Raw genomic sequence first — 72089 nt, forward strand, 5'->3', positions numbered from 1 at the left:
GCTAAATGTGTAAAAAATTGAATAAAATATACCTAAGGCCAAATTTGGAAAAAAATGCATTTGCACAACGATAGAGCTCCTCGGTAGCTTTTAAATACCATAAAATTCATGAATTAGGATAAAATAGCAAAAAACGATGAGCTTAGAGGTACAAAAGGGGGAAATTCACTTCAGTTTGCAATAAATTATATTTTAAAAAATTTGGCAAAAATACCAGCACCACAACGAAGTATGCATAACTAACTTTTTGTTGACATCACATTTGTAAAATTTTGACATTGTGGCAGAAAGTTGTGGTCTTTAAAAAATGCCCAATTTGGGCTCTAAAGGGGTTAAGTTAGGCTCCTCAGTGCTAGCACTTGGTCTTAGCATATGACCATGAGTAGAAACATTTGAAAAAAGGTTGTTGCTTGGGTGGCGATGAAGCTAGCGGTGATAGGTGGTGATTGTGCACAACCCCTCAATGCCTGATGTTCAATTTAAATATGATCAACAATAAACAAGCCACTTTAATGAAAATTAATTTAAAAAAAAAATCATCGACCATACCTACAAGGTGATGTATAGATTGTATAATCTATACCCAAGATTGTAAAATTTGTATAAATTGCACAATGATGGCATAACAATGACATAAAGGGGAATCCCATAGATGCTAGAGGGGGCACCAACCCAAGGAGCAACAACCCCTGATGGACACCAACCCAAAGGAGCACCAACCCCTGATGTTTGTGGGCACTAACCCCTGATGTTTATGGGAACCAACCCAAAGGAGCAACTATCGGGCTACTTTGAGCACCCTCTTAGAGATTTACAATGAAGATAAATTACAAATACAAATAAGGCACCTTGTTAGAAATATTTTTTTGTAACTCACAATTGTTGTGCACATGAGATTTACTTGATTCTTCTTTGCTCACAAGTTTTGTCCTCTGCTCTCTAATCTCTATTATCAATCTCTTCCTCTGCTCTTTGTCCTCTTCTCATCTTTGCAATCAGCTCTCTGTTTTCTGTTCTAATCACTCCTCTTTCTCTTGTTGGTGTAAATAAATATTCATTTTGGATATTATTACACTTTACTTAAGTTAACTTAGGATAATGCATCTCTTTGTAGTTTGGATTTGAGACACTCAGGGAAGTGTGCACATAGGGATAGAGCTTGTAGGAGAAATTCCACCTTTTGTGGTCTTGTTTTGTTGTTACACTCCACATTCGGTGGGTCATCCACCTCTTGTGGAATATTATATTATTTCTCCTACCCACCCCTAGTATTTCTTACCTACCATTGTTTCTCATTGAGCCACATGTCATAATTGTGTGCTCGTACATCCATATGGCCTTGCCTATATAAGCAGGCCTATATTCATTGTATTGGTTAAACTAGTTGATCATTTGCATATTGATGAGAATATAGTTTTGTTCTTGTCATTCTATTGTCTCTCTTTTTATGCTTTTCATTGTGCCCTTGATCTTGGCAAAATCCTACATGGTATCAGAGCCTATAGGGCTTCATTGATTAGTCTTTTGGAGACATTTTGGAGGCTTCAATTTTTGGATTTGGGGATCTTCATTTTTTGGGGGCGTCATACAACGATTTGGACATCACAGTTGAATCCGGGAGGCCGTTTCCACGAATTTCGACTATAAAGTCGACCTATTTTGGTGAGAAATTTTTTTTGCCCATTTTGACGATTATTGTACGGATTTCGATTTTTTTTTTAATATTTTCCCCCAAAAAGAAAAAAAGAGGGGAGGTATTTTCTGGAAAAATATTTTCAAAAAAAAATTCCTTCCCGTAGATCTTCTCCGGCTCCTCCCAGCGCTTCTTGCATCTCCCGACACCCTACTCCGGCGACTACCGTCACTTCCCACTGGCCTGCTCTTCTGGGTCCCCCGGCTTCTCCAGTCCCGCCGGCACTGGCCCCTTCACTGTCAGCCCAACTCCCCTCCGGACCGGCCCCTTTGCCGGCCGTTGCTCCCTTTTCGGTGAGTTTCGGCTTGGGACCACCGTCCAACACCGCTGCGACCACTACCGACACTGCCCCGCAAACTCACCGGCCCCAATAGTTATTTAAACCGACGAACCCGCGCCCGCCACTGGCCCGTGGTCAACATCCGTATGCCAGCTCATCGCCCAGTCACACAGTGCCACATCAACATGTTCGTATGGTACGGATGCCACGCAGGGGGGAGATGAAGTTTTTGTGACGGCCAGATGGACGTCAAATTTAAGCCCGTCATTTGCTGATGTCAGCGCCACATCAGCAAATTTTTGAAATTTTTTGACCCCCTCTTCACTGAGCTTTTCAGTTTTGCAGTTCAAATTTGAAAGGCCATATCTTGCTCATTTTTGCTCCTTTTTGGTGCAAATTTTTTTGAAATGGGCTAAAATTTTGTGCTCTTTGCAGTGGTGTGGTTATTTTCTGATTTTGGTGCACACGTTTTTCAGAATTTTTGGATTCTCTTAGCTGTACCTGTCCAATCCCCAATTCTACAACTTCAAAGGCCTCGTTTGAGCTCATACGACCTCCTTTTCAAGTGCTATTTTTTTTGAAAGTGCATGTTTTTTCATCTACTTTCATAATATATGATCAGATTTCAAAGATTTTGAGTGGAAGTTTTACTTTTAGATATTGGTCTTATTTGGCCTATTAGGTACTTGTAAAGTGCTTGGATCTTAGTTTAGATCTCTTATATTATTAGTTTGAGTCTCTTTTGGCCTTATTGAGGCAGTTGTAAACTTGAAATCAGAAGCCCACTTTGCCATTTTTTGCAAGTGGCCCATTGTATACACACTAAGTATAAAGTGCCAAATCATCACTTTTGGGGGGGTTATTTGATTAAGTGAATTTGGGGGGGTGTCTTGTGTGATTGTGCCTCTCTTTGTGCTCTTTCATTTTTGTTGCAATGAGTCCTCATAAATTTCCACCTTTAACTCCACATAATTATGCATCATGGAAAATTAAAGTATGGAGCAAATTAATGGAAAAGGGTCACACGCATTACATAGATGGAACAATAGCAGCACCACCTGATCCTAAGGCTGATCCTAATGCTCAATTAGAATGGCTCGCTAAGAATTGCATGGCTCTCAGAACTTTGCGCAAGTATGTATCAGATGACCTCATTTTTCACATTGAGAAGTGTACAAAAATCAAAGAGGCTTGAGATATGTTTCAGAAATTGTATGGTCAAGTTGATGAAATCAGAGGTTACAAAATTGACAATGAGCTCACCAACTTGGATCCCAAGAGTTTTGATACAATCCAAGATTATGTCACTAAAGCAAATGAGCTAAGAGCAAAGCTTAAGGATTGTGGAATTGATAAAAAGGATGCTCAGTTAATATTCAACTTGTTGGACAAGCTTACACTAGAATATGCAGCATTTGTGTCTAGCTTCCAAACTCATCGTTTGACAATGGGGAGTTCCTATGTCATGCCTTCAATTAATGCTTTCACATAAATGTTGATATTGGAACAATCTAAGTTGTTGAACATGGGGCTTCTCAAGTCTTCAAAGTCCAAGGCTTTGGTGGCTAATCAAGGGAATCAAGGAAGTCAAGGCAAAGATTCCAAGAAGAAGAAGAAGCAATTCTAAGCCACAACAGGAAAAAGGACAATCATCCTCTCCATCACAAGGCAATTTTTCATCCTCTTCCAAGAAGGGGACACCACCTAAGAAGGATAAACCAACTTGTGCATATTGCAAGAAGTATGGTCGTGATGAGCATCGATGCCACACAAAACAAGTTGATGAGTTAACTAATCTTCTTAAGAAAACAACATCAACTTGCCATCTGCCTACACAAAGAAGGATTCATCTCCTTCCTCTTCCTCCAATTCTAAGGGAAAAGGGCAAGCATTTGTGGCTACAACAGGTTCTTCACAGCAATGGATACTTGACTCGGGTGCTTCATATCACATGGGTTCTACAAAGGAGCAGTTTTCTTCATTGCAGCCATCTAAGGTACCTCACATTTACATAGGTGATGATACACAAGTAGAGGTTGAAGGGAAAGGTTCAGTTGACATGGATGATGGAACATTTGAGAATGTTCTCTATGTTCCTAACTTGTCTACCAACCTTCTCTCTATCTACCAAATCACTCACTATGGAAATGGGAAAAAGGTTAAATTTACACTAAATTCAGTTGTGGTAAAGGAACTTGATGATGATGCCTTGGTAGTAGTGGGACAAGTCAATGACAACTCAAGGCTTTATTCATTTTCCCACTTTGTGCCAAGTTCACCTTCTAGGGCCTTGCTTACTCATTCAAATTCCAAAAGTAAGCTATGGCATGAGCGGTTTGGTCACCTCAACTACTGCTATCTTCAGCAGCTAAGCACTAAAGACATGGTCACAGGTCTACCTCGAATCAGTTTTTTAGAGGGTGTATGTTCAGGTTGTTCCACGGGCAAGCATCCCGAAGAGAAGTTTGATAAAGGGAAAGCTTGGAGAGCTTTGGAAGTTCTTCAACTTGTTCACAGCGATGTAGCAGGTCCATTTACAACACCTTCATTTAACAAGGCCTGCTATGTCCTCACCTTCATTGATGACTACTCCCACTTCGCTTAGGTCTACTTTCTCATTCATAAGAGTGAAGTATTTGATAGATTTCAAGACTTCAAGACTCGTGTGGAGAAGCAATCCGGGAAAGTGGTCAAGATTCTTCGCACAGATAATGGAAGGGAATATGTGAACAAAAGACTTGAGGATTTTTGTACATTTGAGGGGATTGATCTTCAACATTCTGTCACTTACACTCCATAGCATAATGGAGTTGCAGAATGCAAGAATAGAACTCTTAAAGAAATGGCTAGCTGTATGATACATGCACGTTCTCTTGATCCTGCTTTTTGGGCAGAGGCTATCAGTTGTGCCACACACATCCATAATTGGGTTCCTCACAAAGCTTTGCAAGGTATTACTCCTTTTGAGGCTTGAGCTGGTAGGAAACTGATTGTGAGACATTTCAGAGTCTTTGGGTGTCCAGCATTGGCTTGCATACCTCTGCAGAAACGCAAGGCATTGGAACCTTAGAGTCGGCCTTGCATATTTATTGGATATCCTGAGGGTGTTAAGGCATATAGATTGATGGATCCTGAGACACATGAGGTGTTCATTGAGAGGAGTGTTCACTTTGAGGAAAGCTCTCCTAACTTAGCCTCTCTACCTCCTCCACCTTCCTCCATTGTGGATAGTGATGCTAGTGATTCAAATGATGAGACTCCTTCAACTCTGACTCGCAGGGTTACACCTCTGCAGGGTCCACTTGCAGTTGAGGAGCCTCGTTCTCCACCTCCACCTAGACCTCGTTGGGCTCGGCAGACACTTGAGTCCACGAGTTCTCTTGTTGGGGATCCTTCAGATACACGGAGAAATCGATCACAACATTAGGATCTTCCACATGCATTCATTGCTACTGCTTCTGATCCATAGACATTTCAGGAAGCATCAGGGGTTCCTGAGTGGGACCAAGCTATGGAGGAAGAGTATAGTTCCTTGATGAGGAACAACACATGGGATTTAATCCATCTCCCTAATGGTAGAAAGATGGTTCGATGTAAGTGGATCTATCAGACCAAGTTTGCAGCGGATGGTAGTGTGGATAAGTATAAGGCTCGGCTTGTTGCGAAAGGTTTCTTTCAAGTTGCAGGTGTTGACTATACTGAGACCTTTGCACCCGTAGCCAAGATGAACTCCATTCACTTGACACTTGCTATTGCTGCAACTCATGGTTGGATTGTACATCAGATGGATGTGAAGAGTGCTTTTCTTCATGGTGATCTTGATGAGGAGATTTATATGGAGCAGCCACAGGGTTTCATCCAGGATACTTCTTTGGTTTGCAGACTAAGGAAATCTCTCTATGGCCTTAAGCAGGCCCCCAGGGCTTGGTACGCCAAGATGGATTCCTTTCTTCTCTCTGCAGGGTTCACCAGGTGTCATTCTGATCTGAGTGTCTACATTTTGAGATAGGATGACTCTCACTTGATACTTGTGCTTTATGTTGATGACTTGATCATTACAGGGAGTACCACATCCATCATTAGCAGGGTCAAATCTGCTTTGCATGACAGATTTGCTATGACTGACTTGGGTCTTTTGCACTACTTTCTTGGGATAGAGATTTCATAGTCACCTTCCTGGATTACACTATCGCAGCCCAAGTATGCTCTTGATCTACTTGCACGCTTTCATATGGCTGATTGTAAGCCTGCCCCAACTCCCTTTCTTTCAGGAGTCAAGCTTAAGGCTCAGTGTTCTTCTCCACCAGTTGACACCACTTTGTATCGTCAACTTGTGGGTAGTCTCATCTACTTGACCCATACACGACCTGATATTTCATTTGCAGTTGGCATGGTTTCCCGCTTCATGTAGGAACCGCATGAGCTTCATTGGAAAGCCACCAAACGCATCCTTCATTACATCCAGGGTACACATCACTATGGGATTCACTATGCAGCAGGCACAGGACTTCGCTTGGTTGGTTACACAGACTCCAATTGGGTTGGCGATCTTGATGATCGTAAGTCTACTTCCGGTTACAGTTTTCACCTTGGTTCAGACCCCATTTGTTGGCAGAGCAAGAAGCAACATGCTATTGCTCTCTCTTCAACTGAGGCTGAGTATTGAGGCACTGTTAACGCAGCGACTGAGACCATTTGGCTCCAGCAAATTCTCACAGAGTTTGGATTCACCACTCCACGACCGACAGTTCTACATTGCGACAATCAGAGTGCTATTGCAATCTCGAAGAACCCAGTCCAGCACCAGCGGACCAAACACATCGAGATTCATATGCACTATATCCGAGAGCTCATTTAGGAGCAGGTCATTGATTTGCAGTACTGTCCTACAACGGAGTAGGTTGCTGACATATTCACCAAACCTTTCACCAAGAGTAAGTTCCAGTATTTGCGAGCTCTCTTGGGGGTGCGGGATGTGTCATTAGGGGGGGTCAGCTGACTTCTCCTTCCTCTCTTATGGGGGGGGACTTTTTCCTCTTTGGGGTTTTGTCCTTCTTCTTTGAGAGTCTTTTGTACTTTCATCTCTCTTTTGGGGGGGAGTTTTTTCCCACTGGGTTTTCTCCTTTTCTCCGTTTGTGAGAGATTGCATTGCATGGTTTTGCTTGCATTTGCATATTGTACATGGGTACCTATCATGGCCTAGTAGCCGGGACCCATCTTGCATTGTTGACTTGAGTCTTCATTCCCGTAAGTTGCACTTAAGAGGGGGTGTTGGTGTAAATAAATATTCATTTTGGATATTATTACACTTTACTTAAGTTAACTTAGGATAATGCATGTCTTCGTAGTTTGGATTTGAGACACTCAGGGAAGTGTGCACATAGGGATAGAGCTTGTAGGAGAAATTCCACCTTTTGTGGTCTTGTTTTGTTGTTACACTCCACATTCGGTGGGTCATCCACCTCTTGTGGAATATTATATTATTTCTCGTACCTACCCCTAGTATTTCTTACCTACCCTTGCTTCTCATTGAGCCACATGTCATAATTGTGTACTCGTACATCCATATGGCCTTGCCTATATAAGCAGGCCTATATTCATTGTATTGGTTAATCTAGTTGATCATTTGCATATTGATGAGATTACAGTTTTGTTCTTGTCATTCTATTGTCTCTCTTTTTATGCTTTTCATTGTGCCCTTGATCTTGGCAAAATCCTACATCTCTGCCTCTCATAGTGTATATAACTCACTGTGTTATCTGCCTCGACTATGCACTCTTTGGTTGTTGGTCTCTCCTACACACTTTTGTTCTCTTCTTGGTCTTCTCTTTGTTCTCGCTTCCAGCTACCTCTTATCTCCTTGTCACCTTTCGATAGTTCTTCTGTGGCGTTATGTCAGCACTAGCATTATGGTATTGATGCCTACTGGAATCACTTCTCTGAGCTCTCTGCCTTTCCTCTCTATACTATAACCTCATTTCCTTCTTAGCTTCAACTTCTATGCTTCTCTCGCCTATCTTTTTTGGCACACACTTCTATAATAACCCTTGTTCACTAACTTCATTCAATGGTTGTCTGCGCACTCCAAGGATTTTCCCTCCAGAAGGATAATTCAAAAATCTCCTTGACCCCTACAACAAATCTACTCTACAGACTGATTTTACTACTATCATTAATTGCTTCTCATTTCATCTTCAAATTTACCTCAATATACAAATTACTACACTTAGTAATCTTCACCTGCCCTTGGCTATGATGTCTTGTCGATTGGAGGTCTTCTGATCTTCTCGAGTCGCTAAAAGATTGTATCTGCATGCCGTTTTTATTTTTTGTTCATCCTAGAAAAATAGTCACCTATAATAAATGTATTCTCTTGGAAACCATATGTATTAAGATCATGCTCCTGATATTGGATTACTGTACTTAGTAATCTTAAACCTGGTAGATTTCCTCGAGCCTCAAAGAGCTCAACAACTCCTTCTGCAACTTGACCACCATTAAATGTTGCTTCGTTCTTCTCAGTCTACTTTGTACACTGATTACTAACTTTAGTAATCTTCATCTGCCCAATGAGATCTGATCTCTTCTTCATAGATCACCTCGAGTTGCACATTCGTCTACTACAAAATAATCATTAACGTGTTCTTCACTCTTTCTTGACCTGCCTTGAAAAGATTGACAACAACTTTCTTTAAATGTACTACTTTTGTAGTCACTGACTTCGGCATACATGATTTTTCCTTCGACCACCTGGAAGCCACTTGTCTTCATTTTCGGTGTCCAAATCACTTGGTCAATACCCACCTTGATCATCTTCCCTATCGACATGCAAACGTGGCGTCAAAATCTTCTCATTGGAGGTCCAAATCACTTAGTCATATTCGGTGAACTATATGTGTGAGCAATTTATCTATCATGATACATATGTGGCATCAAAGTTTGCCTTCAAAGTCATACAGTCAACTACAGTCAACCTGCCACATGCTCCTCTGAGTCTATCGGGCTGCCAACATGTCGACTGAATAACCTCTATTAGTCACAATAACCTTAAGCCCTTTCACGTTCTCTGCATTGCATGTAAGCCTCTAGGATTGCAGGGGGCACTATCTTCTTTCCCCTCATTTACTCACATCGTCATTTACGAGCCCATTTTACCCATGTGGGGCGGTGGGATGCACCTCTTTCCTTTGTTCTTCTTACCTCGCAAGATCACCATGCACCGACTTTACATGGTGCAAGATAGCGAGATACTTCATTCTCCATGGTTCTTCTTACCCCACAAGACTATCACACTTCCATCTTTCCAACTGCGGGATAGCGGGATTCACCCCTTCCTTCATTTCTATATCACCCCGCGAGACCAACGCATGTCCATCCTACATGGTGCGGAGTGGGAGCCATCACTCACTTCATCTTTCATTCCCCCGCGAGCTCATCTTACTTTGGATTTACTCATTGTGAGATGGCAGGATGCCACATCTTCCTTCTTCCAACTTACCCCACACGATCATTTCACATTCATCTTGAATGGTGCAGGATAGTCAGATGCTCCTCTCTTCTTCATTTAACTTGCCCCGTCGTGCTTCTATCCTTCATTCTTCGACATCGTGGGATAGTGGGGGCACCTCTATCCTCTTTAATATTCTTACCTTGCATGACCATCACTTCTCCCTTCTCAATGTCACGGGGTAGTGGGAGATATCATTTACTTAGCTTTTGTGTTACCCCGCAGGGTCACAATTCTTCGACCATTCCTACCGTGGGATAGCAGGGTAGGATAACCTGTCGTGATATTGACATCCTCTGTCGCATAACAAATATACTAGCCCGTCGTGTTATTGACATCTTCTGTCACATAACCATCATGTTATTGACATCTACAATTACATAACCATCGTGTTATTGACATATCAATCACCATCTACACACCACTTGTAACATTTGTGTAACTAATACAACATGTTATAAACAGCTGCGACTGCCACTCCTTGTAACCACATGCGACTAACATGGCATGTTATACACAATTGTAGCTGCTCTTGCTCTCCCTGTGTTGTTCTCTGTGGCACTTATCATCTTTGCATCTTTGTCCTTCGAATGTTGACATCAATGACAATCTAATGCCAACACGTATAACCAAGTACATATCTGTATGATCATATAGAAAATGATTACAAGGGGCAAAAAACCTCTACAGGCCTAGGGAAAAGGTCTCTAAATTTGACAATTAGATAATTGATAGGGATTTTGGGCCTTCCAAACATAATGGTAGGGTTTATTTAGGTCCAAAGTGTTATGAAAATTTAGCAACCTCTCATTTTTTATAACTACTTGCCAACTTCAAACCTTTGTAGATCTGACCTCACAAGTCCAATTTGGGCAAAATAAAAGGAAAAAATAACAACTTTATTTGACTCACTATACTCAATGGTGACCTCAAATTTGCTTCCACATCCTCCAATATGGATGTGCAATGAAAAAACACAAAGAAGAAGCCCTAAATTAGATGTTTTTTTGAGCATTTTTAATTCTCTGGATCACCATATGATGTAAGAGAAGAGCATACTCAAGTTTACTAAAAAGCACCAAGATCTTCCATTTGAAAATAGCTCTACCCTTAGATCTAAGAACGGTTTTGCAAAGCCATGGCTTTGATTCCATGTAGGAGTTGAAAACTAGCTCAACATCAAAGACCACCTACAAAAAAAATGGAAACCTTCCATAAGAGATTAAATGTAAGAAATTAACTTGCTTGATATTACTTGGATCTATGGGATATTTTAAAAAGTATATATTAGCCTAACTTATATACGGGCAAAGTGATCGATAAGACTACACAAGATGTTGATATGTGTGTTAATCCCATGTTATGAGACAACAACTTAAAATAAATATTAAATTACATATGACTTAGAAGTAAATGAGATACACGATCCCATTAATAACAAACCTCTAGAAAAACACCCAGTACCCATGTTAACCTAACATGCGAATAGGTCTACTTTAAGGAATTAGTCAGGGCATAACCTTATTCACACTAACACAAATTTGTTAAAGGAGAAATGGGACCATACAACTAGGGTATGCAAGAATAATAGGAAAAATAAGAAAAATAAAATATGCAAATAAATAGGGAAAATAAACATAACAAAAAAAAACCATAATCCACATTAATGTACTAGGGAGAAACCCTACTTGGTAAAATGATGGAAAAAATGAATGGTGGCATAGAAGGTGAACATGATCTAACATTTAGAAAACATGCCACAATAACAATCTTCTCACCATACCTTGAAACTATGAGGAAGAAGGGAAACAAGTTCTAGAGCTCAAAGTACGTGAAGGAAAAATAAAACAAAGTGAAATTAAAAAGAAAAAAATGTAACAAAAGACAAACAACATTCACAAGGAAAATTACCATTATTGTAGAGGCGAGGGTTAGGTTGGGGTGACATCATATCCTATACATTGGGGTTTTGGAGATGCTTTGACCCTTGTGGTTGGATTAACAACTAAGAAAGTCTAACAAGGGTAACAAAATAGGTCCCTACAAGTTAGATTTATAAAAAAATCAAGCTTTTGAAGTTTTATTTACATTAATACCAATATGACCAACTTCAAAAGTTAGACAAAGACAAAAATACTCACACAAACACAAAGAAAAACTCAATACCGAAACACAAGTTAAATATGTTTAGCCAAAAGCAAACGAGCAAGAAATGAAGTAATATAAAAAGGTGGGTCTCTATTATTCCTTAAACAAATGGAGCATGTGTGTGGAGGGCACAATGGGTTTGTTATCTTATATAGATGTCGCAATGAAATTGTTTTGAGTTTTTGAATATATTTTTACATGCATGTTTATGAGTGATACACACCTTAAGATTCATGATTATTTTAGAATTCGTATGCACCTTAAAGTGAGAAAAATTATAATGTTAAAATTTGAACCCATGTCATTTTCCATTTTGTTTTGTGCTTATTTTGAGTAGAATTTCTTTATACATAGACATTGACAATGTTGGACATTGTTGCTGCTAGGATATGTTGTTGTCATTGATGTCAACATATTTCTGTGTTTCGGTGTTGCAAAGAGTTGTTTCGGTGTTCTGGTGATTGCAGAGAGTTGATCTGGTTGGTTTATCTATTTGATATGCTGAATCAACTAGAAATACTTGTTTCAGTGTTGATTTCATGATGATATGGATTCTGGTACGAGGATTGGTTTTTCAATGTTCAGTGTTGCAGTGTTCTGATGTTTGATCTATTGTGCTCCAGAATGATTATATATTGAGTTGCGGATTTGGGAGAGTGTTTGGGATGTTCTTGTGTATCTTCAATTCAAATGGTTTGTGATTTGGTGCTTTGCAAGTTATCTTTCTAGTCCCAATTGTTGTTGTTGAGTGTTCTTAAGTATCAACATGTTAATCGATGAAGAGTTGACTAAGTGGTGCCGGTGCAATTATTGCAGATGGTTCTAACGTGCTTGTTGGTGTTTCCTAATCATGTTCTATTTGTTTTGGTGGTTCACATTGATAATTGTGCATGATATTGAAGATCTTATGGGTCTGGTGATGTTCTTTGTGTTATGCATCATTTTTCGGTGGTGTGGCATGTTGCAGATGATCTTGGCGAGATTTTTGGTGGTGTTGCATGTTTGAGGATTTGATTTGGGTCCATGCTATGTCAGCAATGACATTGTATTGGTCTCGTGGATGATTTATGTATCGTGTGGTGTAATTTTGTAATTAGGTGTTAAGGGTTGAGTCGACCTTGTAGTCAAGGTTGATGATTTGTAAAATTAGGTGTTATATTCATGTAATTTGCGTGTGGGTATTGTGTCTACATTATCAGAGAGTGGTGTATGCACGAACAAGCGAATTTATCTGTGGGTGTGAAGTATAGAGCAGAGTGTGTTGCAGGGTAAACAATTGTGCTTAACCGAAACTGTCATTAGGCATTTGGAGATGCTATTCTTTCAGTTCATCTAAACCGGATTGTTGTTTGAATGTTATTGTAAGGTAGTGAGCCTTCCCTGAGGGTTGTAGCCTTCTAGGTTATTATAATTTGAGTAGTGAGCTCTAGGCAGTGTGCCTGAATGCATGTGCATTTCCCATTGTAATATTTTCACATACTACTGTAGAGTATCAACTTATTGTGGGTAGGTTTCCACCATGATTTTTCTCTTAGCCAGGTTTTCCACGTCAAAATCTTGGTGTTATGTGTGTTGCTGTTATTGTGTCTATCTTTGTTCTTGCTGCAGTTAATCAGATTTGAAGTTGTGCTTAAATTGTTTATTTTGGTGAAAACAGATTCAACCCACCCCCCTCTCAGTTTTCCTTCATTGTTGTTGCCAGCAGACAAATATCATAATGTTGTGCAAAATCAAGTCCCTTGCTCCATGTTATCCACTTGCCCATTACACATATTCTTATGTATTGTTCCCCATGCTTGCATATTTTAATATATTATATTTATCCATGCCCTAATTACATTTACCTATGCACACATTCCCAAATGCATGTTTTCCGCCTTGACCTAACTCCTTTTTAGTATTGGGTCAAGTTTGTGACTATGGGATTGGTCTCCCAGATGGATTTGACCCTCTTAAATTAAAACTTAGGTTGGCTTCGTTCAAATTTTTACCTCCAAGGGCAAATTAAGTACCACATTTACATGATTTGTTACTATGTCCTTATATTCAAAGGCATTTAATGCATTTATTTTAGGACCATCTATCATTCTTAAGTCCTCCATCATATTAGAGATTTGGAGTAATCAATAGTGACACATTTGGGTATGTGTACTACAAAAACAAATAATTTAGAGACATCATTTTAGGGCATTTTCTTCTTGCTTTTATAATTTCTCACTTGTTTTTAAGAGGTTGACATAAAAGAATGTGCTAACTTATGACATAATGCCAATTCAATTAAGGCATTTTAAATACCACCAACCCTTAGGCTAAAATATACAAAATAAACTATTATTTATTAGAAAAATAGAGAAACATAATTCTACATTAAACAAGGTCAAGTTCACAAATAAAAGGTGCTTGTATGATCAAAAATAAGTTGGGGTATTCCACTAAATGATATATTATGATCAAGTTTGTCTTCAATCAATTGTGACTACCTTTCAATTTTGGATTGTCCATTTGACTTCAAATGAAGACATGAAAGTGGTGACTTTTTTGCTTCTTTGAAAGTTTATAAATAAGTTCATTTTGAATCCAATAGATAGAGTGATCGACATACACCTCTTAGGATGAGTTTATCGAGTTGTGACATACATATCACCTATCAAGTTTACTAGTTTGTATCAACTCTCGTATATGGAGTCCATGGGCATACATCTCTCTCATGAGTTTGCCTAACTTGTATGGACTCGGGCATACATCTCTCCCACAAGTTTGCCCAATTTGGATGGATTTAGGGGTATACATCTCTCCTATTTGTTTGCCCTCATTGTATGGATTTTTCATATATTGAATGAAATAAAGCTTTCATATGGTTTATTGTGTGTTTACAATACTACTAATTCTAGTTTAGTTCGTTTTTACACTACTGTCAATTTTGCTTTCAAAATTTATAGTACTGTAAACACACAATAAATCATGTGAAAACTTTATTTCATTCAATATATTAAAAATCCATACAATGAGGGCAAACTCGTAAGAGAGATGTATGCCCTAAATCCATCCTATGTGCGCAAACTCGTGGGAGAGATGTATGCTTGAGTCTATACAGGTTAGGCAAACTTGTGAGAGAGATGTATGCCCATAGACTCCATTTATGAGAGCTGATACAAATTGACGAACTCGACAAGTGAAATGTATGTCACATCTTGACAAACTCGTCCTAAGAGATGTATGCCTATCACTCTGTCTATTGGATTCAAATTGAGCTTATTTATAAATTTTCAAAGTAGTTGAAAGGTCACCACATTCATGTCATCATTTGAAGTCAAATGGACAATCCAAAATTGAAAGGTCATCACAATTGACTCGAGACAAAATTGACTATAGTATTTCATTTAATGGAATACCTCGATAATTGTGGGATTTGTTCATGAGAGTCAAAATTGAGTGTTGATATAATAAAAAAATAATTTAAAAATTAAGACATTCATTTGATTTTATTTTTCAAAATCTTCTATCAACAATCTCAAGAGTGCTATGTACCCCTATTACTGAATTTTTCTTTGTGAGCTTTTCCGTACTTATCTGTTTTACTGATTATCAAGTCTCATTGACTATTTGACCTCTCCAACCTTATTGTTAAGAACATACATTCATTCATTTATCTCATAATAATAATAATATTATTATTATTATTATAATATTTATATTTATGCTTATGTGTATGCATTCATTGGATTATGCTATACTAACTCTAGAGAATGTTTATTTACCTTTTTAAAAAAGCGACAAAGTTTAGATATATCTAAATATTAATATTAGGTTACGGTTTATCAGAGGTTTTGGATGTTTGCATTTATTTGACGTGGGAAGCGGACTGTGGTGCTGAACAATGGCGGACGCTTACTGGAGATTGGCAGGCGCAGGTGAGAGAGGGTTTTCTCTTCACTCCTCACTCTCTGTAACGTTAATCTGTAATTTAAATTCGTGTCTTCGATTAATCTGCTCTTTTTCCATTTCTGAAAAGAGGTCTACTTTAGTGGGTAGGGTTTGTGTAGAGTCTCACGGTAGCAAAAGCTAAAACTAAGCCTCTAACATATGTTGCAAACAAATGTTTTATGAGTTCAGAGACATAATGCGAAACATCACTTTTGTCCCCTCCCCTCTAACTATTTTTCCAACCCTTGGTCTTTACAGTTCCTCATAGTTGCATGATAGTTCGAATAATGGTTCGGGTCCTTTCCCATTCATGATAGGTTATTTGGGTTTGCCTCACCATCTCTTGTGAATCCAGATGGTTCCAATTGCAGTTTGGTGGAGGGTAGAAAGGGATGGCGAGGGAAAAGTTCATTGCAACTTCGTCAGTATCCTTAAGCTATACGGTTTCAACATGTGCTCTTGTGTACATAGAGTGAGTGATGATATAGTCAGTAATTTTTGTTAGGTTCAGCAACTTCGCATTTACAATTTTTCTTTAAGGAGATATTGGACACTGCCTAAAAAGATCATGTGATACAATGCCTGATAAGTTAGATGTTAAGTTTGATTCACTGGCCAGATATTGAAGAGATTTAGTGGAGTACAGTAATGACCAGAGAGCGCTCAACCTTATCCGATTAAAATTTCAATTTAGGGTTTGCGATCATGTAATCAATTCTTTATCTTTGCATCCGAGAGAAATTATACGATCTTTTGGGTTAGAAGGTTGCACGGATGCATCAGCACAGTGCCCATGGGCTTTTCTTCTTATGCATCTCTTTGGTTCCGGGAAATTTTATTGTGATGGGCAAGGATGGACAGGGCTTTGAACTTTACTAACCTGCATGGCGCGGATCTAGATGTTTACAAATATTTTCTCAGGCTTGCCAGTCTTGCGAGACATCTGTTCTTCTATTTTGCCTTGTTATTAATTCTGGCCAGTGATTCGCTGGCCGCTATTTGGAGATATTCAAGATAGCTCTCAGCTCCATCTGATTAAAATTTCAATTTAGGGTTTGTTATCACTTAATCAATTCTTTATCTTTGTATCCAAGAAAAATTATATGATCTTTTGGGTTAGTAGGTTGCATAGTTGCAACAGCACAGTGCCCATGAGCTTTTCTTCCAATGGATCTCATTGGTTCCGGGACATTTTCTTGTGATGGGCAAGGATGGACAAGGCTTTGAACTTCACTAAGCTGCATGGTGCCAATCTAGATGTTTATAAACATATTTTCAGGTGTCCCAGTCTCGCGAGACATCTGTTCTCCTATTTTAGCTTGTTCAAATATTTTATGTGAACACTTATTGCTATTGTGAGACTACCTGTTCCATTCCCTGTTTGTGCACCTTTGAGCTATTGTTTCTTCGTTTTCTGATTGGTCTGAGCCATAGCTTTAAAGGGAAAGATTCCACACTTGCGGATTAACTATAGGATATTATAAAATTGGTGACTTCATACTTACTTTCCTTCTTAATGGGACTGCTCTCATGGTTTGATTGAGGATTATTGAATATTTTGGTAAGGCTCTTTCTGACTTTCTCTATAAAAGGGTTTACATTTTAATCCCATAAGAATTTTGTTGCTGATTTCTTGATGCCACAGGTGGTCTACCACCAGCTGGAGGATTGGACCCTCGTCGTGATTTTGCTGGTTATTTTCCTTACGAAACCCCACAGCCAGCTGGTCATGACATTCCTGGTTATCTGCCCCGTGAAACCTCACAGCCAGCTGTCCGCGACCTTCCTGGCTATCTGCCTCGTGAAAGCTCACATTCAACCGGTCGTGACCTTCCTAGTTATCTGCCTCGGGAAAGCTCACAGCCAGCTGTTCGCGACCTTCCGGGTTATCTGCCCCGTGAAAACTTGCAGTCAGCTGGTCATGACCTTCCTGGTTATGTGCCTCGTGAAAATTCACAATTCGATGATAGAATTGGGCATTCGGCGTGGAGGACACATGACCCACTTGGCCATCCTCCTGAATTTCTACGAGATGGGGTAATCATCCTTGTGCAACTATATTCAAGTTTCATGTTTCAACTATTTTTCTTGTGTAATTTTTTTTTATATCTAACACGTTCAAATTTCATGGCAGGTTTCTCCATATCGAGCTGCTGGCCTAAATGCCAATGAGATTGGTGGCTCTGCAGTTGGTTTGGGTGGGGTAACTGGTAGTTTAGGTTTGGGAAGTGGTTCTGGAATTAGTTTGGGTGGGGTACCTGGAGCTGCAGCATCAGCACGAATGATGGCATCACCTTTGGAAGATCCAGTTCTGATGGCACAGAGGCAAGGAGGTGTCAGTGTGGACCCTGCTCATGCTGGAAGGACTGCTAGCTCAGAATATTATGCTGCAAGACAAGATGCGTCTTTACGGTTGCTGGATGCTGCAAGACAAGATGCATCTTTGCGGTTGCTGGATACTGCAAGACCAGATGCATCTTCAAGGCTGCCTGAGAATCTTAGGCCTGATGCAACAACAAATACAATATTTGTTGAGGGACTTCCTCCTGATTGTACTCGCAGAGAAGTTGCTCGTATCCTTCATATGAGTGTCTAATTTATTGGTTATGGCTTGTTTTCCCTTCTAGTAAGTTTTGGTAATTCAGGAATGTAGATTCATGGATTCATTTAGTTTAGTTCACCTAGTGTTTAAATTTTTTTCTTAACCATTGATTACAGATATTTTTCGACCTTTTATTGGGTTTAAACAAATCAGAGTTATACATAAGGAACCTAGACGTGTAAGATTTTTACTATCTCCTTCTGAAATTTGTATAGATCATTAGATGCATGTTTTCATTGTAAATTGGCTATTACCTGTGTTACCTGGTTGAAATTTAGTGAGGATAAAATTCGCAGCACTTTAATTATGTAATTTTTCTTTTGAAAAAAATTAACTATAAATATCTATATAACTCACATACAAAATAATTATAATATATAATATCTATATAGGACACATTAAAGGTAAATACACATAATTATAAAAGTGATATGTGTTGAAAATGGTAACGTGTGGATGTTGTATTGATCAACCAAAGAGTTGAATATATACAAATACATGTAGTTGTTTGTAAATACATGATGTGATCCTACATCTAGCTGTTGAACATTTTGTCATTGATGTCAAAGGTTTTTTTTTTTCGTCGGTAATGTCAAAGGATATTTGTCAAGGCAGAATTTGAATGAAATGTTGAGCTACTTAGTTGCCTAGTTAAGCTGCTTGGATGTGTCCTTGTTACATTAAGATAGATGAAGACAATCTTGGTAAGTTTGATCCTAGGGCTGATGAAGGTATCTTTTTGGGTTACTCTTCTAAAAGTAAAGCTTCTAGATGCTTTAACAAAAGGTTACATAAGATTGTTGAGAGTATTAATGTAAAAGTTCATGAGAACACTAACACGCATGATAAGTTGGAAAATGGTGATGATAGCACTAAAAAAGACGAAGTAGAAGGTGCTGTCCAACAACCTTCTTCACATTTACAAGCTGGGACAGCAAGTGGAAGTCCTAAAAATACATCAGAAAGTGTTCAACATGAGACAAAAGATGCTTTTACTGAGAATGCACCTTCTGATATTCAGTTTGGGATAGCAGATGTAACCACTGAAAATGCACTTGAAATTGGTCAAAGTAAGATCACATTTAGAACATTTTTGAAGATTCCTTCTAAGTTTGTTCAAAAGAGTCATCCTATTGATCAGATTTTTCAAGAGGACAGACCTAGAGCTACAACAAGAAATGTTAATTATTATGAGGATGAAGACATCTCTTTGCTGCCCATGATTGAGCCTAAGAATTTTGAAGAAGCAGCTGAGGATAAACACTGGGTAATAGCCAAGAAAGAGGACCTTGATCAAATTTAGAAAAGGTGGAACATGGGAACTTGTTCCTAGGCCCAAAGACAAGAATGTGACAGATAAAAAATGGGTCTACAAAAACAAATTGAATGAGGATGGCCAAGTGATAAGAAACAAGTTTGCAAAGGTTATGTTTATATGGAAGGTATTGACTTTGATGAAACCTTTGCTCCTGTTGCACGTTTAGAAGCAGTTAGAATGTTCTTAGCTTTTGCTTCTTTTAAAGGTTTTAAGATTTTTCAAATGGATGTCAAATTTGCTTTTCAGGAAGTCAGAACTATGTTTGTAAGCTGAAAAAGACTCTTTATGGCTTTAAACAAGCCCCATGTTCTTTGTATGACAGACTTGACATTTACCTACAACGACAAGGTTTCAGAAGAGGGATAGAGGACATCAACCTATATGTTAAAGAAGAAGGTAAATACATACTAATTTGTTGGTGTAAATAATTATTCATCATGGATATTATTACACTTTACTTAAGTTTACTTAGGTACATGCATTTCATAGTAGTTTGGGTATGAGACACTACACTTGGGTGTTTGTGCCACATTGGGATAGTGTGTGTAGGAGAATTTCCACCTTTTATGGTGTTGATCTTGTTGTTACACTCCACACTCAGTGGGTGATCCACCTCATGTGGAATATTATATTGTTTCTCCTACCTACCCACACCTATTTCCTACCTACCCTTGTTTCTTATTGAGCCACATGTCATGTTTGTGTGCTCACATATCCATATAGCCTTGCCTATATAAGCAAGCTCATATTCATTGTATGTAACGAATGCTTAATGATCCAGTTGATCATATTTTTCATCTTGATAGAATACAGTTTATTTCTATCATATATTTTGTTCTCTCTTATTTGTGCTTTCCATTGCCTCTTGATCTTGGCAAAATCTCACATAATTGTTGTAGTTTATGTTGATCTGATTTTTGGTAGTGATTGCGTAATGTTTTTGCTACTAATATGAAGAAGCAGTGCCGCAAATGGTTGGTTGACGAGCAATCCAATTAGGGAGGGTCTCAACAGAAGGGCCATGTTGCATGGCACAATGAGTAGGAGTCTACTTTTTACGCTTTTATGGCCAAAAGACTAGCATACCAGGTTAAATCCTCTGCTTGGTACATTGATTCTGGAGCTTCTTGACATTTCATGCACAAAAGAGATTGGTTCACGGAGTACATGGTTTGCTTCGATTCAGTGATCTTTGGAGGAGGTGAAGAGTATCTGGTTGTCGGCAAGGGCAACACACATCCTCTGCTGCAAGGAATCTCATTTTCCTCAATGTATACTATTGTTTGGGCATGGAGCTTAATTTGCTGTCTGTTAGTTAGATGATGCAACATTGTTTGAAGTTGGATGTCATCTTCAATGCACACAAGTGCCACATTATTGATAAGGAGTCCAAAAAGACAATTGTTGTTGGCCTTGAAGATTATGGATTGTATAGGCTGATTGATATTGGGGAGTCTCAGGAGATTGCAATGGTTGCGAAGACTAAGAGTTCTTCCATAAGCACTCTTTGGCATTGACGGTATGGGCATCTCAACCTATCATATCTCTCTCAGTTGGCTTGAGAGAATGTGGTAGAAGGCTTCTCTTAGATTCAACAACACACATGGTGTATGTGGAGCTTGCCAAGTAGGGAAGCAACATCGCACTCCATTCTCTGATGGAGAAGCTTGGAGAGCATCCAATGTATTGCAGCTGGTTCATGTAGATGTTTGTTGACCAATGAACACAACATCAACCACTAGTGCTAAGTATTTTCTTTTGTTTGTAGATTATTTTAGTAGAAAAATATGGTTGTTTTTCTCCAAGCAAAATCAGATGTTTTTAATGAATTTCAGAAGTTTGAAGCATTATTTGAAAAAAAGTTAGGAATTAGATCATAACTCTTAGGTCATATAATGGGTTTGAATTCTATTCCATTGAATTTACAAACTTCTGTGCTAAACACGACATTAAGCGTCAATTTACCACTCCCTATACCCCTCAACAAAATGGTGTTGGTGAGCGGAGGAACCGAACCATAACAGAGATGGCTCGGTGTATGATTGAAAACAAGAACGTGCCTAAGAAATTTTGGGCTGAAGCAGTCTATACTGTTCTATACCTTTTGAATCGGTCTCACACACAGGCCGTTAAGAAGATTACTCTTGAGGTTGCTTGGTTAGGGAGGAAACCAAAAATCAGCCACCTTAGGATTTTTGGTTCTACCGCATATGCTTGGATTCTTGATGCCAAGAGAACAAAGATGGATTCCAAGAGTTTGAAGTTGATGCTTATAGGCTAAAGTGACAATCATAAAGCCTATTGACTGATTGATGTGGACACATTCAGTAGAGATGTAGTTTTCAAATAAGATGGTGTGTCCTTTCAGCTCAATTCTCCCATCTAGCGTCTTGAAGATTAGCCTCTGCATAAAACAAGTATAGGTGTTAGGCTTCCATTAGCTTCACCTGAAGGGAGGGATTCTAATGATTCTGAACTTGAAGTTGTGGAATCACGAAGGCATGATATTGTACCACTAGAGTTCCCTTAGGAAAACTTGGATCAACATCCAGATGATTTTATTCTAGGCAGCCCAAGTCATGTTCATACACCTGATTTGGAAGTAGATGGTTGTGCTCTTCGACCTGTGGTGGGAAAAGATAATTAGTGATGTGTGAGATGATGAGCTTGTCAAGGGTAGATCTTCTAGAGGCAAGAGCAAGAAGAACACAATCAATTTTGCTCTTATGGCCAACATTCAGAGTGTTTATGTGCCTTGAACTTATTTAGAGGCAAAAGGAATACTTGAATGGGAGAAGGCTATGGAAGCTGGACATCATAGTCTTTTGAAGAATAACACTTGGGTTTTCTCAGATCTTCCACCTGGGAAGGAACCCATTGGCTACAAATGGGTCTACAAAGTGAAGTACAAAGTTGATGGGACACTTGATAAATACAAAGCTTGGTTGGTGGCTAAAGGCTTCTCACAGAAAGTAGTTGATTACAAGGAAACCTTAGCTCCCACAACAATGATGAGCACCATTTGACTAGTTCTAGCCATAGCAACAAAGTTTGGCTAGAGAGTCTCAAATGGATGTGAAGAGTGCCTTCCTCAATGGTGATTTGGAGGAAGAAGTTTACATGATGCAACCCCTAGGTTTCAAGGTTGCAAGCAAAGATCATCATGTATGTAGATAGGTAAAGTCTCTTTGTGGCCTAAAACAAACCCCTAGTGTATGGTACATCAAGGTTGATCAATATTTGGTTGAACAAGGCTTTCAGAGAAGTCCTTCGAATCCTAATTTGTATGTCAAGAGTGTTGGTAATGGCACCATTTTTCTTGTCATCTATGTTGATGATATCATCATTATTGGTAGTGGAGGACACTTGCTTGAGCAAATCAAACAAAACTTGTGTCAGGCATTTGATATGATAGATTTGGGACTTTTGTATTATTATCTTGGTCTAGAGGTTTGGCAGATTGGTGGTGGCATTTTCATCTCTTAGTCAAAGTATGCCAAGAGTTTGTTGGAGAATTTTTGGATGCAAGATTGTAAACCTTCATCTACACCTATGGAGAAAGGGCTGAAACTATTAGCCAAATCAGATTCACCTGTGGTGAATGAGTCGGCATTCAAGCAACTAGTTGGCTGTGTCATCTATCTTACAACCACTACACTTGATCTTAGTTATGCTATGAGCTACATATCTCGTTTCATGATAGCACCAAAAGTAGAACATTTGGTTGCAATGAAGCGTGTACTAAGATATGTAAATTTTCACCTGACCTTGGCATTTTGTACAGCAGAAGCAAAGATCCTTGGCTGATTGGCTTTATAGACTCAGATTGGGTAGGTTCTATTAATGACAGGAAGTCTAGGTTCTATTAATGATAGGAAATCTACTTTTGGGTATGTCTTCAGTCTTGGCACGGGTGCACTCACATGAACCAATAAGAAGCAATAGGTAGTAGCTCTTTCTTCGACAAAAGTAAAGTATGGGGAACTGTTACGGCAACATGTGAGGCGGTTTGGCTTCGAATGATACTTTCTGACATTAAAATGTCTTAAGTAGGGTCTTCACCCTTATATTGCGACAATCAAGGGGTGCTGAAACTTGCCAAGAATCCAGTCTTCCACGAGTGAACCAAACATGTAGAGCTTCATTGTCATTTCATTCGATAACTCGTTGAAGATGGAATTGAGATCTTGGAGTGTGTCCCAATTGTGGACTAGACTGCAAACATTCTCATCAAGTCTCCGAGTCCGGATAAGTTTGTAAAATTTTGTGGGCAACTTGGTGTAGTTGATAGGATGACCATTAAGGGAGGGTATTAAAGTATTTATTATGTTATTTAATGGCAAATGACCATTTAGTATTAGTTAGTTTAGTTAGATAGTTTTTATTTGTCTTTTGCTTTCGATTGTTCCATTTAGAAACATCGTAGTGTAATTGACTATATGTAATTTGTTTTACTTCATTAATGATTATGCATTTTACCATTTCACAAGCATCCTCTCTAACAAAATAAAGTAGTTGGCATATCTAGTCTCCACGGGATAGAGGAATTCCTTCTTCATAAATGTCCTAAACAACGTATGTGAATTGTGAAGGTTGCAAATGAACATCTACACATCTTAGCCTCTAACACCATTGCCTTCACCCAATCAATTTTCCCAATGTCCTTCAAGGTATTGTTCAATGCATGCACACATGCACACAACATGGGGTCCAAAAAATGTGACTGTTGACCATCAATCCAGCCAACTTGCACATGGGCTGAATCAGTCACTACCCGCACAACATTAGAGGCTCCAACGTCTTCTATAGCCTCTCTCAAAATCTGAAATTGGAAGGCTGCATCCTTCCTTTTCCTTGAACAATCCATAGCTCGAAAAAAATAAGAGCCTTCTGTGCTAGTGAGAATAAGATCGATGAGTGGCCGATGTTTGATATCGATCCACCCATCCATTGTATTGGAGCATCCATCCCTTATCTATGTTTGCATCATATCCTCCATCAAAATACTCACCTTGGAGTACTCTTTATCAAGGAGGATGATGCGTAGCTTAGTTTCTCTAGGTGGAACAAATGAGGGACCAGCAGCTATGACATCTTTGAACATTTGTTTAAAATATGATGAGCGTGAGACATGAAACGGTATAGCATGAGCATAAAAAAACTTAGCAATAGAGGATTCAACCACTTCTCATGCTTGTATGTTAAACAAATCAGCAACATTAGTACTTATCTTCTTTCTTCTAGTAGAAGTAGAATCCTCTTCCCCATGAAAACCAACATCCATGGATCTTGTAGTCTTTGACACACTAGGCTGCAACTCTCCATTGAAGCCCCTTTACTTAATGTCTCCCCTTTCATATGCAATCTAGTTGCCTTAATTTTCTCAGATTGAGTTATTTTTTTGCAACCTTTCAGAGTCACCCCTTGACCACCTATCCACAAAAGATAGCAATAAACTCTAGTATAGCTGCCCCTATATTGTTTGTGGTAAATGACACTCCCATACTCCACTACCCCCTAATTTTTTTTTTTTTGAAAAATCTTTTTCATCTCTTGTAGCAAATTGTAATAGAGTTTTTTTGGGATTGAATGGGCCTTTTGCATAGGTTTTGAGGAGTTCGGAAGGACATTCGAATGGGTTTGAGCTTTCTGCCCCCATTACACTCCCACTCCTTGAAGACTCCTGAATGACTGTCATACTTTTAGGTCTAGTTCTTTGAGTTCTTTCTTCCATTTTGATCTCAACATCCTAACTATCACCACTCCCACTACTCTCACTGCTGCTCATGATTTTATTTTTATAAGAATTTCAAAGAGAGCTGCAAGTTAAAAAAAAACTAAACTCACAATGCCAACCATATGTGTTGAAAAACTTGAAAAAATCTAAAACAAATGCAAAATAAATAAACCTCTAGTGAAGTAGTTTTGATGCCGTAGCGTCCTCTTTCAGCTGTTCATATTAAAGTAATTATTTATTAGTTAATGGTCATTAATGTAATTTTGTTAGTTTTAGAATCTTTTCGTTTGTTTCAGTTCATGATTGTTTCTCTTATAGAAACATCATTTCTAAATTGGTATTTAAGGAGATTGGATCTCCTTTGGTAAATAAATTAATAATCAATACCATACAATTTTATGGTATAAAATTTTCTTAAAAAAAGTTCATGGGTAGTTACTTGGAATTTATTTCCAGAAGTTTTTTATGATTTTTTATGGAAAATTGTGATGGTGTTGTTACATGAAACTTTTTTTAGAAGTTTTGACAATTTTTAAAAATAAAATCATGGTTTTTTCTGATGATTCTGAACTTGAAGTTGTGGAATATCCTAGGCATGACTGTGTTCCACTAGAGTTTCCTTAGGATAACCTGGATCAGCATCCAGATGATTTTATTCTAGGCATCCCAATTCATGTTGATACTATTGATCTGGTAATAGATGGTTTTGCTCTCCGGTCTAAGTGGTGGGAAAAGCTTATCGGTAATATTCGAGATGATGAGCTTGTCGAGGGTAGGTCTTCTAGAGGCAAGAGCAAGAAAAAGAACACATCCTTAGGATAACCTGGATCAGCATCCAGATGATTTTATTCTAGGCATCCCAATTCATGTTGATACTATTGATCTGGTAATAGATGGTTTTGCTCTCCCGTCTAAGTGGTGGGAAAAGCTTATCGGTAATATTCGAGATGATGAGCTTGTCGAGGGTAGGTCTTCTAGAGGCAAGAGCAAGAAAAAGAACACAATCAATTATGCTCTTATGGCCATCATTCAGAGTGTTTATGAACCCTAGACTTATTTAGAGGCAAAAGGTAAACCTGCATGGGAAAAGGCTATGGAAGTTGAACATCATAGTCGTTTGAAGAATAACACGGATTCCGTCAGATTTTCCACCAAGGAAGAAACCCATTGGCTGCAAATAGGTCTATAGAGTGAAGTACAAAGCTGATGGAACACTTGATAGATACGAAGCTTGGTTGGTAGGTAAAGGCTCTTCATAGAAAGGAGGAGTTGACTATATGTGGAAACCTTTGCTCCTACAACAAAGATGAGCACCATCTGTCTGTTTCTAGCCATTGCAACACAACCTGGCTAGAAAGTTTATCAAATGGATGTGAAGAGTGCCTTCCTCAATGGTGATTTAGAGGAAGAGGTCTACATGATGCAGCCTCAAGGTTTCAAGGTTGCAGGCAAAGAGCACCAGGTATGTAGCTTGGTGAAGGCTTTTTATGGCCTAAAGCAAGCCCCCAGGGCATGGTACATTAAGGTTGATCAATATTTTGTTGCATAGGGCTTTCAGAGAAGTTCTTCGGATCTCAACTTGTATGTCAAGAGTGTTGGTAATGACATCATTTTTCTTGTCATCTATGTGGATGATATCATTATTACTGGTATGGAGCACAATTGATTGAGCAAATCAAACTGAATTTGTGTTAGCCATTTGATATGACAGATTTGGGACTTTGCATTATTATCTCAGTGTAGAGGTTTGGCAGATAGGTGGCAGCATTTTCATCTCAGTGTCGAAGTATGCTAGGAGTTTGCTAGAGAAGTTTAGGATGCAAGATTGCAAACCTTCTTCTACACTTATGGAGAAAGCGCTGAAACTATAAGCCAAATCAGATTCACTTGTGATGAGTGAGTTGGCATTCAGGCAACTAGTTGGCAGTCTCAGACTCTCATCTATCTTACAGCCACTATACCTGATCCTGGTATGAGAATGGGTGTACCAGCACATGGGACGTGTCCTCGTGGAGCACAAAAAAAAAGAAGAATATGGGCAGCATGACCTTTGAAATTTGTTAAAAAAAAAGAGCAGAAAAGAAGAATAACACTTTTGTGAAGTGCACCCTGATGTTGATTTAATCTTAAAAAACAGCCTTAAAACTATTTCCATCACTAATCTCTGCTCAATTTCTGCATGATGAAGACCAAATGAGCAAAAAACTGATGTTTGAACGCCCAAGTTTAATTTTTTTTTTGGGGGCATAGGCAGGTTATGGCACAGAAATCATGAGTTTGATCAGAGAACTTGCCAGTTTTTGGGGTCATACTCATGCAGAATTTGTGAGGACTTGGCTTTGTCTCTATGTTCAAGTCATAGTTCAGCTTGTTACTCATGAATTTGTGCAACTTTTCTATTCATTGTCCACAAGAACAAGTGCAAATAGGGATGCACACAACTATTTGCAAAACTATGTAGTGGGACTGAGCCTTACTACATCTTCAACTAACAATGAAAGTGGTTTACTGGAAGTTGTCCTCCAACCTCTTGTGCTCATCTGGTGTCCTCCAGATTTCGCTTCATTCATGCATGATGATCAACATGTTCATGTGAAGCATAGAATGCAACATAGAGCTCTCACAACTGTAAAAGAGTATGTGGATGTTGGATAACACTAATAATGCACTTATTACTTAAATAACCTATTTGTCTCCATTATAAGAGTTTTACAGTAATGTGGCCAAAAATTTTATATTTAGATTTTCAATGGATATAGAATGAGTCAAAAAAACTTTCAAAACTTATATGTTACTACAATTATCAAGAATATTTTGATTCAAAAACACCTTTGCAAGAATTGAACCTAGTCCCTATGGCTCCTCAATTGAATGCATTGACAAATAAACTGGCTCTGAATCCTGCTATCCACTATGTTGTAGCAACAAGCTTGTTAAAAGACTCCTTACTGAAAACTTGTGAAGAAAGAAAATTGAAAATAATACCATAAACTCATGTGAAAGAAATCCCTTATCATCTCTCCATCATGCTACATATTGCCTTGGCAACTGAAATTTTAGTTTGGTGGGTGCAGCGAAAAAGGAGACGAATTAGATCCTTAAATTCTTCCCATCTATTTATAATTGACTTTTCTTTTTTCGCAATTTACTACATTATTCTCACACTACAAGAGCTTATCCTTCCCATTTTGAGTTGTGCAAAAGAGAGTCATTGGTCCCCATTAACTTTTTATACACTAAAGTATTCTCTTAATTGTTTAATCCAAGATTCCAACATATTAAAAATATTGCATATAGTAAATAAAAGTTTACAATATCATAGTCCAAGGGCTAAATATCGAGTTACTTGACAAAAGTATATACTGATAATACCAACTTAGATGACAAGATCAAAGTCAGGGGCAACAGTTTCAAAATACTGTTACAAAAGTTCTCTTCAAGTTGCAAAATGGCATACTTAATAGTCCAGACTGTTACATCAGATATTGCAGCTTAAAAACAAGGCTAATCATATTTTGCTTCTGTTTTTCTAATCAGCTTCTTTGTGTCGATTCTTCCAACATTATACTGATCCATAGTAAGATGCTCAACCAAAGAGAAGCCAACGATCTGATTGATGAAATGGTCAATTAACAATTGTTAAATTCTAGCAGTAACTCTATCATTACACCTCCAGTTCTTAGTAACAGAGTCACAGTCAATCTGTCCTTGTTTTAAGGAGATGTATTATTAGGCCTGTCCCTGTCTCCCACCAGCAGAGTTCTGTCCCACATCAGCATCCCTGAGATTGCCAGCATGTTCCTCATCTGCATCAAACTTCAGCAACCGTTCAAGTTTAGTAGCTTAAAGGAATCATCTTTTGAAATGTCTAGTAACATTATGACCTGTGAAACAACAATAGAAGATGTGACTTTAGCACAAGTCAGCAAGCAATACTCTTTTACACCGAAACAACTTGTTATTCACAGCTCTTCAAATATACCACAAGACTTAAGTAGAAAACACGAGCTAAGGTTGCAAATTTTTTCACTCAAACCTTAATATACCTAAACACCATGCCAGGCCAAGAAATAGATCCTTTATTATTCTAATCAATACAACTACTAAGAAAAAAACTACAAACCTTCTTTGCAATGCAACATCTTCCACACAATGAAAAATGTGCCTGAGACAGTCTTTTGACACCGAGCCACTCTGCTTAAAATCTTTTCCTTTATCTGTGTTACACTTGCTTGCTATGTCTGCATGTACCAAAAAACCAGCAGCACTTGGAAGAAGCCCTCCCAGAAGAGGCAAACACCCAAAGTCACATTGTTTCTCAAGCTAAAAGTTAAAACTGATAAAATTATATAGAGGCCCAACACCACAAAGAACTGGAATGCCTTTGGTTCCCATGCAAATCTCTAACCTTGAGCCTACAAGAGCTGAGTTAAGCACCGATCCCCTACGGACTAGTGTAATTCACGATAACACTGCATTATTTCACCTTGATCGAGAAGCAGTATATTAAATGTGAATCAAACATACTCTGCTGAGAGACCTCAACAAGACTAAATGTGATCAATACTAAGGCATGCCCTTCTTAATTAAGCATGAATCCCCTACAGACTAGTGTAATTCATGATTACCATGCATTATTTCACCTTGATCGAGATCTCCTTGAGGCAATGTATTAAATTTGTGTTAGAATAATATTTTATATTATTAGTGTTAATGGTCAATAATGTAACTGATTGTTAGACATCTTAAATGTCTACAGTAATAGGTAGTTAGAAGTAGGTAACTTCTTTAATAGCTAAGATGTTTTGTAATTACTATAAATGTATCTCTTCCCTCAGTTAATAAACTAAGATATTTTACCACTGAATCTGGTTTTCACATGGTATCAAAGCTAGGGCACGGAACCTGTTTTTCTCAGAAAATCTGCACATTTTTTAACGACCTAGGGTTTCTGCAACTTCGCCTAGGGTTATGACCCTCTATTTCAAGGCGAAACTTTTTTTTCGATCACAGATTCTTGGTGGGTTTTTCAAAACCTCAACTGGGTCACCATCAATTTGTTTTTGTTTTGGGTTTCTGCAATTTTGCCTAGGGTTTTGACGTTTCAAGGCGATTTTTTTTTCCGGTTGCAGAATCGTTGTGGGTTTTTCGAGAGCTCAACTTGGTTTTCGTCAGATTTTTCCGGGTGCTTCGTTTTCCGTGCCTCATTTTTTGAGCCCGTGGATTTGACCCATTTTTCAAAAAAATTATTTTGATTGCAGATTCTTTTTGGGTTTTTCACAAGGATTTTTGGGTCTTCGTCGGATTTCCTAGGCCAGTCGAAAATTTTACCTCGAAAACTGTGCTAGGGTTTTGAGATTATCTCCTTCATTTCAAGTTAGAAATTTTTTTTATTTGCAGAATCTTTGTGGGTTTTTCGAGATCTGAATTGGGTTGTCATCAGATTTTTTTGGGTCTTTCGATTTTTTTGCCTCGAAAACCGTGTCAAGGTTTCAGTTTCTGCCTCTGAATCTGACTTGCAGAATTTGTTTCTAAAAACTCTTTGTTTTCATCCTCTAGTTTTCGTGTATTCATGCCTTCACCAGTTCGACCTTGGGGTATGTGATAGCATCGTCGACGAACATTATGCTCGAAAGCAGCCAGAAGTTCAATGGTCGCAACTACAACACCTGGAAGCAACGTATGTTGACGATTTTTGAGTACCGATGTCTTGATGCAGTTGTTCTAGGCACCTCTCAACGTCCAGACATTGTCGGAAAAGATCAGGACAAATGGGATGAGCGCAACTGGGAAGCCCTCATGTTCATCAAACTCTTTGTTACCGATGAGCAGCTACCTCAGGTACCATCCGACAAAACTGCGAAGGAAATATGAGATCATTTGAAGAATCTTCATGAAACCTCTGACAAGAGCAGAGTGTTCTTTTTTAAGAATATGCTCTTCACGATCACGATGGATGAGAAAACATCTCTTCAGGAGCATCTAATAAAGATCATGGATATTCGCGACCAGCTGGAAGCTATTGGTTGAAAAATGGAGGAAGAAGATATGGTGGTCATTACTCTGAAGAGTCTCCCACGCTCGTATGAGCATTTCATCAGAACACTCAATATCATTTCCACTGACGTTGATTTAAAGTTTTGCAATCTTTGTATCAAGCTTTTACAGCAAGATCGGTGGCGACAATAGTTTGGAAGCAGTACCAGTCCTCCCTCCACCGAGCAAGCGTTCTCTGCCAAATCTTCTGCTAAGAACAAAGGGAAGGCTCAATCTTCTCAGCTGAAAGGCTTTGGTTCTTCTCAGGACAGCAAGAAGAAGAACGTTTAGTGCAATTATTGTCACAAGTTTGGTCACATGAAGGCCGAGTGTCGAATTCAATTGGCTTCTGAACAAAAGAAGCAGGGAGGGTCTCAATAGAAAGCAAATGTTGCCGAACACTTCGAGTAGAAAGAATCTGCTTTCTATGCTTTTATGGCCAAGAGAACAAAAAATCCAGTACACTCTTCTGTCTGGTATATTGATTCAGGAGCTTCGCGGCATTTTACTCATTGTCGGGATTGGTTCACGAAATTTGAACCATTTTCGTATTCAGTAATCTTCAGAGGAGAAGAGTACACAGTTGTTGGTAAGGGCACTGTCCAGATTCACTCAAGAGGTAGAAATTTAATTTTTCTTGATGTCTACTATATTCTAGGCATGGAACATAATCTCCTCTCCGTCAGTCAGATCATGAGGCATTCTCCTCAATTAGATGTTATCTTCAGTATGTCCATCTGCAACATTGTTGATAGGGAGACTTGCACTACAATCGCGCTACATCCATTAGAACACTTTGGCATCAACGTTATGGGCATTTAAACACACACTATCTCTCTCAGTTATATCGGGAGGGTTTGGTTGCTGGTCTACTTGAGATCCAACGTCAAAATCATGGAGTTTGTGCAACCTGTCAAATTGGGAAGCAACACCGGACACCATTCTCGGATGGTGATTCTTGGTGAGCCTCCAAGGTCCTTCAAATGGTTCGTCCTGATGCATGTGGGCCAATGAACACTCCATCTATTACTGGTTGCAAGTACTTCTTGTTACTTGTTGACGATTTCAGTTGTAAAATGTGGGTGTATTTTCTGAAAAATAAATCAGATGTGTTTAGTACATTTCAGTAGTTTAAGGCCTTAGTTGAGAAAGAATTCGGTTCTTAGATTATCACTCTAAGGTCAGATAATGGGGGGGAAGTTTTTTTCCAATGACTTCTCAACATTTTGTGCTACACATGGCATTAAACGGCAACTCACCACACCATACACCCCTCAACAAAATGGTGTAGTTGAACATAGAAATTGCACCATTACTGAAATGGCTCGTTCTATGATAGAACATAGAAATGTTCCTAAGAAATATTGGGTTGAAGCAGTTTACACTGCAGTTTATCTGCTAAATCAGTCACCTACACATGCCGTTAAGAAGATGACTCTTGAAGAAGCCTGGTCAGGACGCAAGCCTAAAGTCGGCCATTTGAGAGTCTTCGGTTCTACGGCTTGTTGGCTGTCACTTCGAAATGTTCTACTATGTGCCCAATGGAGGAGTGGCAAAGAAAGGTTCCCAACAGTTGGATAGATCCTTCTTTGGTAAACAGATCTGTCACCACACCATACACCCCTCAACAGAATGGTGTAGTTGAACGTAGAAATCGCACCATTACTGAAATGGCTTGTTCTATGATAGAACATAGAAATGTTCCTAAGAAATATTGGGTTGAAGCAGTTTACATTGCAGTTTATCTGCTAAATCTGTCACCTACACATGCCGTTAAGAAGATGACTCCTGAAGAAGCCTGGTCAGGACGCAAGCCTAAAGTGGGCCATTTGAAAGTCTTCGGTTCTACGGCTTGTTGGTAAACAGATCCGTCACTTCGAAATGTTCTACTATGTGCCCAATGGAGGAGTGGCAAAGAAAAGGTTCCCAACAGTTGGATAGATCGTTCTTTGGATACGATCTTCCTCTGGGTTTGAGAGGGGCAGCTCCCTCGTATGATAGGGGTATTTGTATTTTCGAATAAAGTTAATTTAAAAAGAGAAAAGGGGAAACTAACTATAAATGAACTTAGAAGAAATCTATACAACAAACATACGATTGTTATTAAGATTTCATTGATTTCTTAACCTCATCACTATCAACTCTAGACCACGCATAAGAAGGTAGTGAAATGAAGCATTGAAATTTGCATGACACCTATATACCCCAAAGATACCAAAGAAGTTTATAATGTCATATGACCATTGTCTTCATGAAACTGGGAAAGTAATTTGCAAACTTGTTATTTCAATATAACATGATAATTACATAACATTGAGCAAATGAATACTTGACAATCATGGAAACACTTCCAACTTGCTTTGTATTCAATGATGGAGTTATACAATCCAAAATTTTTAGCTGTCCTAAAACTCACAAAGTCTAAAAAGTCCTTTAACAATCTATCTTTCCACTATTTATAATATCCTATGAGTAACTACCTCATAACCAACTTCAATCCTGAGTTAGTAACTAACTCTTGTCTACGCAAATTACAATGAGTTAATAACTAAAACATTTATGTGCAAAAAAAGTCAACTTTCTAACCTTTGACTCCATGAGATGGAAATCTCAGTTTATATCAATAAGATTGAAAATAATACTTGAGACTAACTAATGAAAACACAACAAAAGAGAATATACAAAGATGAAAGCATGATATTAATTCTCAATATCATGGAGAAGCATGCTGGCTGATTACTTGATCCTGCTGAATTGGTGTTTTGGTCTTGAACAACCTGTATGCTTTGAGAGCATCTACCATGAACTTGTATCTGGGAATGATCACATTTTTTCATCTTCAATTTCGCAGTAGCTTGGCCATCCTGAATGTCAATCAAATCGTGATAATATGAAGGCATGTCACAAGCATCTAAAGCAACTGAAATAACACTGAGTCTCTTAATTCTATTTGCCTTTGAAACCTGCACATTTGCTAACTCAGTATTGATTCTATCTTGAAATTTGCTTAAGAGCACCTGACTGTCCATTTGCTGAAATTGTTCCTTTACTGATATATCACCAATAATGTTCATTGTGTCCTCTATTACCTTCATTTTTGTTTGCTCACAAGTTACCAAGAGTTTTGATACTCACCTAGGCATTACTTGATATTCTCCAATTTCCAACTTATACTCTTGCACCATGTACTTGATTGATTTTCTTCTTTACGAGAGAAGACTTTCTTAGCAATGAGTACATCCATATCTGTTTTAGCTATTCTTTGGAATTCTTTCAAAGTATCTTGCCAAGACATTTCTTGTTCTTTGGCATTCTTTAATTCTGTAGCAATTTCTTGTTCATGTACATCAAGTTTCATGTGAACATCCTTGGCATTTCCAATGAAGTCTAATGTCTGTGACTTCATTTGATTAATCCATTCCTCTACCATTTTACTGTGTCTCCTGCATTTATGTATATCTTCAATCACCTTCTTTTCAATAATTCCTTTAGTATGCATTAATGCCGAAGTTGATGCTAACTCCGACTGTGCATCTGAAGAATCCACAATGGATTTGATATAGGTTGAGAGACCTGTATCTGTTGCTTTAGCTGATCCTTTGTTTCCTTATCTTTGTTTGCTTTGTCAACAAGAATAGCTGCGTAAATTTGAAAATTTTGAACAGCTCTATCATGTGTTGTAGGTCCTAGATCCGCCCGTGTCACATTAAAATCTGCCTCACTAGCTTCACTTACATCTTTTTCATCAATAGGCTGGGCTACCTCAACACACAAATTTCTTGACGAAAGACTAATTCCCAATCTAGATGCAACTTTTGTTTTCTTGGGTTTGGCCGTCCTATGAAGTGCATTTGCAACCGCATCAAAACTAGGAGCTATCAACGAACAGTTCTCTTCTTATTCTGTAAGCTCTGCTGTAACCAAAATGATGAAGATGATGGCAATGATTCTTGATTATTCACAAATGCCGAGCTTAAAGATGTTGGATTGTTTGGAAAGAGTGGAAATTGAACTTCAGTATGGACATCATTCATTTCAGCTTCCTCATGAATGGCAAAATCATCATGTTGTGGTGATGAAATAATGATAGAAGGTGAGACAAAGGGGATTTGCTGATTATCCATGCTGGGAGGATGTTGAGGTGAAATACATTCCAACTCAGCTTCTAGCTCCTGGGCAAGATTCATTGTCTTTCCTTTTGTCTTTAACCTCTTTTTCTTAATGACAAAACTAACTTCACATGCCTTTGCAAGATCCTTTCCGTTTTCTGGATCTTCTCCATCATCACCTCCCTTGGATATATTTTGGTGTAGACTCATAGCTGGATTTGACCTATGCGAATTAGCTGGAAGAGAAGAACTTCCTTGTGCATCACTTCTCTCTTTTGAAGTATTACCTTTATGTGAAGGTCGGGTTGCTGTAGCCTCAATCCTCTTACTTTTAACCCATTCGAGTGTTCTTCGAACCACATAGGCTGATCTTTCATGAATGCTTCTTATCTCTGGAAGTGACCAATTTATGCGTGGAAGAGGAAGAAGTTGAATCCTCTCAAAATAAAAAGCATCAATCAAATCAGATTCATCATCCTCAATGCCATTCACATTTATTTCAATTTTGTAATCAACTATCTACTTGATAGTGAGCCTCATCCAATCCCCTTTTCGTACCTCAAAATCATCTTCACAGTCTTGCTAGAACTCTCCTATATTAGGAAAGTGCTCAAATCTGGCACCAAGTTCCAACTCTCCTGCAACATACCGTTTGCTATAAAAAGAGCACCAAGTTCCAACTCTCCTGCAACATACCGTTTGCTATAAAAAGGAAACCTCATATCATAAGGGTATAGGTGAATCTTTGCTATAGACCTCTCGATACTTTGAGCATCTGAGTAGCTCTCACAGTTGTAATAACTGACTCTAATGGGAAAAGAGATAATGCTTTTCCTTTTATTCCGACAAATTTTGTTGACTTGCGCAATTTGCCTGCACACCTCAATGAGGCTCAATGAGGATCACTTTATCTTCAACAAACCTTGGCAACATGAGAGGGCAGCCATCATAACCTCCTATCCGGATGTATGTGAACTTCGGAAATTGTATGAAGTAACTACCATACTTTTGTACCAATGCTGCTGCTTCTGGAGATATTCTGAGTCCAATGTTACCTTGTAGTTCTCTTACTGTTAACATAGTAAAGGCATCATTAACCCGCCTGAAGTGATGGTAGCTTTCCTCCAACTGCAGCTGCGGATGATAATTGTAAATCTGAGTTGCATCATCATAAATGCCTTCAACATTCAACCTTGGCCATTTCTTCATTCCGGCAATGGCGTAAAAAATATATGATGTCATATAGAAATTATAATTCTTTCTCAATTTGAGCAGCTGATCGCAAAGGTTATTACTAATAATCTCAGCCCAATTAATAAACTGTATGCCTTCATAGATGATGTTGATGAACAAAAACATCCACCCTTTCAAGTCATTCGAATCCTCATTTCCCATGACCTGGTTCAATAAAATAACCGTTTGCTATATACTCCATCAACAGAGACCTATGTATTATCTTGTGAAGCTGTGTTTTCCCTCTTCTTGGTTTTGCCAACCATTTTCTAGCTATATTATTCAGACACTGGGCTTCATTATTGACAAAATAACTATCTGCATACCCTCCGTCTACCTCTATGAATTGGTCTTTGAAAGGCAATCTGAACACTATGGCAATAGAGATTGGATCAAGTTTAACCACCACATTACCTTCTGCTGTCCTAATTTCTTTTGTCTTTGGATTAAATGCTTTCATGCATTCTAAAACTAATTCCGGGCATTGGATTGATGTGAGGTATCTTGCCGCATGTGCCATCCACTATCTAGCAACCTTTGAGCTGTCAAAGTTTTGTCCTTCTTTTCCATTGATTTTAAAAAATCTGAAAGATTCACATTTCCCAATTTAGTATCACCAATGTCTGGAAGCGTACATTTGAGAATGCGTGCGTAATCGGGACTATGAAACTTATACTTCATTATGACAGGAAAACTATCACCCACTTGTTGGGAAAAATGGTGTCTCAACCTTGCATTTATGCGAGGTTACTATTTATAGTAAGTTTTCATTTGAGCACGAAATGGTGCGAAACTCTCCCTAAAGCTTCTGGTTGGTTAGATAAGCATTTCGGTAAAGTTGCGTCGCAAGGTCACAGCTAGTTTTGAAGATATTAATGTTTTCGTCTTGGAGGGGTGCAATAAAATATTTAAACTTAATTTTGGGGACTTTAAAGGCTCCGAAACGCCCTGAAAGTGGCCATAACCGGCGAAGTGGGTTACGAGGTGATAGAGCACTTCGCGAGCTTTCCGGCGCTTCAAACGGTTCGTCAATCGGACACCCGGTTCTCAAGTTATGGCCTCCGGAAGTTTGTACTCCTGAAATAGGAAAAATAATTTGTATCGGATACATAAATGAGCTGTAAAGGGGAGCGACACATGTTGATGTGTGCTTTAACATGTCATAGGGCGTCTAGAAGGGAGATAAGGTCGGCTACACCTTATTGGGTGGTTTTAGCCCATGGTTTTGTAATACCGTTTGACGGTTTCTTGTATTGTATCTCCTATTTATGAGGTGTGTGAGATAGAGGTTGTGTGTAAGAGTCTCATGGCTATTGAGTTGCCTCTGAATCTCTGATTAGTGGTACTCCTGCGAAGAGCTTGCTCTGCAAGTATGTTGTAATCTATTTTTGATTGCTGAATAAAATATTGAGCTGCTTTTGGAGGGTGGGGTTTTTCTCCCGAAAGGGTTTTCCCCACGTAAATCACTGTGTTGTGGTATGATTGCTATTATATCTATTTCTATTTTCTGTAACTGTTGTAACGATCTGAAAAAGTTTTGCATTACCCTCCTCTCAAGGTTAGTGTAGGAAGTTGTTTCCGCTACTTAACTTCCTTACACCACTCGGCCCTATTTTGATGTATGCTTGTAACTAACTTGCGAATAGCATTTGCTTTGGTCACTGTAACAAAGTTTGTCATGCATTTACTGTTGATGTATAGCTAGGTCGGATCCCTTGGGTGGGCCGACCTAGTCACAACCGAATTGCTAATGGGTCTTCGACCACAGCAATTTGCCTTTGTATTGGGCTCTATTTGAGCAGGTAAAGTAAATTATAGGTCAGCCCTATAATTGTAACATGTAAAGGACTTCATGTAACGTGTGGCCAAATTAATGTAACTTGTAATATGATTTAGGTCAGGCCCTACTTGTGCGACTTGGGTTATGTACAAATGTAATGTGTTATAATGGCCAACCCAAGTGTGTCTTGCATATAGGGCATGGCCTATCTTAATGTATAACGTGTGGACCTAATTCAGTTTGGTGCCACCTCTAATACATTTGATTGTAAGTTAATATATGCTAGCCAACTTGAAGAATTAAAGGTTAAGTCGCGTATAAGTACAAAGTACTTATCATTGTTCACATCATCCTTTCAGTGAACTATCTCTGCAATACATCAGCAAACCTGATCAAGGAGAGGCAAATCCATTCTATGCTGTGCAAATCTCATTCAGGAGAAGCAAATCTCTTCTTTTGCTGAGTGAACTCCATATTGAGCTGGCGATCTTGTGTTTCAGATTGCTGAACCTGCTAAGGACAGATCTGTTATCATATAGTGAATTGATAAAACCTTCAGTGTATTGTGGAATTTTACAACAAGATAAGTTGTTCTTGTTGTCCAAGTTGTATATCTGTCAATGAGATTGGTTCAATATAATCTGAGATATTAGTTGCTGGGTTTTTCACCTCCAAGAGGGAGGTTTTCCCAAGGTATCATTGTGTTATATGTTTACTTTACTTTGCATTCTTATTTTTTGTTATTTAAACTAACATGGTATTAGAGGCAGGTTCCTTCTATATTGCCTAACAGCTTGAAGGTAGATCCTGTATCCTTCTTTTTGCAGACTGAGAAATCAGAGTAGGTAGCACAGAGAAGTGTTGAAGAAGACTAGCATGAATGCAATTCTATCAGGCTTATCGCTCTACTCATACAGACTGGGAAAAGATTCACAACTATTGATTGCTAATGTGATGTAGTGTCCAGACTTCAAACTAAATTCACACTCCTGTAGCGAGGGTATTTATGAAGTGCTTATGGATGAGAATGGATTCTGAGTGATGGCGAGGGCCGAAGGCGACACAGACATCATCAGATGATTTAGTGTGATCTAAGTGGATGGTTATGTTGAAAACTAACTTATAAGAGAAGTATTTTTTGAATTTTTCATGCTGTTATCAAGTCTTGAACTATTAGTAACCTCTCTTAAATGCTTTCAGGACGGACTGAGGAGCATAAAGATGATGATTGTATTCAAGAGAGGAAGGTTTTGAAACACCTTGTGAGGAAGCATCACAGGCTGAAGACTAAGAGACATAGCTTAGTTGTTGATACTACAATCAGGTTCAGCTTCAGAGGGAGCTTGTTTGTTGTATTCAGCTTCAGAGGGAGCTTGTTTGTTGTTTCAGCTTCAGAGGAAGCCATATCCTTGGTTAAGACAATCTTTTGGGAGAAGATTGGGGTGAAAGCCCTCAGTTAAGGCAATCTTCCGGGAGAAGGTTGAGGTGAAAGCCCTCAGTTAAGGCAATCTTTTGGGAGAAGATTGGGGTGAAAGCCCTCAGTTAAGGCAATCTTCCGGGAGAAGGTTGAGGTGAAAGCCCTCAGTTAAGGCAATCTTTCGGGAGAATGTTGAGGTGAATGCCCTCGTTCCACCCTCAGCGAGTAGGTATGGTGGGTATCATGGATGAATTTCCATGATGAGTTTGTTCACCCTCTGGGAGTAGCTATGGTGAACGTATCATGTATTTCATCCATGGGAGTAGCCATGGTGGTAGTCATTATGTGACTTGGTCACTCGAAAGGAATCCTCCCTAGCTAAGAGGGAGTGTTGATGTATAGCTAGGTTGGATCCCTTGGGTGGGCCAACCTAGTCAACCAAATTGCTAATGGGTCTTCGACCTTAGCAATTTGCCTTTGTATTGGGCTCTATTTGAACAGGTAAAGTAAATTATAGGTCAGCCCTATAATTGTAACATGTAAAGGACTTCATGTAACGTGTGGCCAAATTAATGTAACTTGTAATATGATTTGGGTCAGGCCCTACTTGTGCGACTTGGCTTATGTACAAATGTAATGTGTTATAAGGGCCAACCCAAATGTGTCTTGCATATAGGGCATGACCTATATTAATGTATAATGTGTGGACCTAATTCAGTTTGGCACCACCTCTAATACATTTGATTGTAATTTAATAAATGCTAGCCAACTTGAAGAATTAAAGGTTAAGTCGCCTATAAGTACAAAATACTTATTATTGTTCACATCATCCTTTTAGTGAACAATCTTTGCAATACATCAACGAACTTGATCTAGGAGAGGCAAATCCATTCTATGCTGTGCAAATCTCATTCAGGAGAAGCGAATCTCTTCTTTTGGTGAGTGAACTCCATATTGAGCTGGCGATCTTGTGTTTCAGACTGTTGAACTTGCTAAGGACAGATCTGTTATCATATAGTGAATTGATAAAACCTTCAGTGTACTGTAGCATCTACAACAAGATAAGTTGTTCTTGTTGTCCAAGTTGTATATTTGTCATTGAGATTGGTTCAATATAATTTGAGATATTAGTTGCTGGGTTTTTCACCTCCAAGAGGAAGGTTTTCCCATCCAAGAGGAAGGTTTTCCGAGGGTATCATCGTGTTATATGTTTACTTTACTTTGCATTCTTATTTTCTGTTAATTATTGCTAATCTGATTACTCTGCTAAAAACTAACATTTACAAAATGGTCACTATGTTCAAGCATTGTGGACATGCAAATGCACTGTGAAGGGTTTATATTTATAAAGAACTATCACTGTGAATAACTGTCAAACACCTCGCCTAAACATGACTCTTTATGAACAATCCGAACAACATTGCGTGCATACCCTGTAATCATTGCATTGCATGAGATGACATCTCTTCGAAGCATTCTGTCAAATAGTTTGAGTGCGTTGTCTATGCTACCACATCTCTTTAAAGCATTCTGTCAAGCAGTTCGTGTGCGTTGTAGGGTCCCACACGAATGGAGAGTAACAACAAAAGCTCCATTTCCGTCAATCATGTCTGTAGGTCACTGGATTTAATGACATGGTGCTCCCATTCATAGCCGCAAAGTCAATGGAAGCGGAGGTAAGTCCCTGGGACAACATGGACACGTGGTCATGGAAAGCATATTGGGTGGTTAAAATGCCAGCTTCAGAATCCCCATATCACCGTTACTGACCAAAGAATTAGAATGCGCATTTGATACCTGAGGGTGACCTTTTCATGGGATAACCGATTTGCGAAACGGAAAGAGTGGGAAGCGAAAACTCACGGGATGCCTGGATGATAAGTGAAAGCAATTCTGACTGATTCCAGCTATCTTCCTTCCGAACTAGTTGAATTCTCCAACTATAATCGAAAACCAAGTTCCTCAGCGATTTCGAGCATGCTTTCTATCTGCTAATCGGAGGTGGGGGATTGGAGCCAAGCCTTTGGTCCGAGCATCAATCTTTTCTCTAAATATAAGGTGTTCAGTTTAGTGGGTGAGAGGCAATAGAGTTCAAATACTCTTGAGCATGCTTTCATTTGTCTTGTGAGAAAGGTTAGGAATGCTCCAAAACGGAGCATTTTTGACCTTTACATGTAACTCATAAAGCGGGCCCACACAAGGTTAGAAAGGAAGGTTAGAGATGCTACAATTTGGAGCAATCCTGACCTCTTTTGTGAGAGGTTATAATTGTGAGTTAGAGATGCTCCATTTTGGAGCAATCTTAACTTCTAATTTTGAGGTTATAAATTTGGGTTAGGAATGCTCCAAAACGAAGCATTTCTAACCTAAATCTCTCAAAGGTTATGATTTGGACTTGTAGGAGCCGTTGACCACGAAGTGGGAAAAAGAGAAATGAAAATTATTTTGTTATAAATAACTTTTCCCCCGAAATGATCACAATATAGAAACCAATTTAAAATATTAAATTATTTTTGAAAAATAATTTAAATATTTCCCATTAAAATTTAATACCCAAATTTAGGAAAAACGGCCATAATTTTTAAATGGTAAGGAGTTGGGCTCTGAAATTTGAAACATGCTTTCAAGGTAGGAAAATGAGCATATACCATTATTTGATCCTCATGACGAAACCTAGGGTTAGGGATTTTAATTAATTTTAGAGCGAGGGACATCAAAACTTGAAAATTTAAAATATCGCAAACTGTAAACTGGGTTCAGACAAAAATTGGTCATATGGCACAAAATGATGCTTAGGACATGTTCACAAAGCGATTTTCCTCAATTCCTTGTAATTTTCAAAACTCATTCATTTTTCACATTTTGACTGGCATATTTATGATTGACCACAATGTAGATTAAGAATGACAACCTTGGATCACATGCTCACTCATTTTGTAGAGACACATATTTGAGCCTTCATACAACATTAGGACAAATTCAAAGTTCGAATTTTGGGTATTTCAAATGTGGGGCAACACTGCTCATGTATGGATTCCAGACGCTAAGTGTGCTAAGCTGGATTCAAAGAGCCAAACACTTTTGTTTACTGGTTACAAGGACAACCACAAGGCCTACAGGTTGATTGATGTGGAGACAAATCGTCTCATTTTCAGTCGTGATGTTGTGGTTGATGAGACTACTGGTCCATTCATGCCTCCTACTACTCCTAGTCCTGTGACTTTGTCTATGCAGACTTTTGATGTTGGTGTTTGTCTCCCTCTTGGTTCCCATGATGGGAGGGCTTCAGAGCATTCTGACTTTGAAGATGAGGAATCTACTGATCCAACGCCCCCCTAATTTCCCATAGGATTCGCATCCAGATGACTTTGTTCTAGAAATTCCAGGTGATGTTGTTCCTCCAATGCGAGATGTTGGTACTTCTACCCTCAGGCCTAAGTGGTGGGCCAAGACTACTGGAGGTCTTCATGATGATGAGCTTATTGAGGGTAGATCCGCTCGTAGAAAGAGAAAGCAACAAAATACAATCAACTTTGCACTTATGGCCAACATTCATAGCTTCCATGAACCCCAGACATATTCCGAGGCTAGAGGCATTCCAGAGTGGGAAAAGGCTATGGAGATCGAATACCATAGTCTTCTGAAGAATCACACTTGGGTTCTTTTTGATTTGCTAGGAAGAAACCTATCAGCTGTAAATGGGTTTCCAAAGTCAAGTATCATGCAGATGGTACTTTGGATAAGTACAAGGCTAGATTGGTTGCTTGGGGTTTTACATAGCGGGAGGGCATTGACTATGAGGAGACTTTTGCTCCTATTGCCAAGATGAGTACCATTTGTATTCTTCTCGCCATTGTAGCTCAATTTGGATGGAAACTTCACCAAATGGATGTTAAGAGTGCATTCCTCAACGGTGAGTTGCAGGAAGAAGTTTATATGATTCAACTCCTTGGCTTCAAGGTTCTTGGTAAGGAACATCAGTTTTGCAGATTGGTAAAAGCCCTCTATGGCTTGAAGCAAGCTCCTCGGGCTTGGTACTTCAAGATTGATCAGTATTTGGTTGAACATGGTTTTCAACGCAGTCCCTTTGACACTAATCTGTACATCAAACTTTCCGGTGATGAGATCCTTTTTCTTGTTGTCTACGTGGATGACTTGATCATTATTGGAAATTCAGCACATTTGATTGCTGCAATCAAACAGGACTTGTGCGAAGCTTTTGACATGACATATTTGGGGCTTCTCCATTATTGCTTAGGTGTTGAAGTGTGGTAGACTGATGACAGTATCTTTATTTCATAGTCCAAGTATGCCCGCAGTTTGCTGGATAAGTTTCGAATGCAGGATTGTAAACCTGCTTCCACACCTATGGAGAAAGGGCTGAAGTTATCAGTTGAGTCTGATTCACTTGCAATAGATGAAACAAAATTCAGACAACTAGTAGGCAACCTCATGTATCTCACTGCCACTAGACCTGACATCAGTGTCGCTGTCAACTACATCTCTCGCTTCATGACAGCTCCAAAAGCTGATTGTTTATACTGACTCAGATTGGGCAGGATTGGTGGATGACAAAAAATCCACTTCTAGGTATGTATTCAATTTGGGTACTGGTGCCGTCACTTGGAGCAGCAAGAATCAACAGGCCGTGGCTCTTTCCTGGATCGAAGCCGAATATCGGGGAGCAGTCGAGGCCGCATGTGAGGAAGTTTGGCTCCAAAGGAGGCTCTTTGACATGCAGATGCCACAGACAGGTCCTTCTCCCTTGTATATTGATAATCAAGGGGTGCTCAAACTGGCCAAAAATCTAGTCTTCCATGAACGTACCAAGCATGTCGAACTTCATTGTCACTACATCCGCAAGCTGGTAGAAGACGGATCAATTCAGTTGCAGTATGTTCAGACTGCGGATCAGACTGCGGATATTCTCACCAAGTTTCTGAGCCCAGATAAGTTTGTAAAATTCAGGGGGCAACTTGGTGTTTTGATAGATTGACCATTAAGGGAGGGTGTTAGAATAATATTTTATCTTATTAGTGTTAATGGTCAATAATGTAACTGACTGTTAAACATCTTAAATGTCTACAGTAACAGGTACTTAGAAGTAGGTAACTTCTTTAATAGCTAAGATATTTTGGAATTACTATAAATGTATCTCTTTCCTCAGTTAATAAACTAAGATATTTTACCAGTGAATCTGATTTTCACAATTTGAGTGAAAAATCTCGAACAAGATTAAAATGTGATCAATACTAAGGTATGCCCTTTGTGATGAGCAGAGCACTTTTCAGAATTATAAAGGTTGATGAATTAGGTGCCTTTCTATGTCTTTCAAAGTATTTGTTTGATGACTACACACAACTGTGAGTGGATCCTGCTCCATCCCCACATTTGCTAAGTAATCTGCAGCTGCATTAACATACCTAAGGCAATGTTGAAACTGATTGCAGATAAGTTCTCTTTCAGACCTTGCACCTCTTCAACAAAGCGGTTAAAGCCCTAGTTAGGGCTTAGACCTTTTTTAAGAGCATTGATCACTATCAAAGAGTCTCCCACTGCTAACAAATTTTTGAAAATTTGAGCTGTTGCTACCTCAATTCCTTTTATAGCTGTCTCGCATTCTGCCTCATTATTAGTTTAAAGTTTTACTGTTAAAGAATAAATATCCACCCGTGGGAAGCTACCATTAGAATCTCGCAGAGTCAACCCATGATCTGCTTTCTCAGATTACACGCTCTATCAAAGTTCAATAAATCCTTACGGAGGAGGGGACCAAAGTTTCTTTTTTACTTCCAGACATTTCTAGTTAATGCTAAAATAATTTACTAACAAAATCCTATTATGCCTTATTTAATGACTCTTTTAATATTTACATGGATAATTACAAATGGTCATTATTGTGATAATTATCATCATTACAATTAACTCAGCTTGGTCGTAGGATTCAGTCAAATTTTCAAAATATTTTCTGAAAACAAGGGATAGAACTAACAATTATCAATATTTGCTATGTGCATTTTTTGATTTTTGCTTTTCTCTGAAAGACTGAAAGAAGATGTCTTAATATTTACAGGCTGGAGGTGAGCCTTATGTTCTATGTTTTGTGGAGTTTGCTGATGAAAAATGTGCAGCAACTGCACTAAAAGCTTTACAAGGTACATTGATCGTCTGTAAAATGAATTTGATTTAGAAAAACATTAATTTATTTTTCTTGATAAGCACACAGGCTTATTTGAGTGAAAGCATTTGGATAAAGTTGAGGTTATTCTTTTGAATTGATGTAATTTCTTTCTGCTTTACAGAATTAGTATTTTTATTTATTGATTATAAGATAAATTCCTATCTGTATAATCATATAGCTGTAATAGGTTGGGGCTACAATGCTTGTAATGCATTTCAATAAAGTTCTTGAAATTAACTAATTCTTTTCTGATATGTATTTTAAACAGATTTGGCTTGGCTCACATTTAGCTTTTCTATAAATTTCTGTTATGTCTTTTATTGTTTGTTTCAATCGTTGTTGGTCATCCTTTTCATTTATTTAAATTTTTTAATTATATGGCCTTTCTGTGATTAAGCAATCTCTTTTCCTTTCAATTCTTGTTGTCAGTAGCATATTACAACACTAGAGTCCGAGCAAGTCACGTAACACCTATTTTTTTGTATTGTTTTCCCTATGTTCTTGTTTGAATATTTGCTGAATACTCAAAGTTACACTTTTACTTTTTGGCTTTTCCAAGTAGTTTTTCAGTCCAAATCATAAACTTTGGTTAATATGTTTTCTATCTCATATGCAGATCCAGATTTTAGTTCAAGGTTCTTCGCACATCTGGATATTACTGCACAATTATAATTTCCATTTATTCTTTATATTTCTGACATAGGGGTATAAGTTGGATTTCAATAATAGGGTTCATTTAGAGAGATGTTGTATGGAATTCAATTGTTTTTGAATAATAGTTACAGAACTCAACTAGACTTGGCGAGTCTTGAGGTGAGCTAGGCCAAATGAGTCTTGGGGATTCAAGACACAAGTCCTAGGTGAGTCTTGGAGACTTGTTGAGTCTTTTAGACTCATCAGCCGTGGTGAGTCCCGCAGGACAACTTGGCCAAGATTGGGGAAAAACAGCTTAAAAAAGGTAATAAAAATTGTAAAGAGTTAATCCAACATTTTAGTTACGTAAAAAAACTTTCAACCTTTCTTTTGTTGTTTGGTTTATGAGATACACCTCTAGGATTTACAAAATAATAAGAAAATGGTGTGCGCCATGAAGGTTCGTGTGGTTTTGAAGGTCTTCATTTGGGCTTGGTGGTAGGGGCCCCACTCCTCAACCCCACCTTGTTTTTTGATATGGAACGTGCCAAGGGCGTTGACCCTAGACCTCATGAGGGGTGCTGCCCCTAAACCCTCGCAAGGGGCATGCCCCTTGACCTTGCTGAGGACGCTGCCCTTAGATCCTTGCAAGGGAGGAGGACAGAGCACGGGGAGACCCCTTGGGTTTTGGGCTTTGTGTCACAGGCAAATATCATGGCTGCAACATCATCTAGGACTTATCTTAGACACCTGCGTAGGACTTGTCGTGATGTTGGACATGGGATGAGTGATGCAGGCTCCTCTAAGCCATAGAATTATATTTTTCTATGTTATTTGGGGACATGTACCCAACCAAAATCGGGTTGTCACGGGGTGGAAATGTTCGGGGGATGCAGGGACGCTTCTGAAATGTCCTCGGTTGTCCCAAAAAAAAATTGGAAACATTTCTGATATGTCCTCAAATTCATTGGAAACGTCTCGGGATGGCTAGCTGTCCCCAATGACAAGGTAAAAGTGGTTTTCTTTTTTTATACAAAAAAGCTCATAAATAATTAAAAAAATGAAGGTGACCCCCCACCCCTTCGCAAAAGACATAAACCTAAAAACAACAAAACATTCAAAACAAAAAAGAAAAACTCATTTGTGTCCATATGCAAAAATGTGAACAGCTGAAGGAAGAAGAGCACGGTTGAAGGAAAACCAAGTGAATGAAGGAAAGAGGGGTGAGCAAAGGTTAAAAATGACCAAGTCTCCATCATTTGAGGTAAATCTATATTTTTTTGCATTTTTTTTGTTTTTGTTAAAATTTCTAACAGTTAGCTACCCCCCAGCCCCCAGCCCACCCCCAAAAACAAAAAACAAACAAACAAACAAAAAACAAAAGAGCTCTAACAGCGCTGAGGGTAGTAAGGGTGAAGAGATTGAAATTGAACAAACATGGCGTTGAAGTTCTTAAAGAAGGGTGGGTGTTTCAGGGAGACATGGTTCAGAAAAGCCATTTAAATGCCCTTTTGAAACTTTGAAAAAATATTCTAAGGGCCCATTTAACCCCCCAAAACCACTTTTACAATATGCAACAGCCATAGACACCAAGAAAAAAAATTCAAGGGGGAGTAGAGTATGGCTGTGTTATATTTGCAAGGAGGAATATAGGGGCAGCTACACAAAAGTTTACTCTCATCTCGTAGGCATAACTCATCAAGGGGTAAAAATATGCAAAACCATCACATTTATTGAGAAGGCCGAGGTGACTAGGTTGCACATGGAGTGTGAAGCCAAAAGATCATGAATGCTAATGGAGTATTTGCACCCATTGTCTAGTGCTAGTGCTATTGCTATTGCTACTGCTATTGAATCTACACATATTGATCTTGAGAGTCATAGAGGAAAGAAAAGGTCTACTAGTGTTGCAGGCATGCTTAATATGCAATTATGAGATGCAGTTGATAGTTCTATTGCCAAAGTTTTCTGTGCTAATGCCATACCATTTCATGTGGCGCACACTATATTTTAAACAAATGTTCAAAGATGCACTTGCAGTTGGTCCTTCATATGTTCCTCTTGGAGAGCATAAGCTACACACCTCCCTCCTTGATGAGGAGTATTCTAATGTGAGTATAATGATGGAGGAGATGAGACAAGTTTGGATAAGGGATGGTTGCTCATTATGGATGGGTGGATTGATATTAGACACCGGCCACTCATCAATGTTATTGTCACATGTTCAACATGCTGTTATTTTCCTAAAGTTATTGATTGTTCAAGGAAGAGGAAGGATGCAAGCTTCCAATTTCAGATTTTGAAGGATGCCACAGAAGAGGTTGGACCCTCCAATGTTGTATTAATAGTGATTGATTCAACCTGTGTATGCAAGTTAGCTGGCTTAATGGTAGAGGGTGCTTACAAGCACATTTTTTGGGATCCCATGTTGTGTTCATTCATTGAACAACGCATTGAAAGACATTGGGAAAATAGATTGGGTGAAGGAAGTGGTCTTAGAAGCTAGAGGGCATTCAAATGTTCATTTGCAATCATAACACATCACTTGCTTTGTGTAAGACTTTGTCGAGGAAGGAATGCTTCAAGCCTATGGATGCCAGATTTGCTAGCTACTATATTTTGTTGGAGAGGATGATTGAGGTGTAGGAGCCACTACAATAAATGGTGGTTAATTAAGAGTGATGTAGATGGGTAGAGGCAAATATAGAAAAAGGAAAAGTGTCAAACAAAAAATCTTCAACGACGATCAGTGGTCCACAATTAGGTAAGAAATTTATTTTTTATTCTTCTAAGCATTGCTGATTTTTAGTATTAAATTTCTGATTTTATTATTATGTAATTTATTGCTGATTTTAGTATTAAATTTTTGATTTTGTTTCTAAGTTTCTAACTTGTAAATTTATCAAATTACTCTTCATTCTTTGCAGATTATTTTCTCTATTATCTCACCTGTTGTGCAGGCAGGTCATAAGATATGCTGATACAAACTCTCCTAGCTTTGGAGAGATCTATGAAACATTTGAAAGCATTTTTGGACAGATGAAGCAAGCAATACACTACAAGGACTCTAATTTGGTATTTTATGAGCACATTAGGGGCATTGTGACACAAGGGTGGAAAACTATGAACACCCCACTTCATATGGCTGCCTCTGCTCTAATCCCAAATGGTATGCAACAAGACCTAAGAGAGTACCTCCATGTGGAAGAAGGCTTGATGAGTCCTTGCAAAAATGTATATGGAGGAATACAACAAACTTAGAGCACAATGGCTAGACTTTGTAAGTCTTTCTGGCCCAACATTTAGTAGACTATAGGTGAGGATGCATTAGCTCAATCCAACCCCCATTAGATGGTGGATATGGGATGGCATGGCAAGGATGCACTAGATTTGAGAATGCTCGCCACTCGTCTTCTTTCACGGGTTGCTAGTTCCTCTACTGTGGAGAGGAATTGGTCTCCATATAGCTTCATCTAGCTAGTCAAGAGGAATAGGTTTACCTCTAGACGATTGGAGAAGTTGGTGATTGTGCATAATGCCTCGCGGCTTCAAGATCGACATACACTTGAGTATTGTTAGACTCTAGCAGCATGTTGGATGTTGATCCTGAAGATACTACATAGGTTGATGAAGAGGCATGTGATTAATTGCTTGGGGTTCCATTGGATGACATCTCACATGGTGGCCTTGACTCAAACTCCGATTTTGGTGTAGTGTTAGGAGAGGCTGATTAGAGACAATTGCATATTAATATTTTTATGTATTTGTCATTTTGTAGTTGAAACTTGAAGCCTTTGGGCATTTTGATGTAATTTTAATATAATATGTTGTGTTTTGTCGATGAACGCAATTAAATATTGTTAAAACTTAAAAACTCATTTGTTTGTCATTTTTTATGAAATGAAAATATCAATTGGACTTCAATATTATGTGGTAAGGTTCTGTTGAGACATGGACCAGCTAGGACTCAAACCTAGGACCTTCCATACGCTGCTGGAGTGCTCTACCACTGAGCTATTGGCCCCTCTTGGACCAGTCCATCGTCGGTCCGGGTGTGGCTTATTTCCAACATCAACACCCCCTCTTAAGCCACACCTCTCGTGCGCTTGGGGCTCCTAGCCTGGACCTGGCTCTGATACCATGTTGAGACATGGACCAGCTAGGACTCGAACCTAGGACCTTCCATACGCTGTTGGAGTGCTCTACCACTGAGCTACTGGCCCCTCTTGGACTAGTCCATCGTCGGTCCGGGTGTGGCTTATTTCCAACACCAAGAGGTTCTATGATGTATATGACGATTGCATTCCCTTCAAAAATGGCTCCCTCTCATCCCAGTGCTTGAAACATGTCCCCTCGTCCTCACTCTACCCGTCCTTGAAACATGAGGTATCATAGATATTTTTTAATTTTATATTTGTTTTGATGCGATGGATTTCATAATCCATGAGATTTATATACATTTGACAATATTGATAACTTTTTATATCTAACGATGTTGCTTCATTTAGCTAAAAATTAAAATTTGTTATTACTTTTAGTTTTCATTCTCTTGTGATGAATGTATACTTGTGTATATGGTAAAAGTAGCTTTATTTGACTAGTTTATTGTGTTTTTAAAGTTTATTTAGTAAAGGGTGCAAGAAACAAGTTTCAAATCCTTAAAAACCTCTATATTTCATGGTTTTTTCAATTTGCCGAGTCTGGCCGTCAAGTCTAAGTTTGAGTAAACTAGCAATTGCACCTTGGTGTGCAATAAGTACGCCGAAAAGGTGTGGAAGTTCAATCAGGGAAAAAATTGGTTTATAGGCTCATGTTTTGTTTGCAAGAGAAAGAGGGTAAGTAGATAGAAGAAAAGTTAGAGTGAGATACAAAGAACAAAGAGAGAGGACATAAGAAGGAGAGGGATATCCAAGAGGGAAGAGGAAGATAGAGAGATACATTGGCATATGAGAGAGATAAAAGGGAAAGTGACATTGAGAGAGAGATATAGACAAGTAAATTAAAGAGATAGAGAGACCAAGAGGTAGAGGGAGAAAGATAAGAGAGAAAAAGGAAAAACGACATTAAGAGAAGAGAGATTAATAGTTAAAACTTAATCTAAACAGATTAATAATTAAAATTGCATCTATAACATCTAACAAAATCCTCTAGCAGGATGTTATGATGGATGTTAGTCTCTTAAAACCTTGTAGGTGTTGAACTCTATTAATAAGAATGGATTGTAAATAAAACCCTTTGTTAATTATTTATTGATGCAGGGGATGACAATGTTGTCACAATTTAGTTATAGAGTCTTGTGTCTAGTATAGGAAAAGACTACATTTGATGTCAATTCAATGAATGAAAAACAATAGAAATTCAACTGTCAAGGTAATTTGAATGGTCTTGCACTCTGTCAACAACAGTTTGTATCGATGCGTGAAGTCAGTTTGTATGATGGATGCTAGTCTCTTAAAACCTTGTAGGTGTTGAACTCTATTGATAAAGTTTTGTTATAGGAACTTATGTGAATGGATTGTAAATAAAACCCGTTGTGAATTATTTATTGAGGCAGGGAATGACAATGACATCATAATTCAGTTATAGAGTCTTGTGTCTGGTATAGGAAATGACTACATTTGATGTCAATTCAATGAATGAAAAACAATAGAAATTCAACTGTCGAGGTAATTTGAATGATCTTACACTCCAACAACAGTTTGTATCGATGCGTGAAGTCAGTCAATTTGTATCGTAAAATTCTCTCACAAATTTCATATCTACAAACCATGTGACAAATTTATACACTCAAAATTGATCGAGATTCACATATTCAACTCAAAGCTAATAAGCACTCATCGTAAAATTCTAAAAAATAAATACATCTAGATTGTCTATTTTAGTATACCAAAATGATTAAAATATACGTAATATTAGAATTATTCCTTTTCTATCATCCTAAAACCAAATACATTTTGTATCACATTTACTTTTAACTTAATATATAATATTTTAATATTATTACTCCTACAATTTTTTATATTAATCTAAATTAATTTAATCTAAAATATATTATTTTTGTTGAATTAGACTAAATAAGCCATGGGGAAAGGTTGCATTCCTTTACAAAATAGTGTAACATTCACATTGTGAGAATTTGGAAAAATATTTACATTAATCTTACAAGCATCCTTCACTGTGATAATCCAAACAGTTAGATAGATATTAAATGATCAATTAATTTGAACAAAGTTTTTCAAATATGAAATAGTGAGATATTCCGTAGTTGATTTCAGAACTTGTCCCAATGAAAATAGTTGCTAATTTCTTGGTCTTTAAAGTTAATTGCAAGAAAATATATGGTATCAAGTAGAGAAAGTTTTTCCAAATATTAAAACAAATATTTTTAAAAATGTAGATAAATAATATTTTCTTACCCAAGCCAATTTTACTAATGGTATTTTATGAGAGTAATAATCAATTGAAATACAATTTTTTAAAATAATAATATAATTTGTGAAAAACTATCAATTGATATACTTTATGATAACTATACTTATTTTACTTTATTTCTCATCATGAATGAAATTCATGGAAATCCTTTGCAAGGAATTACATTGAACATATCTATTGTCAATAATTTTGAAAACACCCATAGAAAAAAGATTAAAAAAAAACAAAAAAGCAGAATAATAATGTAGTGTTTCATTTATTCCAAAGAATAACATGGATGGATGGAGAATGGAAGGCTAGCCCAGCCCACAATAACTTGAATATACTAATACAATCTACATAATGGATATGCAAACCATAAGTGGTATGCCTTTACACACTTTCTTATTCATAGAAACTAAACCTAGTGGTTGAAAAGTTTCTTGTTCAAGCTGTGCATTTGGAGTGTAACAAACAATAATGCAAACCAGCTGATTTATTATATCTGCAAAAATATATCGTGGGGATGCACTTTGCTCTGCAGCATGTGATTCAGAAGCTTCAAATATTCGTGGTGAACAGAAAAGTCTTCACATACTTGGTAGAAGATTGGGACTTATCATCATTAATTCCTGGATCTGAAAGCAACGTAGAAATCTTTTCGTACAGGCAGCGTCAGTGTGTTATAAATGCACTGAAAAACTTCAGGTAAGTGAAAGGACAGTCAAAACCTAACATTAACTCAAATAACAGTGAGGACGAAAAAGGGCAAAGATTGAAGGACGGTAGCGACGGAAACAGTGAAAACTTCATGAAAAATCTAACGGCCATGAACGATTGAATCGTCTTGCAGCCCTCCTCATCTATTACACACCGTTGATGGCCAAGATCAGGTCGTCCATTCTCAGATAGGAGACGCCTTCGGCGTAAAAATCAGCTTGCCAAGTCTGAGGTAAGTCTGAGTCTTGTAACTATGATGGATACATTTAGTTGGACACTAAATGCTAGGCTATAAAACAATAGTAGGGGATGATGCAAAGCCTCAGTTCATCAGCTTTAGGACAAACAACCTCTTTCTACATATTATCAACTAGAACCGTGACGGCAATGTAAATTGATAAGAATAGTTAGAAACATTCAATAGAGATTAGCAGACTTCCAAATCTAGTTTTGAAAGGCACCAAAAAGATATGGCATCTTAAGTATTCTTAGGGCCGGTCAAAAATATGTAGAGGGCCAAGTCACTTGGTTTGAATTTGGCAATTCCATGTTTGTGAAATTCAAAAATTGTTTAGTTGCAAAAATCAATATGATGCTCAACTCATTTAAGGGGTTGTTGATTAAATTCTGTTATTGTCAAGAGGGAGCTTCTAGATTGTGTCTTTCAATGTAATTTGGGCTGGGCTAGTGTTGGAGGCATTTGATGCGACACAAGCTGCTGTCCTATTTTCAGATTTTGTTGGGGGCTTCATTTGTATTCTAATAATTTGGAAGAAGTCTTCCAACTATATGGAAGCAAGTTTCTATTTCTTCTCACTATCATCATTGGAGTATTGTTACCAACTTTGACTTTGATTTTGACTTTCTCTCTTGAGAGAACAATGTTAAAAAATGCAATGTTCCATTGGGACACGTACCTCCCACAATTCCTACATTTTCAAGATGTGGGAACTAGGGGAAATGGCCCCTTCTTGTCCCACCCCCTTTGCTACAAACTAGGGACGTTTTTGGGATGTCTTCCTAGTTTGGGGCTACGTTACTAGTTCGGCCCCTATATAGCTTGGGTCTTGGTCCGATTCAGCTCGGTCTTGGGGTCCTGATCTGATCTCCTATGGGTTCAGGTAGGGTCCCATCCATAGCTTGTGGTCTTGTAGAAGCTCATGGAGAATTTGGGGGATTCTGTGCCAAAAGGGCAAATTTCGCCTTTCCAAAATTATAGAACTTTTTTTTTAAAAACTTTTTTTCTACTCTAAAAAGTGCAATTCAATCCCCATATCCTAAAACTTGGCATAGAAAACATCCAAAAGGCAAAAGCAAACTCATTTTGCATATTGTGAATGAAAGACAAAATATTTTCTCCATCGTTGAACTTATTTTTTTGCTTTCCAGTGCATGAGTAGAGTTGAAGATTGATCATTGAACGCTCCAAGTTGGTTCTTGTTCTATTCCTATGCATTTGCAAGAGTTTGTTTGTTGTCAAGGAGATTGTAGAGGAAGATTTCTTCAAAAGAGGTAGGTTTTTTGTACTTCTTTTTTTTTTTCTCTTAAATTTTTTTAACAAATGAACTCTCTTGTTTTGTTTTGAAGTTTTTGGTTTATTTTCATTCTTCTAGTCATCTATGTTCATACTTGATTTTTAAAAATGAAATAATTATTAAATTGTATTTATATATTTTTATTTTCAAATTTTATTTGTTTCAATTCTGCGTTGTTCATTGAACTTGTTATCTTAGGTATTACAATGGCAATTGGTTCTAGCTCTGTGAGACATTTTTGCTTCAAAATAGATCCAAACTCTCCCCTTCAAAAATATGTTAAAATGGTACAATAGCTTCTAGGTGGTCGGGGTTATGTTTGGATTTATGTTGAATGTAAAGTTAGATATTTGAGCTCATACAGTCAAGCGAAAGGCCATTTGTGCAAGATCCCTACACAAGGCATCAAATTTTGTCTAGACAAAGATGGTAATGGCATTCAAAAAGCACTAGTCTTGGCATATATTGAAGAGCAAGAAAAAACAGATCAAGTTGTAGGCCCTAAATCAAATCATGTTTTGTTAAAAAAAGGACCTTGAGGGATGAAGGCTCCACTACCGTCTCATTTTTAACCTACAAAGATTCATCTTTTTTTGTCCCCCTCAAGAACAACTTGTGGCTTCTACACATAAGAGATTAAAGGGATTGTTGGAAATGGCATTCCTAAAAGTCTAGAGAGATTGTCGATCAACACATAGCGAGATGTCTCTATGTGAATGGATTGGCATTCAATTTTGCTCATTCACCATATTGCCAACAAATGGTAAAAGCAATTAATGAGGCTCTGAAATGGTACGAAGGCCTAGGTGGAGGACTCTTGAAGCCCATAAGGTATTCATGGGTTTAAATAGAGGTGTTCATCATTTTTGATGGATGGAAAGATCTAATAAATTGACCATTGATCAATTGTTATTGCACTATCTCCTGATGGGGCAACGTTTTTAAGAGCAGTGGATTGTGAAGGGGAATTTAAGGATGGTGCATTTATTGCTAACATTCTTTGTCAAGCCATTGAGGAAGTAGGCCCTCAAAATGTTGTGCAAGTTATAACAGACAATGCCAAAAATTGGAGTGGTTGGGTTATTGGTTGAGGAGCATTATTCACACATTATTTTGATGCATTATGTTGTCCACTCCCTCAATGTAATGTTACATAAAATTGGCACCAAAATTGATTGGATCAAACGTGTAGAGGCCAAAGAGATCCTATTGTTTGACACCAACCACCATATGTCACAAGGCATACCTAGAACATTCTCAGAATTGGAGTTGCTGAAGGGAAGTTAAATGATAAATATGTTTCACTTTAGTAAACTTTTTAATTTTTGTAATTTTTCTTTTTTAAGTTATGATTTTCAAATAGGTTGTTGAGATTGATTTGCCTTCAACACAATTGTGTGGAGACGACTTGTGAAGGTTCGTGATGCACTTTCTAACATGGTTTTCAGCCCAAATCAGTCCATATGGAGGCAATTTAGGACTACAAGGGCAATGAAGGTTAAACAAATGATCCTAGATGACTTTTGGTGGGATTTTGTTTAGTATCTCCTCAATTTCATTGAGTCAATATTGAGCATGATCTGTTATACCAACATGGAAAGGCCTTGTTTGGTGAGGTACATTAATGACATTGGCTCAATGATTGAGAATATGATAGTCATCATAAATGCAAACGAGCAAGATTTTGAAGAAAAAGTCTCCAAAAAACTACACAATCATTGAAGATAGATGAAACAAAATGACCGCTCTACATTTTCTTGCCTTTGCATTGAGTACCAAATATTTTAGTACTCGTCTCCTTTATGTGGCGACAAGAGTTGCTCTATATAGAGATGGTGAAGTCAATCAAGGATACACAGTAGCATTTGCAGACTCTTCATTGATCGTGGCATAGTGAGGGTTGAGTTCATAGATTTTGCATGTTCCAACAACTATGGTCTTGATGAGATGCTCATCAAGACAAGTACAAGGTCGATGCTCATAGTTGGTGGTTTTTCCATGGCCAATTATTCACACACCTGCCACCTCTTGCTATCAAAATTTATCACAAGTAAGTTTTATACAAAAGTTCTAAGTTTTATTTATATTATAATTTTAACATTTTAATTTTTAATTTTTTAATTTTTTAATTTTTTAACTCTTAATTTTGTAATTTTGTCTTAATATGTTGCTAGTTCATCTGCATTTGAGAGGAATTGGAGCACATACTCCATCCACTCTGTAAAGTGCAATTGATTACACTCAAAAAAGGCAGAGGACTTGGTGTATGTGCATTTAAACTTGTGGCTCCTTATACAAAACGTGACTACAAAGAAGGGGACACAAGGAAATGGGATATCGAGCTAGATCTTATTGACTTGGATACTTCCGCTGCACACTTTCCTGCATTTGATTTTGACGATGACTATGATCCAATTAGTGAGAGCATGAGAGTGCTAGTGCTATTGCCAATGCTAGTGGCACTATTTGTAGTTCTACTAATTTACCACTACCTACATCATCTAATATGTATGGTGGTGATGATATTTTGATAACCCATATGATATTTGATCAATGATGGCGGATTGTTGACGCTTGACATCATTATCTTTTAACTTCAATATATATCATGACATTCGAGTTTGACTAATATTTGACTATTAATATGGTGGTGTATATTGCTATGTTATGTGTCTATCAATATGGTGGTATATTTTGAACATAATTAGTGCTTCAAATATGTATATTTTTTTAATTTTTTATATTTTTTGTATGGATGAACCCAAAACGAACCCATTCTCAATTTTGTTTTGATTGAACCCGTCAACTGAACTCTCAAACCCAAACCTGAACCAGTACCAGGATCAGTAACTTAGCTTGATATGTAGTCTGCTCTTGCATATGGCAGAGTTTGCTTATGTATGCTTGCTCTCATTTATCTGTACATCTGGTTATCTGCTTTATGGTGGTTGCTGCTTAATTTTTTGCAATGTTATTCAATCAAATTTCAAATTGCAATTTTAAATGTTTTTGAAAGATTCAAAGATCTTTGGAAGGCTGCAAATCATCTGGTGTAATGCATAATTGCACATAATTATATTTTTGACCTTTCATTTACTTGGTTAAAAAAATTCTCTAACATAAATTAGGAAAAAATTCTATAACATAAATTGTTCATATATTTTGACCTTTCATTTACCTGGACTGCAAAAAGGACATCAAAATCCTTTCTGAGTTCAAAGAAGAGTGATCCTTGTGAAGTTGACCATATGAACACTTATTAGAAACAATCTTTTTCCTTGTGTTTGTCTATTTTGTGGATATAGTGAGAGTTATTTTCTTATTTAATGGCTTTAATGATTAGCAGCATGGTTCTAATCTTGATTGAAAATTTCCATTCACTCTTTTGTAGCTTATGACAGTGATCTGTCATTCAGTCATTCAGCACCTTTGTATATGTGTTGCCTAATCATTCACAAGTTCAATCTATGCATGAAATTTAATTTTGATTAATTTGACTCATTTGTATGTGTTGCTCTACTATTGATGACATCAAACAATGTAGAACCTACTGTTCTGTTTGAATCTTTGTAATTATCCTAAGCTTGTTTAGTAACTGCTTTGATTTTATATAAATCAATATCATATTTACTTATTAGAAACAGGCTTCTTGTTCACTGTATATTTATGTGAAAACTTTGCTGAACTTTGTGTGGAATTTCATTTATGCATAGGGTACAAGTTTGATGATGTTGATCATGAGTCAAATCCTTTGAAACTGCAATTTGCATATTTTCCTGGTACACGTCCAAGCGCTGCTCCCGTTCTCAATGATTTGCCTCGTGGAGCATCGTGAAGCTTCAGAATTATTGCACCAGTATTTATAACGTATATTTCGACATTGATAACAGGCAAGTGCAGCAACACTGATATGTAAAATAAATGAATGTTAGGATTGTTATGAATGACTTATAATTTTATTGAGTGCCAACATACTCTGTTCTTCTTGTTAGTCCCATAATTCTCTAATTTTTTAGATAACAGACTAGCGTGATGCTGTTCCGACTCTGAAATCAGCAGACATTATAAACTGGTCTAATGTTTATTCTCTGAGTTGGTATTCTAATCCAATGTTAGATGGTTTTACTTTTATCACATGCAAGATACATGTGAGCTTTCATTGCTCGTGATTATAGAAGTGTCAATTTCTATTTCTTTAAGCTAGTTTACCTGTGTGTTGCCAATATTTGTAGCACACCTGCTTCACATATAAAATTGATATAAAATAATCAGATAACTTCTTGTGTTTTGTAGACTCTGGTTTCTTGGAGGAGTGCTGCTATTGGATGAAAATGCCAAGTACATGTGCAGTGTTCTGAGGAGTATATTATAACACTAATCAGGTCCAAGTGACATGTCCTTGGATCTTTTTTTTGCGAGTGGTCATGCATACTTATCTGGGACATGGGTGTCAATGTATAATTGCTTCTTCCAGCTATTTAGGGATATATACACCTCCTTTACAATTCCTATTTTATGGAACATGTGTGGATGATTGAGATCTACACCATATTTATCACATTTGATACTGAAATAGGGTGGATCAGTTGTCAAGGTCAAAATTTGGAGATATTATATAATTTGATGTTTGGATATTTAAAGTGTCGCCTGTTTCCAGAGTAGGATTTCCTAGCATTAATATTGTACTCTACTGAAGTTGTGAAAGCCTTACTGTTCTTTTTATTTTTGAAGGAGTTGTATACTGATTAGTTGGAGCATGATGATATAGATAAAGGTGCATCATACAACCTGTTGATTACTGTGAGTAATTTCTTCAGCTACAATGTATTCACATCCTTTGTAATCAGCATGGAATGTACATTAATTTATTTAATGGCATTTCACTTTGTCTTTATTGTCTGGGCAGACATCTTACAGTAGCTATTTGCTATATGAACTTTAAAGATGGTATTCTGGTACATTTTAATGTTTTATGGTACATAACTCTTATAAAATATTTAATTTATTGCTCAATGATGTGCTCAAACATTGATCAGGGAGGATCAGTTACTTTGATCACCTTGTGCTACAACAGCAGTGCTTCGTGCCATATGGTGTTCTCACCACAAACATTAGGCCCTTCCCAAACATGCATCGGTCAGAGTCCAATGTTGTCTCATTCTTTTCTGCACACAGCTCTGACAATGCTACCTCTGTTTTGCATGGTTGTTTGCAAAGTTCCAAAAGATTACAAATCAGTCTCCCAGAGTCTGTTAGATGTCGCCTCAACAAGGTGCTCTGTGAAGATGTAGGCAATCCTCACAAGTATAAAATCCAACACCCCTTTCTGGAAGCATTGCATGATATAGTGCAAACGAACTTCAATATGATTTGTCTCCGCATCATAAACTGGAGTGTGAGCAATTTGAATTTAATATCCTTTCAGGAGAAGCATTCCCTGATATAGGGCAAACGAACTTCAATATAATCTGTCTTAACATTGTAAACTGGATTGTGAGCAATCTTATAAACATTGACTATTTTTATGGAGAATGATTGTCTGCTCTTGAGGAAAACGAAGATGTTGAAGCAACTGCGAATCCAAGGCCGTCTATGTTCTGATCACTGTTGCCTCAGCAAAAGATAATACAATTGCCTTCTGCTTCTTGCCATACCAAAGAAATAGGGCAGAAACTTACATCAAACAAATATTTATAGAAGTATAAATTACTTCCATCTCAATCTCATGGTCATTTTACTCTAGCATATCCCACTAGCTGTTTGTCACCACCATTACAAGATGATATATCTCAACTGTTGGAAATTAATTGTCCTGACTTCTCCTGTCAGCCACCTACTTCCCAAAAGTCATCCATTGGAGTTCTTTTTTGTATCTTCATCCCTCCTCCCTCTGATGTAGGGGCAGCAGATTAATTGTTTGTCAGCGATGTAAATGCTGGTAGGTAAGTTTCAATTTTGAAATTGAGTGGGAAATTTTGTCGAGGACAGGAATAGACAAAAAGAAGGAATGTTCTTCCAATAGGTAGTTGAGTTTGAATGCGGCGGCAAGTTTATTGAGCTCTGGGTAGAACAGAGGAATGTTTGTGCAGCATTAGTAACAGGTAGCTCCAGACAAATGGAGGAATAGGGAGTTCTGAGCAGGTCTAGATTTATAGTGTTTGGTTGTAGATCTGAATTGTTGCATAAGATTTATTTGTAATCAATATTGTAATTTGAGTTTTTGAAATAGTTTGTAAATGTGATTTTATGATTAATAGAAAATAGACATTGCCTTTCTCCAACTATCTTCTTGTTTGGTTTTTTTTGTGTATTGTCAGTTGATTGGCAAACTAACAAGCAACTCCATGTTGCATTTTGGGGAGTAATTGGGATTTTATTTCTACATTTGGTATCAGTGCTGTGCACTCTGTTTTATCTGGATTTTAATCTATCAAATTGGTATTAGAGCTAGTGGTTTGTGGGTTCACAGATGTTATTGACCAAACTTAGTTTACAGCCCCTCACAAACAACCAAAAGACCTAGCTGAAGGAGACAAGGAGAAAAGATGCAAAAGCCCTCAGTTTGATAGAGGGGCCTTGACAGAGGCTATTTAAAAAAAAATAATAGTAGCTAACTATGCAAAGGAGACGGGAAATTCTCATGCTAGTTACAAAGGGATTGATCAAGTCAGATTGGCGAAGCTCTAGATGCTTCGAAGAGATTTTGAGACTCCAAATAAGGACAATGAGTCCATTTTAGATTTTCACACAAGTCTTTGGTTTGATAAACCAGCAAGGACAAATGGATAAGCAATGGAAGAGCAAAGGATTGTGAAGAAAATCCTTGGAAGTATGCTCTCTAAATTTGATGCAATAGTATTTGCCATTGAAGAGGTAAAGGATCTTTCAACATTAATGGTGGATGAGTTGGTGGGTTCATTTCAAACCCATGAGTAGTGCCTAAGTAGGTTTGTAAATTCTTTCAAAGAATAAGCTTTCAAAGCTTACACCAATGCAGGGGTAGGGGGAGAGGTAGAAACAACTTTGGACGGAGCACAAGAGGTAGAGGTAGAAGCAACTCTAGATGGGGAAGATTAGAGTAGATAGCTTTGAACAAACACACAACTGAGAGGGAGCAAACAACTCTCAATCCAACTCTGGAGCCAAGAACAACAATAGCTTTAAGTTAGAGGTATGATAAGAGCAATGCTGAATGCTATTATTGTCGTAAGTTCAATCATTATGCAAGTGAGTGTTGGAGAAAGTAGCTTGATTGGTCAAAACAAAAGAGTAAATGTGGCTGATGAAAAGGTAGTTGAAGGTGAGCAGTCAAAGGTCTTCATCATCTGTGATATTGGTGAGCAGGACATATTGAAGTTTGGTATTTGGACCATGGATGCAACAACCACATTAGTGGTAATGAAAATTCATTTTCTTTTATTGATAAAAATGTTAAGTTTGAGATTTTTAATGTGGAACAATGGAGTAGTTTCAATTGTGGGGAAAGGGTCAATTAATGCACCAAGCAAGTTGAGGAGGAGATATGTAATGTCTGTTTTGTCCCTAGTATTAAACACAATCTTGAGTGTTGGACAATTGATCCAAAGAGGTTACAAAGTGTTGATGGAGAAGGGTGAATGTGTCATTTTTGACAAGAATGAGAGCAAGAATATTGTTGTAGCAGTGCAAATGACAAAGAACCAGATGTTTTTGATAATAAAAACAACAAAACAAGGGTGTTGACCTTGTATACAAACAACACATAGGCAGCAACAAAACAAGGGTGCTAACCCTATACAAACTCGGGTCGAATATGCCATTAATACTAGGTCAGAAGACCACTATTAAAAGGCCCAACAAACCATTAACAACACAATAGCAAAAAGTTAGGATCCCAACTCAAGAGTGGGAAGAATCAACCACAACTTGACTTAGAAGAGTTTTGGAGGGGGGGGGGGAGAGAGAATTACCTTTTCGCTTATGACAAACACCAACCTAGACAATACTACTATTAGGAACATCATCGCAAGTGGGATCAAGGGGGGGAATCCCCTTAGATTGTTTGTTAGCACTTGACGCATATTGTTGTTGTAGAACAACACTTGGAGTAGACTGTTGCTATAGAACAAGAGCAACAAGAGTATAAATCTTAAGGCCAGAGGGGGCCACAACAGTAGGAGTAGGATCCAGGGGCCAAACGAAGACCACAACAGTAGAAGAGGCACAACCTCATCCTAGGAGGAGTCGCCATCAACATGTGAAGAGTAATCAGAATCAAAAGCATCGAAAGTCAAATGATCAACATTTGCATCTTTGCACCAAGTTGTAGTACCTTTATGACACAAGAGAGAACAATCTGTAGCTAAGCGACTAGTTGAGAAGCATCTACAACAACAAAAGGGGAGGCATTCATAATCCAATGATTGAGTCCATGACCTATCCCCAACCATAATAACTACATCTCTAGGGAGAGGCATAGAGATGTCAATGACTATTAGAATGCGAGCAAAAGTAGAATGACCTATGAAGGATGTGGTATCATCCACCTTTAAGAAGCGTCCGATAGAGTTGCCAATGGCCTCATAACAAGAGTGCTCCCAAAAATGAAGAGGAAGATGGGGAAGACTAGTGTGGACGCACATTGAGGATAGAAACATATGTTTCCCTCGAGGATAGAAACATGTTTTCTATCTCAATTCGTAGATGCACCGTAGACATGCAAAATGTACAATACAACAAAAACCACTCTTGAAGAGTATCATTTAAGGCCCCTCCAGACTCGAGGTATTGGACATCTAGGCTGTGTTGGTTTGAATCTTTTGTCCAAGAAGGGTATGGTTAGAGGTTTGCCAACAATTGTAGAGCCTAATGGTAGATGTGAACCCTGCATTTTAGGCAAGCAACACAACCAACCCATTCAATCAAGCAATTGGAGTTGGTGCATACTGATTGTGTGGCCCTATGCAAACCATTTCTATTGAAAGAGACAATACTTTATGACCTTCATAAATGACTACAACCATAAGACGTAGGTCTATTTTTTGCAGCATAAATTTGAGACGTTTGATAAGTTTAATGTGTTTAAGGCCAAGGTTGAGGAGAGTGGGAACTTCATCAAGGTCCTAAGGTCAAATAGAGGGGGAGAGTATACCTCCAATTAGTTTGCGAATTTTTGCAAGCATCATGGCATCAACGAGTTGACAACCAACTATGCTCCACAACAAAATGGAGTGGCTAAGAGGAAGAATAAGACCATAGTGGAAATTGCAAGAAGTATGTTGAAAGCCAAGGGACTCCCAAATGAATATTGGGGTGAGGCTATTGTAACAATAGTCTATTTGATAAAAAGAAGTTCTACAAAGGTTGTTTGTGACAAGATCCCACAAGAGGCATGAACAAAATGTAAGTGGACGGTTGAGCACTTGAGAGTGTTTAGATGTGTGGCATATACATTTGTGCCAAAGGAGAAGAGGCAAAAGTTGGATGACAAGGGTGAGAAGTGTATTTAGGTTGAATAACCCCATCACCAAGAAAATAGTGATCAACAAAGATGTTGAGTTAATTGAAAATTAGTCATGTGATTGCTTGGCAGACACCTACAAGTATTTTAGTTACAGTGCCTATTCACCAAGAAAATAGTGGTCAACAAAGATGTTAAGTTAATTGAAAATGAGTCATGTGATTGCTTGGCAAACACCTCTTCAGGTATTTTAGTTGCAGTGCCTATTGATGATGAAGACGAGTATGAAGAGAAACAAGATAATGGTACAATAGGTATGGAGCCTAGTAATTAGCTTCAGATTTAAATAGGTAGCCAAATAGTCGGCTCCAAAGAGCTCTAGATGTATACAAACAACCAAACAAACAAGCATAGAGCTCCAGACAACTTCGGATTGGTGCATAGACTGCAAATATGGTGAACAAATAGCTCCAGACACGTTTTGTACAGGAAGGCAACGATAGTAGTGAGAATTCAAACCCTACTCTCACCTCCCTAATGCCAAGAAAGACCAAGAGTCTTAGGTAGATTTATCAAAATGAAAGGTATGATGATGAATTTGATGAAAATTTGGATTTTGCATTACTTTTTCATAGTGATATGATTTATAGAGGATGTTGTGAAACATAAGAAATAGTGTGAGGCCATGGATGAGCATATAGATGCAATAAAGAGTAATAGAACATGGGAGCTAACTGATTTGTCACTTGGTAAATAAGTTATTGGTGTGAAGTAGGTCTTTGAAACCAAAATCAATGTTGATGGAAGAATAGAGGGGCAAAAGGCAAGATTGGTTGTCAAGGGGTACAAACAACAATTTGGAAGAGATTATTATGAGACATATGCTCTAGTAGCAAAACCGTGTAGGCAATAATAGCAATAATAGCCCAACATAAGTGGAAGGTATTTCGTATGGATGTGAAGTCTGCCTTCTTGAATGGAGTACAGAAAGATGAAGTGTATGTAGAGCAACCGCTTAGTTATGAAGTTTGAGGGAAAGAAAACAAAGTATATAAGCTACAAAAAACTCTTTATTGATTGAAGCAAGCACAATAAACATGGTACAATAGGATTGACTCATATTTGTTGAGCAATGAATTTAGCCAAGTCCAAAGTAATGGTGAGACCACTCTTTACATCAAGTCAATTAATGGTAAAATTCTGATCGCTGTCATGCATGTAGATGGTTTAGTTTTCATGGGGAATGATGAATTCCTCATTATTGATTTTAAAGAGGCCATGAAAAGAGAGTTTAAGATGACATACTGAGGTCTCTTGAAGAATTTTCTAAGCATATAAAAAACAAATGGATGATGACAAATTTATCTTTCAAGCAAAGCATGCAATAGAGATTTTGAAAAAGGTTTAGATTGCAAAATAACAAATTTGCACCAACATGAACAACTATAGGTCTAAAGTTGAGTAAGGAAGATTGTAGCAACAATGTGAATCCAACCATGTATGAAAGTTTCGTTGGAAGTTTAATGTATTTGACAAAAACTAGGCCTAATATAATGTATGCTTTAAGTCTAATTTCTAGGTTTATGGAGACTCTAAAGGAGATACATTGGCGACTAGGTAACAAAATTATGAGGTATGTGAATGGCACTAAGGGATATGATATTTTGCATACTCTAGCAAATGAGTTTGGGCTGGTTTAGATGATAGGAAGAGCACACTGAGATATGCGCTTCATTTTGGGATTGAGAGCTATCTCATGGGATTCCAAAAAATAATCCATAGTTTCTCTTTCTACAATTGAGGCTAAGTATGTAATGGCATGCCAAGCTATTTGCCTAAGGAGAATCCTAATAGATTTGAAAAAGAAAATGATGGTACAACAATATTTTGTAACTGTAGGATTTTGCCAAGATCAAGGGCACAATGAAAAGCATAAAAAGAGACAATAGAATGACAAGAACAAAACTGTATTCTCATCAATATGCAAATGATCAATTGGATTAACCAATACAATGAATATAGGCCTACTTATATAGGCAAGGCCATATGGATGTACGAGCACACAATTATGACATGTGGCTCAATGAGAAACACGGGTAGGTAAGAAATACTAGGGGTAGGTAGGAGAAATAATATAATATTCCACAAGAGGTGGATGACCCACCGAATGTGGAGTGTAATAGCAAAATAAGACCACAAAAGGTGGAATTTCTCCTACAAGCTCTATCCCTATGTGCACACTTCCTTAAGTGTCTCAAATCAAAACTATGAAGAGATGCATTATCCTAAATTAACTTAAGTAAAGTGTAATAATATCCATAATGAATATTTATTTACACCAACACCCCCCCTTAAGTGCAACTTAGGGGAATGAAGACTCAAGTCAACAATGCAAGATGGATCCCGGCTACTAGGCCATGATAGGTACCCATGTACAATATGCAAGCAAAACCATGCAATGCAATCTCTCACAAACGGAGAAAGGGAGAAAACGTAGTGGGAAAAAACTCCCCCCCAAAAGAGAGATGAATGTACAAAAGACTCTCAAAGAAGAAGGACAAAACCTCAAAGAGGAAAAAGTCCCCCCCATAAGAGAGGAAGGAGAAGTCAGCTGACCCCCCCTAATGACACATCCCGCACCCCCAAGAGAGCTCGCAACTGTTGGAACTTACTCTCGGTGAAAGGTTTGGTGAATATGTCAGCAACCTGCTTTGGTGTAGGACAATACTGCAAATCAATGACCTGCTCCTGAATGAGCTCTCGGATATAATGCATATGAATCTCGATGTGTTTGGTCCGCTGGTGCTGGACCGGTTCTTCGAGATGGCAATAACACTCTGATTGTCGCAATGTAGAACTGTCGGCCGTGGAGTGGTAAATCCAAACTCTGTGAGAATTTGCTGGAGCCAAATGGTCTCAGTCTCTGCGTTAACAACGCCTCGATACTCAGCCTCAGTCGAAGAGAGAGCAATAGCATGTTGCTTCTTGCTCTGCCAACAAATGGGGCCCGAACCAAGGTGAAAACTGTAACCAGAAGTAGACTTACGATCATCAAGATCGCTAGCCCAATCGGAGTCTGTGTAACCAACCAAGCGAAGTCCTGTGCCTGCTGCATAGTGAATCCCATAGTGATGTGTACCCTAGATGTAATGGAGGATGCGTTTGGCGGCTTTCCAATGAAGCTCGTGTTTCCTGCATGAAGTGGGAAACCATGCCAACTGCAAATGAAATATTAGGGCGTGTATGAGTCAAGTAGATGAGACTACCCACAAGCTGACGATACAAAGTGGCATCAACTGGTGAAGAACACTGAGCCTCAAGCTTGACTCCCGAAAGAAAGGGAGCCAAGGCAGGCTTACAATCAGCCATATGAAAGCGTGCAAGTAGATCAAGAGCATACTTGGGCTGCGATAGTGTAATCCCGGAAGGTTACTGTGAAATCTCTATCCCGAGAAAGTAGTGCAAAAGACCCAAGTCAGTCATAGCAAATCTGTCATGCAAAGCAGATTTGACCCTGCTAATGATGGATGAAGTACTCCCTGTAATGATCAAGTCATCAACATAGAGCACAAATATCAAGTGAGAGTCATCCTGTCGCAAAATGTAGACATTTGGATCGGAATGACACTTGGTGAACCCTGCGGAGAGAAGAAAGGAATCCATCTTGGCGTACCAAGCCCTGGGGGCTTGCTTAAGGCCATAGAGAGATTTCTTTAGTTTGCAAACCAAGGAAGTATCCTGGATGAAACCCTGTGGCTGCTCCATATAAATCTCCTCATCAAGATCACCATGAAGAAAAACACTCTTCACATCCATCTGATGTACAACCCAACCATGAGCTGCAGCAATAGCAAGTGTCAAACGAATAGAGTTCATCTTGGCTATGGGTGCAAAGGTCTCAGTATAGTCAACACCTGCAATCTGAGAGAAACCTTTCGCAACAAGCCGAGCCTTATACTTATCCACACTACCATTCGCTGCAAACTTGGTCCGATAGATCCACTTACATCGAACCATCTTTCTCCCCTTAGGGAGATGGACTAAATCCCATGTGTTGTTCCTCATCAAGGAACTATACTCTTCCTTCATAGCTTGGTCCCACTCAGGAACCCCTGATGCTTCCCTAAATGTCTGTGGATCGGAAGCGGTAGCAATGAATGCATGTGGTAGATCCTGATGCTGTGATCGAGTTCTCCGTGTATCTGAAGGATCCCCAACAAGAGAACCCGTGGACTCAAGTGTCTGTCGAGCCCAACGAGGTCTAGGTGGAGGTGGAGAACGAGGCTCTTCAACTGCAAGTGGACCTTGCGGAGGTGTAACCTTGCGAGTCGGAGTTGAAGGAGTCTCATCATCTGAATCACTAACATCACTATCCATAATGGAGGAAGGTGGAGGAGGTAGAGAGGCTAAGCTAGGAGAGCTTTCCTCAAAGTGAACATTCCTCTCAATGAACACCTCATGTGTCTCTGGATCCATCAATCTGTATGCCTTAACACCCTCAAGGTATCAAACAAATATGCAAGGTTGACTCTGAGGTTCCAATGCCTTGCGTTTCTACGGAGGTATGCCTTGCGTCTCACAATCGGTTTCCTACAAGCCCAAGCCTCAAAAGGAGTAATACCTTGCAAAGGTTTGTGAGGAACCTGATTCTGGATGTGTGTGGCACAACTGATAGCCTCTGCCCAAAAAGCGGGATCAAGAGAACGTGCATGTATCATATAGCTAGCCATTTCTTTGAGAGTTCTATTCTTGCGTTCTGCAACTCCGTTCTGCTGTGGAGTGTATGCAACAGAATGCTGAAGATCAATCCCCTCAAATGTACAAAAATCCTCAAGTCTTTTGTTCACATATTCCCTTCCATTATCTGTACGAAGAATTTTGACCACTTTCCCGGATTGCTTCTCCACACGAGTCTTGAAGTCTTGAATCAATGAAGGTGAGGACGTAGCGGGCCTTACTAAATGAAGGTGCTGGAAATGGACCTGCTACATCGTTGTGAACAAGTTGAAGAACTTCCAAAGCTCTCCAAGCTTTCCGCTTATCAAACTTCTCTTCGGGATGCTTGCCCATGGAACAACCTGAACATATACCCTCTGAAAAACTGATTCGAGGTAGACCTGTGACCATGTCTTTAGTGCTGAGCTGCTGAAGATAGCGGTAGTTGAGGTGACCAAACCGCTCATGCCATAGCTTACTTTCTGAATTTGAATGAGTAAGCAAGGCCCTAGAAGGTGAACTTGGCACAAAGTGGGAGAATGAATAAAGCCTTGAGTTGTCATTGACTTGTCCCACTGCTACCAAGGCATCATCATTAAGTTCCTTTACCACAACTGAATCTAGTGTAAACTCAACCTTTTTCCCATTCCCATAGTGAGTGATTTGGTAGATAGAGAGAAGGTTGGTAGACAAGTTAGGAACATAGAGAACATTCTCAAATGTTCCATCATCCATGTCAATTGAACCTTTCCCTTCAACGTCTACTTGTGTATCATCACCTATGTAAATGTGAGGTACCTTAGATGGCTCCAATGAAGAAAATTGCTCCTTTGTAGAACCCATGTGATATGAGGCACCCGAGTCAAGTATCCATGGCTGTGAAGAACCTGTTGTAGCCACAAATGCTTGCCCTTTTCCCTTAGAATGTGGGAAGAGGAAGGAGATGAATCCTTCTTTGTGTAGGCGGATGGCAAGTTGATGTTGTTTTTCTTAAGAAGATTAGTTAACTCATCAACTTGCTTTGCGTGGCATCGATGCTCATCATGACCATACTTCTTGCAACATGCACAAGTTGGTTTATCCTTCTTAGGTGGTGTCCCCTTCTTGGAAGAGGATGAAAAATCGCCTTGTGATGGAGAGGATGATTGTCCTTTTTCCTGGTGTGGCTTAGACTTAGAGTGCTTCTTCTTGTTGTTGGAATATTTGCCTTGGCTTCCTTGATTCTCTTGATTAGCCACCAAAGCCTTGGACTTTGAAGACTTGAGAAGCCCCATGTTCAACAACTTAGATTGTTCTAATATCAACATTTCTGTGAAAGCATCAAATGAAGGCATAACATAGGAACTCCCCACTGTCAAACGATGAGTTTGGAAGCTAGACACAAATGCTGCATATTTTGGTGCAAGCTTGTCCAACAAGTTGAATATCAATTGAGCATCCTTTTTGTCAATTCCATAATCCTTAAGCTTTGCTCTTAGCTCATTTGCTTTGGTGACATAATCTTGGATTGTATCAAAATTCTTGGGATCCAAGTTGGTGAGCTCATTGTCAATTTTGTAACGTCTGATTTCATCAACTTGACCATACAATTTCTGAAACATATCCCAAGCCTCCTTGATTGTTGTACACTTCTCAATGTGAAAAATGAGGTCATCTGATACATACTTGTGCAAAGTTCCAAGAGCCATGCAATTCTTTGTGAGCCATTCTAATTGAGCATTAAGATCAACCTTAGGATCATGTGGTGCTGTTATTGTTCCATCTATGTAATGTGTGAGACCCTTTTCCATTAATTTACTCCATACTTTAATTTTCCATGATGCATAATTATGTGGAGTTAAAGGTGGAAATTTATGAGGACTCATTGCAACAAAAATGAAAAGAGTACAAAAAGAGGCACAATCACACAAGACACCCCCCCAAATTCACTCAATCAAAGAACCCCCCCAAAAGTGATGATTTGACACTTTATAATTAGTGCGTATACAATGAGCCACTTGCAAAAAATGACAAAGTGGACTTCTGATTACAATTTTACAACTTCCTCAATAAAGCCAAAAGAGTCTCAAACTGATAATGCAAGAGATCTAACTAAGATCCAAGTAATTTACAAGTGCTTAATAGGCCAAATAAGACCAATATCTGAAAGTACAATGTCCACTCAAAATCTCTGAAATCTGATCATAGATTATGAAAGTAGACGAAAAAATATACACTTTCAAAAAAACGGCACCAGAAAAGGAGGTCGTATGAGCTCAAACGAGGCCTTTGAAGTTGCAGAATGGAGGATTGGACAGGTACAGCTGAGAGAATTCGAAAATTCCGAAAAACCTGTGCACCAAAATCAGAAAATAACCACACCACTGCAAAGATCACGAAATTTTAGCCCATTTCAAAAAAAAATTGCACCAAAAAAGGAGCAAAAATGAGCAAGATATGGCCTTCCAAAGTTGGACTGCAAGACTGAAAAACTCAATGGAGAGGGGTTGAAAAATTTCAAAAAGCTGCTGATGTGGCACTGACGTTAGCAATTCATTATCTTGAATTTGATGGCTGTATGATTGTCGCGAAAACTTCGCCTCCCTACTGACTGGGTGTCCGTACCGTACGAATTGATGACATGGCGCAGTGACTGTATAGATGACTGGGTGTACGGGCTGTTGGACTGCA

General features: G+C 38.3%; 1 protein-coding gene across 1 annotated transcript; it reads left to right on the plus strand.

The window, feature by feature from the left end:
- The first annotated feature begins 15382 nt into the window (after window positions 1-15382).
- On the plus strand, window positions 15383-60158 carry LOC131067405 (RNA-binding protein 1). Its single transcript, XM_058002389.2, has 7 exons — window positions 15383-15539; window positions 17198-17589; window positions 17687-18125; window positions 18271-18332; window positions 45858-45939; window positions 58978-59154; window positions 59558-60158. Exons 1-6 carry the CDS (start codon window positions 15506-15508, stop codon window positions 59097-59099), a joined length of 1131 nt encoding a protein of 376 aa, XP_057858372.2. The 5' UTR covers window positions 15383-15505; the 3' UTR covers window positions 59100-59154; window positions 59558-60158.
- The last annotated feature ends 11931 nt before the right edge of the window (window positions 60159-72089 follow it).

Source organism: Cryptomeria japonica, chromosome 9 (assembly GCF_030272615.1).
Source record: "Cryptomeria japonica chromosome 9, Sugi_1.0, whole genome shotgun sequence".
Classification (NCBI taxonomy): Eukaryota; Viridiplantae; Streptophyta; class Pinopsida; order Cupressales; family Cupressaceae; genus Cryptomeria; species Cryptomeria japonica.

Bases quoted from the DNA above. Each gene is read 5' to 3' on its own strand.
- LOC131067405 (XM_058002389.2), top strand. From the start codon at position 15,506: ATGGCGGACGCTTACTGGAGATTGGCAGGCGCAG. The intron at 15,540-17,197 runs GTGAGAGAGGGT...TTGATGCCACAG, and splicing joins CTGGAGATTGGCAGGCGCAG to GTGGTCTACCACCAGCTGGA. The intron at 45,940-58,977 runs GTACATTGATCG...ATTTATGCATAG, and splicing joins TGCACTAAAAGCTTTACAAG to GGTACAAGTTTGATGATGTT.